A 72089-nucleotide genomic window follows, 5' to 3' on the forward strand; every position below is an offset into this window, starting at 1 on the left:
TATGATTTACAAATACAATGATCTCAAAATCATAAGGTTGAATTCAAAAAATTTAAACCAAATTATGTTCTACTAAAACATATGGATCAGTAATATCTACATATTAAATTACATAGATGCGTGTGAATTCATATGAGTATGCATGTTTGATAGATCAATTTTGGTTTGAGTATGAATTACATGTATCATCATCTCGAATTCAAATATTTGAATCCCTTTTATCACTACTGCAGGACGCTGCTAACGCGACACTATGATCAGAGACGCTTCGACGAAACTATGTGCGGTGCAATAATCGCAGATGGTGGTGTAAAAAATAGTCAAAAAAGGTGCAAATTGTTTGCAATAGAGGATGCATCAAACACGGTTCAGATTTTAGTTGCGTGTGTGATGCAGGACATATGGTTCAGTTCAATTAACTGTTTGCGATGAGGAGGAACAAAAGAAACGGGCAGCCAGATGAAGGTGTGTGCGATATACAACATACGATTCACTCGGATGAACTGTTTGTGATTAGGTAACACAAAAGAAACGGTCAGCCAGATCAAGGTGTGTGCGATATACAGCATACAGTTCACTCGGATGAACTGTTTACGTTGAGACAAGAGAACAGAAATGGTTCAACTTAACAAGATGTGTGTGATACGGGGCAACTAGGTTTGTAATCGGAAACGTGTGTGAAGACCGATAACAACATAGACGATTGCTGCTAACAAGCCATATGTGTTGTGAGCAAACGATTGCCGGTATACAATTGTGAGTGATTGATGAAGACATCACTAACGGGTTCCATTGTTTAGTCTTTGTGCGATGTGATTTTCTTTGTCCGCACAACATCTACTCTCTGTCTACAGAGCATCAACATATATACTTAAAAAGACAGCATTGCATAACCAAATTAAGCATACAATTACACAAGTGACTACACACATAACATTTCCACACACCAAAGTAAGCAATTACATGCATACTAAACTAGGAGAAACGAGGATCTAATCATCTACTTATTGTTGTGACGATGCTTGGCATTGCTCTGCTTCCGGATGGATCCCTGGCCATTTTGGGGACGGAGGCACTTCCTCATGTCAACGATCCTCCTGTACATGTCGTAGCTCGTGTACGCCTCCTTGGCCGCGTACACGACGTGAGCTTTGTCGAGTTTCTCCATCCAGGCCGAGTGCCAGGCACGCTTGTCCTTGTTGCACAAATCCTTCATGTCTCTGTAGTACGGGTCGATGATGACCTCGGCGAGGTGAACCAGTGAGTCCTTCTAATGCTCCATGCTGCCCCAGATCTTGTATTTGCCTTTGATATCGACAAGATTCTAGCAGGCGATGCCGGAATTCTCGAGCGCCTTTACATCATTGCTGATGTCCACCATAGCGAACATGTAGTGGGGGCTGTTGACAAACCTGGTGAAACGCTCGCAAGGCCTTGTGGCCAGGAAGTAGTGGTAGACGAGGTCGTGGTGGCACACGCACATCTGGGCGACGGCGACCTTGGGATGAGACCCAACACGAGCATGGGTGTACTCGAGGTCGAACACGACCACCTTGTACTTATCCTCGGCAAGAAACTGCTCCATGATGTGGATGGAATGCTCCACCCAGACCGGGTCATTGGTGTACACCACCGAGAGGTCCATGAACCTTCTGTGGGTGTCCACCATGGCATGCATGGTGAACTGCTGCTCGTCGTCGGCAGCCGCTCGGAGCGCCAATGGAGCTGCGTAGGATACCCTCTAAGAATTTCCCGTGGTGGGTGTGCTTCTTACAATGGTGGGGTGCGATCGAAAGGTTGAAGAGACACAAGGGTTAAATGGCTGTTGTAATCAATGGGGGCAGGACGGCCTGTAATCATCACGTCTTGTCACGACATTCATAGTGGAGGATTCCAGTGCATGCTTGACAACACCGCACGGCACGCGTGGGCTTCAAGAGGCGCCAAATGTATCGTCGGTGAGCTTGTTCCTGTGCTACCGCGCTGTTTACCGCGCAAGCTTCCTACCCGGCTAGTTTGGCCATGCGTCGGCTAGAAGAGGGACAAATCGTGGGCGTTTATTTGCAAAAACCTTTGTAAAAATGAAGTGTGTGGAATGACTTCGGTCATAAGTTTACCCGTGGGTGATGAGGTCAAAGTTACATAGAAGGGTGATGATGGACACTCGAGTGCGATAATTAATTATGTGCTCTACATAGCACACGGTGGAAGAAACCAACTGTGTGCAATAATGTCGAAGATCGCAGTCGAGTTTGCTATACAGATCGTGTGCTGTGAGATCGACAAGTTAAACAGATTCGAGAATGGTTAATAAAATCTAAGACATTGCATATTAAGGTCAAAATAGTGCTACCAATATACGAGTCTCATACGATGCCATTTAAACGATTGTACCACAAAAGCTCGAAATATTACAAGGTCCAAACTAATATTAGAAATGAAATTTAGCTCATCAACTGCAAACGCTCGCGCTGATCTGCTGAACATGGATATCAGAGAGGGTTAAACTAATATTACCACTTCTAAGTCTAGTCTCGAAACATCACAATTTTTGCGAAGGGATCAACCACTGAGAATTCATGCATGGTTTTGACACTATGGCTTCCGATTACTCTGTCATCTGAAGTTCCAAAATGGTATTCAGCAGGCGCCGGCTCTGATTAACAAACCATTCATTTTTGCAAAATAAATGTAGGGCAAACCTCATTTCCTTCAGCACCCTTGCTCTGAGAGCAAAGAACCTGGAGAATATAATCTCCGGTAAGGTCCCTCGGTAGGAGTTTAAAGTAATTTCTGAGAGATGCAGATCTTGGCATTCGACGTGATTGTTATATTGTATCACATTATCCACCACTGGGCCTAATCTTATCTGCAAAAGAAGAAAACATGTTAGTACCTACATTCAGTTTTGAACATTACTACATGCCTATTTGGTTTGTAGGATTTGTAAAATGCACTAACATGCCATTTTTTATTTGACATGATTAACATGGTCATTTGATTACATTCTAGAAAAAATGTAGCCTTCTTCACAAGAGGTTGGAGTGGATGAAAATTTCACTAAGAAAACTAGTATAGATGAATCCAAAGGAGAAATTCTTATTGATTGTAACCATATGGATCAAGCAACCAATATGGGGGGGCATGTATGTACTGAAATCCACCAAAAGAATCCTTCAGTAATCGTAGTACATTGTCATTGTAAACTTGGAAAAAGGTGTCACAAATTGAACTCCCTTATGGTTAACATTTAACAGGAAAGGAACATCAGCTTGATATATAGCTTCTCCATGCACAGAAAGCATCTCAGGAAACTGACAACATGCTCCAGGTTGGGACCGATAGATTCTAGTGCCAAGACCTTCACTGTGCATAGTTTCGGGGTCAAGCTTGTCGAAATCATTTTCTGAATGACAGATGAACAAACATCTTCAAAATTAGTAATAATGTTAATTTGTAGAAGGAGAGGTAGAAGGCGACTGTTGTAGCTGAAGGGGTGTGGATCCAATAACAAGTTCAGAGTATTTGTTAGATGAGTAGCCCACCACTATCAATTTCAGCGCAGAAATGACTTTGATTCTAGTTGGACAATCTTGATCAACTACAAGTAATCTCTCAAGTGAAGGTGTGTCCTCAATGACCATACCGTGGTACACATCTTGTGATGTCTTCCTGCCGCACCAGCAACACACGTAAATACACTACTTCAGGATGCTGCTAATGCGACACTACGATCAGAGGCCCTTCGACGAAACTGTGTGCGATGCAATAATCGCAAATAGTGGTGTAAAAAACCGTCAAAAAAGGTGGAAAATATTTGCGATGGAGGATGCATCAAACAAGGTTCTGATTTTAGTTGCGTGTGCGATGCAGGGCATACGAATCAGTTCAATTAACTGTTTGCGATGAGGAGGAACAAAAGAAACGGGCAGCCAGATGGAGGTGTGTGCGATATACAACATATGGTTCACTCGGATGAACTACTTGTGATTAGGTAACACAAAAGAAACGGTCAGCCAGATCAAGGTGTGTGCGATATACGGCATGCGGTTCACTCGGATGAACTGTATTGTGTTGAGACAAGACAACAGAAATGGTTCAATATAACAAGATGTGTGTGATACGTGGCAAAACATGTTTGTAATCAGAAATGTGTGCGAAGACCGATAATAACAAAGACGGTTGCTGCTAATAAGACGTGTGTGTTGGGCCGATGAGATTACATATAGAACAACAACAACATATATATATATATATATATATATATATATATATATATATATATATATATATATATATATAATAGGTGGCTACTACAACCATGGCATTTGCACACACCAAAGTAAACTATTACATGCATAATTACATAGGTGGCTACTACACACATGACATTTCCACATACCAATAAAGTAAAAATATATATTACATGCATGATTAACTAGCATAAACGATCATCTAATCATCATCTACTTCTTGTGATGCTTGCTCTACTTGTGGCTAGATCCAGACTCATCGATTTGGGTAACGAGGCACTTCCTCATGTCAACGATCCACCTATGCATCTCATAGCATGTGTACACGCTCTTGGCCGTGAACCTGAGGTGAGGTTCATCTAGTTGCCGCATCCAGGCCCTGTGCCTGGATACAAGACTTGTTCTCTGGGTGTCCTACTTCATCTATTTTTAGTAGGGGTCAATGATGGCCGATGCTAGTTCGACCAGGGAGTCCTTCTTCGTGCTGCCCCAGACCCTGTAGTAGTCACGGATTTCAACAAGATTCTTGCAGGCCAACCCGTAACACTGAGCACTTTTACATCATCGGTGGTTTCCACCGTGGTGAACTTGTAGTCAGTGTTGTTGACAAACCTGTTGAAATGGTCGCAAGGCTCTGCGGCCATGCAGATGTGGTAGACGAGGACATGATGGCGCACGCACAACTAGGCGACATCAACCTTCTGATCTATGCAGGGACGACCGAAGGTGTATTGGAGGTTGATGCCGACCACCTTGTACTTGTCTCGAGCAAGCAACTACTCAACGATGTTGATGTAGTCATCCACAACAGTTGGGTCGATGGTGTACACCACCGAGACATCCGTCTCCCTTGTGTGGGTCTCCACTCTATGCTCGCCGAACTCCATTGGAGCGCCGCTAGACATGCCATCTCTATGTGTCATCATGGGTGTGTGATGTCTCCCTGGCTATGGCGCCAGTAAACTCCTGTCTACTAGGACTACGTCGGTATTTCCCCAAAGAGGAAGGGATGATGCAATACAGCGATGGTAGGTATTCCCCTCAATGATGAAACCAAGGTTATCGAACCAGTAGGAGAACCAAGCAACACAACGTAAGCAGCACCTGCACATAAATAACAACACCTCGCAACCCGACGTGTTAAAGGGGTTGGCAATCCCTTTCGGGGTACGGCACCTCAAGACAGGCAAGCAGACGTGAGATAAATTGTAGTAGATTGATAGATAAAATAAATAGAAATAAAATGCAGCAAGGTATTTTTGTATTTTGGTTTAATAGATCTGAAAATAAATGCAAGAGAAAAGTAGATCGCAAAGGCAAATATATGAGAAAGAAGACCCGGGGCCGTAGGTTTCACTAGTGGCTTCTCTCGAGAAAAGTAGCAAATAGTGGGTAAGCAAATTACTGTTGGGAAATTGATAGAACTTGAAATAATCATGACGATGTCCAGGCAATGATCATTACATAGGCATCACGACCAATATTAGTAGACCGATTCCTGCCCGCATCTACTACTATTACTCCACACATCGACCACAATCCAGCATGCATCTAGTGTATTAAGTTCATGGAAAAATGGAGTAATGCAATAAGAACGATGACATGATGTAGACAAGATCTATCGATGTAGAGATAGACCCCATTGTTTTATCCTTAGTAGCAATGATACATATGTGTCGTTTCCCTTTCTGCCAATGGGATCAAGCATGATAAGATCTAACCCACTACCGTGCACCTCTTCCCATTGCAAGACAAATAGATCAAGTTAGCCAAACAAAACCCAAATATTGGAGAAGAAATACGAGGCTATAAGAGATCATGCATATAAGAAAATAAACTCAAATAAATTTCATGGATATAAAAAGATATAACTGATCATAAACTCAAAGTTCATCAGATCCCAACAAACACACCGCAAAAAGAGTTACATCATATGGATATCCAAGACACCATTGTATTGAGAATCAAAAGAGAGAGAGAGAGAGGAAGCCATCTAGCTACTAACTACGGATCCGAAGGTCTACAAAGAACTACTCACACATCATCGCAGAGGAACCAATGGAGGTGGTGAACCCCATCCGAGATGGTGTATAGATTGGATCTAGTGGTTCTGGACTCTACGGAGGCTCGATGAATATTTCGTCAACTCTCCTAGGGTTCTGGGATTTTTGGGGTATTGATAGAGCAAAGAGGCGGTCCGGGGGGCACCCGAGGTGGGCGCAACCAACCAGGGCGTTCCTGGGCCCCCTGGCGCGCCCTGGTGGGTTGTCCCCTCCTCGGGACTCCCCCCCAGGTGCAACCAAGGCCCAATATCTTTCTTCCGGTCCATAAAAAATCACTGTGAAGTTTCGTTGCATTTGGACTCCGTAGGATATTGATTTCCCGCGATGTCAAAAACATGCAATAAACAACAACTGGCACTTGGCACTATGTGAGTAGGTTAGTACCTAAAAATTATATAAAATGACTATAAAATGATTATAAAGCATCCAAGATTGAACATAAAACATCATGGAACAATCAAAAATTATAGATATGTTGGAGACGTATCATCATCCCCAAGCTTAACTCATGCTCGTCCTCCAGTAGGTAAGTGATAAAAACAAAGTTTTTGATGTGGAGTGCTGTTTATCAAGTCATATCATATTCTTTTCTTTATAGCATGGACATTTGGACTTTTATGTGATTCAAAGCAATAGTCTAGTTTTGACATAATAATTTAGATACTCAAGCATATCAACAAGCAACCACGTCTTTCAAAATATGAATGCTAAAATAAGTTATCCCTAGCCCATCATGATCAAACATTAATCCATTCATGAAACACACTCGCATATTAGCTACACCAAATACTTAAGTACGGTCATATTGCCTCTTGGTGCTTTTGTAAGAGAAGATGGAGACTCAAATTCAAAAATAGAAATTGCATAAAGTATAAGAAAGGCCCTTCGCAGAGGGAAGTAGGGATTTGTAGAGGTGCCAGAGCTCAAAGCGAAAAATTAGAGATAAAAACATTTTGGGAGGTGTATCCATCTCACCAACAAAAATGGCTTAGAGTTCTGAAAACTTTCCATGCTAGATATGTCGTAGGTGGTTCCCTAATAGAAAATAAAGTTTATTCCTTTTCCACCATTCTTTCACTTTCCATGGCTAGCCGTATGCACGGTTGCCCTCCATACGAACACTTTCCGAGGAATTTATTATTTGACAACATAAAGTAAATTCATTTTTGCATTCCGAGATTGGGCATCCCTAAAATCTTTGCCTTACTCTCGTGCAATGACAAGTGAATAAACACTCATCATGAGAATAACACATCCAGCATGGAAAATATTAGCCACCCGTCACCGTTCCGCGAGCAAAACGAACACACAAAAGAGAAGTTTATTTTGAAAATTAGAGATGGCACATGCAAATTTTCTTAGAACATCAAAAGAATACCGCATATAGGTAGATATAGTGGACTCATGTGGCAAAACTGGTTTAAAGGATTTTGGATGCACAAGTAGAGATCAAACTTGGTGCAAAATGAAGGCTAGCAAAAGATTGAGAAGCGACCAACCAAGAAACTAATAATCTCATAAGCAAGCATTAAGCATAATTAACACCGAATAATGCACCACAAGTAGGATATAATTTCATTGCATGACTATTGACTTTCGTACTTGCATAGGGAATCACAAACTTTAACACCAATATTCTTACTAAAGCATAATTACTCATCAACACAACTTACATATCACATCATCATATCTCAAAACTATTACTTAGAATCAAGTTTATTTTGTCCAATGATCTTCATGATTTTTTTACTTTATCCTTCTTGGATATCTATCACTTTGGGCCTAATTTTCATGTGTTGCTTTTCATAAGCTCAAACAAATATAAGTGACGATCATGAGCATAAATTTTTTATTTCTTCAAAATTTAACTAACTCTCAAATAAATCTAAGTGAAGCAAGAGAGAATTTCTTCAAAAATACTAAGCACACCGTTCTCAAAAAGTTATAAGTGAAGCACTAGAGCAAGTCCTAGATTATAAAGATTTAAATGAAGCACAGAGACAAATTCTAAAAAGTCATGAAATAATTTTGGCTCTCTCAAAAAAGTGTGTTCAGTAAGGATTTATAACTTAAAACACAAAATAAAACAAGCAAAGACTCATATCATACAAGACGCTCCAAGCAAAACACAAATCATGTGACGAATAAAAATATAGCTTCGAGTAAAATAGCGATGGTCGTTATAAGAAATAGGGGATGCCACTCGGGGGCATTCCCAAGCTTAGTTGGTTGCTCATTCTTGGATAATAGCTTGGGATGCCAGGGCATCCCCAAGCTTAGGCTCTTCTATCCTTCTTTCATCCATCGTAAGACAACCCAAAACATGAAAACTTCAATCACACAAAACTCAACAATACCTTCGTGAGATCCGTTAGTATAAAAAAAGCAAACCACTACTATAAGTACTGTGTCAAACCAGTTAATATTTTGTTTTTGTATTATTTATACTGTATTCCAACTTTTCTATGGCAAGAACTCATCAAAGAAAACCATAGAGCCTTCAAAATAAGCACACAACACAAAGAAAATAGAATTTGTCAAAACAGAACAGTTTGTACTAATCTGACACTTTCAATACTTCTGTAACTCAAAAACTTCAGCCAAATTAGGAAGACCTGGGTAATTTGTATATTAATCTTCTGCAAATAGAATCAGGGTAAAAGAAATTTTCTGTGATTTATGAAAATTATTTTCGTGAGTGCGTAAGTTTCTGTTTTTTTAGCAAGATCAAACAACTATCACCCAAGAAGATCCTAAAGGCTTTACTTGGCACAAACACTAATTAAAACACAAAAAACACAAAAACACAATCATACCAGTAGAATAATTGTGCAAACACACAAGAACAAAAGCAAAAAGCAAAAATAAATTTTATACATTGGGTTGCCTCCCAACAAGCGCTATAGTTTTATGCCCTTAGCTTGGCATAAAGCAAGGATCTAAGTATTGTCATCTTTGGTTCGAGATCCATAAGATGCCCTCATGATTGATTCATAAGGTGGCTTAATTCTTGTTCTAGGGAAGTGTTCCATACCCTTCCTCAAAGGAAATTGGAACTTAATATTGCCTTCTTTCATATCAATCACGACACCGATAGTGCGTAAAAATGGTCTACCAAGAATAATTGGACAAGGCGGATTGCAATCAATATCAAGAACAATAAAATCTATGGGCACATAATTCCTATTCGCAAGAATAATAACATCATTAATTCTTTCCAATGGCTTTTTAATAGTAGAATCCGCCAGGTGCAAATTCAAAGAACATTCTTCAAGATTAGTAAGACCAAGCACATCACCTAAAGATTTCAGAATTGTAGAAACACTAGCACCGAAGTCACATAGAGCAAAACACTCATTATTTTTAATCTTGACTTTGATAGTAGGTTCCCATTCATCATTAAATTTTCTAGGAATTGAAACGTCTAATTCCAACTTTTTTCCAAAGCTTTCATCATAGCATCAACAATATGATTAGTAAAAGCTTTGTTTTGTTCATAAGCATGGGGTGAATTTAACATGGATGTCAACAAAGAAATACAATCAATCAAAGAGCAACTATCATAATTAAAGTCTTTGTAATCCAAAAGGGTGGGCACATTACTAGTTAAAGTTTTGACCTCTCCAAACCCACTTTTATTAATTTTCTCAACAAGATTTTCACCCTCCGAAATATTGGGATTCCTTCAACCTAAATTTGACTCTTCTCCAGTCCCTTTTTCATCAGTATTAACTTTACTAAACAAGGAATCAATAGAATAAACACCAATCATTTTAAGATCTTCATCACTTTATCGAAAGAAATCACTAGAGAACGCTTTTTCTAAAAATTCTCTTTTAGCTCTAAGCATAGAAGTTCTTTTCTTACTTTCATACATAGAAACATAAAGAGCTTTAATTGAGTCATCAACCTTAGACACACAAATTTTCATCTTCAGATTTTCCACATCAAGAGCAATTCTATCAACACTTCTACGCAAATCATCAATTTTATTCAACTTTCCTTCTATGGTAGTGTTGAAAACTTTTTGCGTGTTGATAAATTTTTTAATATTGTTCTCAAGATCATAGGTGTTCCTATTATTATTATAATATTTATTTCCATAGGAATTACCATAATTGTTAGAGGAATTACTAGGAAACGGCCTAGGATTAAAATTACCTCTATAAGCATTGTTATTGTTATTATTTTGAGAGATAAAATTCACATCTATGGCATCACTATTTTGCTCAATCAAAGTAGACAAAGGCATATCATTAAAATCAATAGGAGCACTTTTACTAGCAACCATTTTCATAAGAGCATCAACTTTATCACTCAAGAAGAAATTTCTTCAAGTGAAATAACTTTTTACTAGTAGGAGCTCTTTCGGTATGCCATTGTGAATAATTTGCCATGATATTATCAAGCATTTTAGTGGCTTCACCCAAAGTAATTTGCATAAAAGTACCACCCGTGGAGGAATCTAAAAGATTACGAGAAACAAAATTCAACCCCGCATAAAATTTTTGTATGATCATCCAAAGATTTAATCCATGAGTTGGGCAATTCCTTAGCATCATTTTCATCCTTACCCAAGATTGTATAACATGCTCATGTTCAAGGTGCTTGAAATTCATGATCTGGGTTCTAAGGGAAATAATTTTTGCGGGCGGAAAATACTTAGTGATAAAAACATCTTTGCACTTATTCCAAGAATCGATACTATTGCGAGGCAAAGAACAAAACCAAATTGTTGCAGAATCACGCAAAGAAAACGGAAATAATTTCATCTTCACCACATCATTTTCCACATCTTTTTTATTTGCATATCGCATAATTCCACGAAGGTATTAAGATGGGACGCGGCATCCTCATTAGGAGTACAAGAAAATTGATCTTTCATAACAAGATTCAGCAAAGCAGTATTAATATCACAAGACTCCGCACTAGTGGCGGGAGGAGCAATCAGAGTGCCAATAAAATCATAGTTGTTGGTATTTGAGAAATCACATAACTTGGTGTTCTCTAGAGTAATGATGACCACACAACAAGATTGCACTCAAAACAGATATTGCCAGAAAACGGCGAACGAAAAAGAGAGGCGAATAAAACGGCAAATTTTTGTGAAGTGGGGAAGAGGGAAACGAGAGGCAAATGGAAAATAATGAAAATTGCGAGGAGATGAGATTTGTGATTAGGAACCTGGTATATGTTGAAGATCCTCCCCGGCAATACCACCAGAAATTCCTTTTGATGTCGCTTGAAGCTACGTCGGTATTTCCCCAAAGAGGAAGGGATGATGCAGCACAGCGGCGGTAGGTATTTCCCTCAGATATGAAACCAAGGTTATCAAACCAGTAGGAGAACCAAGCAACAGAACGTAAATAGCCCCTGCACACAAATAACAACACCTCCCAACCCAACGTGTTAAGGGGGTTGTTAATCCCTTTCAGGCAACGGCGCTAGAAACGACGTGTGCACGGGAGAAAGTTGTAATAGATTGAACAAATAGATTGCAAATAAAATAAAGTGCAGCAATGTATTTTTGTATTTTTGCTTTAACATATCTGAATAAAAACATAAAATAAAATAGATCACAAAGCAAATATATGAGAAAGAAGACCCGGGGGCCGTAGGTTTCACCAGTGGCTTCTCTCGAGAAAAATAGCAAACGGTGGGTAAACAAATTACTGTTGGGCAATTGATAGAACTTCAAATAATCATGACGATATCCAGGCAATGATCATTACATAGGCATCACGTCCAAGATTAGTAGACCGACTCTTGCCTGCATCTACTACTATTACTCCACACATGGACCGCTACCCAACATGCATCTAGTGTATTAAGTTCATGGAAAAACGGAATAATGCAATAAGAATGATGACATGATGTAGACAAGATATATCTATGTAGAGATAGACCCCACCGTTTTATCCTTAGTAGCAACGATACATATGTTTCGTTTACCTTTCTATCACTGGGATCAAGCACCGTAAGACAAATAGATCAAGTTGGCCAAACAAAACCCAAATATCAGAGAAGAAATACGAGGCTGTAAGAGATCATGCATATAAGAGATGAAAGAAACTCAAATAACTTTCATGGATATAAAAAGATATAACTGATTATAAACTCAAAGTCCGTCAGATCCCAACAAACACACCGCAAAAAGAGTTACATCATATGGATCTCCAAGATATCATTGTATTGAGAATCAAAAGAGAGAGAGGAAGCCATCTAGCTACTAACTATGGACCTGAAGGTCTACAAAGAACTACTCACGCATCATCGGAGAGGCACCAATGGAGGTGGTGAACCCATCCGAGATGGTGTCTAGATTGGATCTAGTGGTTCTGGACTCTACGGCAGCTAGATGAATATTTCATCAACCGCCATAGGGTTCTCGGATTTTTGGGGTATTTATAGAGCAAAGAGGCGGTCCGAGGGGCACCAGAGGTGGGCACAACCCACCAGGGCGCGCCTGGGCCTCCTGGCGCACCCTGGTGGTTTGTCCCCTCCTCGGGACTCCCCCAGGTGCAACTAGGGCCCAGTATCTTCCTTCTGGTCCATAAAAAATCTCTGTGAATTTTCGTTGCATTTGGACTCCGTCTGATATTGATTTCCTGCAATGTAAATAACATGCAAAAAACAACAACTGGCACTTGGCACTATCTCAATAGGTTAGTACCAAAAAATGATATAAAATGACTATAAAATGATTATAAAACATCCAAGATTGATAATAAAATAGCATGGAACAATCAAAAATTATAGATATGTCAAAGACGTATCACGGCACCCCAGACCCTGCTGAATTCCTGCAGCTCTATGAGTTGAGCATCGAGGCGGCCAACGGCGATGAGAAGGTCATGGCGAACTTGTTGGGGAACGTAGTAATTTCAAAAAAAATCCTACGCACACGCAAGATCATGGTGATGCATAGCAACGAGAGGGGAGAGTGTTGTCTACGTACCCTCGTAGACCGTAAGCGGAAGCTTTAGAACAATGCGGTTGATGTAGTCGTACGTCTTCACAGCCCGACCGATCAAGCACCGAAACTATGGCACCTCCGAGTTCTAGCACACGTTCAGCTCTATGACGTCCCTCATACTCCGATCCATCCGAGTGTCGAGGGAGAGTTTCATCAGCACGACGGCGTGGTGACGATCTTGATGTTCTACCGTCACAGGGCTTCGCCTAAGCACCACTACAATATTATCGAGGAGGACTATGGTGGAGGGGGCACCGCACACGGCTAAGAGATCAAGAGATCAATTGTTGTTCCCTATGGGGTGCCCCCTCCCCCGTATATAAAGGAGTGGAGGAGGAGGCCAGCCAAGGGGGGTGGCGCGCCCTAGGGGGGAGTCCAACCCCCACAGGGAGTAGGACTCCCCCCTTTCCTATTAGTAGAGGGAGAGGGAAGGAAGAGGAGGGAGGAAGAAGGAAAAGGGGCCGGCCCCCTTCCCAATTCGGATTGGGCTTGGGGGGCGCGCCCCCTCCTTTGCTCCTTTCCCCTCCTTTCCACTAAGGCCCAATAAGGCCCATATACCTCCCGGGGGGTTCCGATAACCTCCCGGAGCTCCGGTATTGTCCCAATCTCACCCGGAACCTTTCCGGTGTCCAAATATAGTCGTCCAATATATCGATCTTTATGTCTCAACCATTTCGAGACTCCTCGTCATGTCCGTGATCACATCCGGGACTCCGAACAACCTTCGGTACATCAAAACTCATAAACTCATAACTGTCAACGAAATCTTAAGCGTGCGGACCCTACGGGTTCGAGAACTATGTAGACATGACTGAGACACATTTCCGGTCAATAACCAATAGCGGAACCTGGATGCTCATATTGTCTCCTACATATTCTACGAAGATCTTTATCGGTCAAACCGCATAACAACATACGTTGTTCCCTTTGTCATCGGTATGTTACTTGTCCGAGATTCGATCGTCGGTATCTCAATACCTAGTTCAATCTCGTTACCGGCAAGTCTCTTTACTCATTACGTAATGCATCATCTCGTAACTAACTCATTAGGTACATTTCTTGCAAGGCTTATAGTGATGTGCATTACTGAGAGGGCCCAGAGATACCTCTCCGAGAATCGGAGTGACAAATCCTAATCTCGAAATACGCCAACTCAACATGTACCTTCGGAGACACCTGTAGAGCTCCTTTATAATCACCCAGTTACGTTGTGACGTTTGGTAGCACACAAAGTGTTCCTCCGGTAAACGGGAGTTGCATAATCTCATCGTCATAGAAACATGTATAAGTCATGAAGAAAGCAATAGCAACATACAAAACGATCAAGTGCTAAGATAACGGAATGGGTCAAGTCAATCACATCATTCTTCTAATGATGTGATCCCGTTAATAAAATGACAACTCATGTCTATGGCTAGGAAACACAACCATCTTTAATCAACAAGCTAGTCAAGTAGAGGCATACTATTGACACTATGTTTGTCTATGTATTCACACATGTATTATGTTTCCTGTTAATACAATTCTAGCATGAATAATAATCATTTATCATGAAATAAGGAAATAAATAATAACTTTATTATTGCCTCTAGGCCATATTTCCTTCAGTCTCCCACTTGCACTAGAGTCAATAATCTAGTTCACATCATCATGTGATTTAACACCAATATTCATATCTGTATATGATTAACACCCATAGTTCACATCGTCATGTGACCAACACCCAAAGGGTTTACTAGAGTCAATAATCTAGTTCACATCGCTATGTGATTAACACCCAAAGAGTACTAAGGTGTGATCAAGTTTTGCTTGTCAGAGAAGCTTAGTCAACAGGTCTGTCACATTCAGAGCCGTATGTATTTTGCAAATATTCTATGTCTACAATGCTCTGCACGGAGCTACTCTAGCTAATTGCTCCCACTTTCAATATGTATCCAGATTGAGACTTAGAGTCATCTGGATCGGTGTAAAAGCTTGCACCGATGTAACTCTTTATGACGGGTTTTTTTTATCACCTCCATAATAGAGAAATATTTCCTTAGTCCTCACTAAGGATATTCTTGACCAATGTCCAGTGATCTACTCCTAGATCACTATTGTACTCCCTTGCCAAATTCAGAGCAAGGTATACAATAGGTCTGGTACATAGCATAGCATACTTTATAGAACCTATGACTGAGGCATAGGGAATGACTTTCTTTCTCTTTTCTATTTTCTGCCATGGTCGGGATTTGAGTCTTACTCAATTTCACACCTTTGCAACACAGGCAAGAACTCTTTCTTTGACTGTTTCATTTTGAACTACTTCAAAATCTTGATAAGGTATTTACTTACTGAAAAATTTATCAAGCGTCTTGATCTATCTCAATAGATCTTGATGCTCAATATGTAAGTAGCTTTACTGAGGTCTTTCTTTTAAAGAACTCCTTTAAAATACTCCTTTATGCTTTCTAGAAAAATTCTACATCATTTCTGATCAACAATATGTTACTCACATATATTTATCAGAAAGGCGGTAGTGCTCCCACTCACTTTATTGTAAATACAGGCTTCACCACAAGTCTCTATAAAACTATATGCTTTGATCAACTTACCAAAGCGTATATTCCAACTTTGAGATGCTTGCACCAGTCCATAGATGGATTGCTGAAGCTTGCATATTTTGTTAGCACCTTTAGGATTGACAAAACCTTCTGGTTGCATCATATATAACTCTTCTTTAAGAAAACCATTAAGTAATGCAGTTTTGACATCCATTTGCCAGATTTCATAAAATGTGGCAATTGCTAACATGATTCGGACAGACTTAAGCATCGCTACAGTTGAGAAAATCTCATTGTAGTCAACACCTTGAACTTGTCAAAAACCTTTTTGTGACAAGTCGAGCTTTATAGATAGTAACACTACTATCAACGTCTTCTTCCTCTTGAAGATCCATTTATACAATATGGCTTGCCGATCATCGGGCAACTCCACCAAAGTCCACACTTTGTTCTCATACATGGATCCTTTCTCAGATTTCATGGCCTCCAGCCATTTCGCGGAATCTGGGCTTATCATCGCTTCATCATAGTTCGTAGGTTTATCATGGTCTAGTAACATGACTTCCAGAACAGGATTACCATACCACTCTAGTGCGGACCGTACTCTCGAAGACCTACGAGGTTCTGTAGTAACTTGATCTGAAGTTCCATGATCATCATCATTAGCTTCCTCACTAATTGGTGTAGGAATCACTAGAACTAATTTCTATGATGAACTACTTTCCAATTCGGGAGAAGGTACAATTACCTTATCAAGCTCTACTTTCCTCCTACTCACTTCTTTCGAGAGAAACTCCTTCTCTAGAAAGGATCCATCTTAGCAACGAATATCTTGCCTTTGGATCTGTTATAGAAGGTGTACCCAACAGTTTCCTTTGGGTATCCTATGAAGACCCACTTCTCCGGTTTGGGTTCAAGCTTATCAGGTTGAAACTTTTTCACATAAGCATCACAGCCCCAAACTTTAAGAAATGACAACTTTGGTTTCTTGCCAAACCACAGTTCATAATGTGTCGTCTCAACGGATTTTGATGGTGCCCTATTTAAAGTGAATGCAGTTGTCTCTAATGTATAACCCCAAAACAATATTGGTAAATTGGTAAGAGACATCATTGATCACACCATATCTAGTAAAGTACGATTATGACGTTCGGACACACCATTACATTGTGGTGTTCCTGGTGGCGTGAGTTGCGAAACTATTTCACATTGTTTCAAATGAAGGCCAAACTCGTAACTCAAATATTCTTCTCTACGATCAGATTGTAGAAACTTTATTTTCTTGTTACGATGATTCTCCACTTCACTCTGAAATTCTTTGAACTTTTCAAATGTTTCAGACTTGTGCTTCATTAAGTAGATATACTCATATCTGCTCAAATCATCTGTGGAGGTCAGAAAATAACGATACCCGCCACGAGCCTTAATACTCATTGGTCTGCATACATCAGTATGTATTATTTCCAACAAGTCAGTAGCTCGTTCCATTGTTCCGGAGAACGGAGTTTTAGTCATCTTGCCCAAAAGGCACGGTTCGCAAGCATCAAATGATTCATAACCAAGTGATTTTGAAAATCCATCTTTATGGAGTTTCTTCATGCGCCTTACACCGATATGACCCAAACGACAGTGCCACAAATAAGTTGCATTATCATTATTAACTTTGATGGCATCAATATTATGAATATGTGTATCACTACGATCGAGATCCAACAAACTATTTTCATTGGGTGTATGACCTTTGAAGGTTTTATTCATGTAAACAGAACAACAATTATTCTCTGACTTTAAATGAATAACCATATTGCAATAAACATGATCAAATCATATGCATGCTCAACACAAACGCCAAATAACATTTATTTAGGTTTAACACTTATCCCGAAAGTATAGGGAGTGTGTGATGATGATCATATCAATCTTGGAACTACTTCCAACACTCATCGTCACTTCCCTTCAACTAGTCTCTATTTATTATGTAACTCCTGTTTCGAGTTACTAATCTTAGCAACCGAACAAGTATCAAATACTCAGGGGCTACTATAAACACTAGTAAGGCACACATCAATAACCTGTATATCAAATATACCCTTGTTCAATTTTCCATCCTTCTTATCCAGCAAATATTCAGGGCATTTCCGCTTCCAGTGACCATTTCCTTTGCAGTGTAAGCACTCAGTTTCAGGCTTTGGTCCAGCTTTGGGCTTCTTCGCAGGAGTGACACCTTGCTTTGTCATTGTACTTGAAGTTCCCTTTCTTTCCCTTTGCCCTTTTCTTGAAACGAGTGGTCTTGTCAATCATCAACACTTGATGATCTTTCTTGATTTCTACCTTCGTCGATTTCAACATCACGAAGAGCTCGGGAATTGTTTTCGTCATCCCTTGCATACTATAGTTCATCATGAAGTTCTAGTAACTTGGTGATGGTGACTAGAGAACTCTGTCAATCACTATCTTATCTGGAAGATTAACTCCCACTTGATTCAAGCGATTGTAGTACCCAGACAATATGAGCACATGCTCACTAGTTGAGCGATTCTCCTCCATCTTTTAGCTATAGAACTTGTTGGAGACTTCATATCTCTCAACTCGGGTATTTGCTTGAAATATTAAATTCAACTCCTGGAACATCTCATATGGTCCATGACGTTCAAAACGTCTTTGAAGTCCCGATTCTAAGCCATTAAGAATGGTGCACTAAACTATCAAGTAGTCATCATATTGACCTAGCCGAACGTTCATAATGTTTGCATCTGCTCCTGTAATAGGTCTGTCACCTAGCGGTGCATTAAGGACATAATTTTTCTGTGCAGCAATGAGGATAAACCTCAGATCACGGATCTGATCCGCATCATTGCTACCAATATCTTTCAACATAGTTTTTCTCTAGGAACATATCAAAAAAATAAACATAGGGAAGAAACAAAGCGAGCTATTGATCTACAACATAATTTGCAAAATACTATCAGGACTAAGTTCATGATAAATTAAAGTTCAATTAATCATATTACTTAAGAATTCCCACTTAGATAGACATCCCTCTAATCATCTAAGTGATCACGTGATCCAAATCAACTAAACCATGTCCGATCATCACGTGAGATGGAGTAGTTTTCAATGGTGAACATCACTATGTTGATCATATCTACTATATGATTAATGCTCGACCTTTCGGCCATATCTGTATATGCTAGGCGCGTCAAGTTTAACCTGAGTATTCCGCGTGTGCAACTGTTTTGCACCCGTTGTATTTGAATGTAGAGCCTATCACACCCGATCATCACATGGTGTCTCAGCACGAAGAACTTTCGCAACGGTGCATACTCAGGGAGAACATTTCTTGATAATTAATTAGAGATCATCTTAAAATGCTACCGTCAATCAAAGCAAGATAAGATGCATAAAGTATGAACAACACATGCAATCAATATAAGTGATATGATATGGCCATCATCATCTTGTGCTTGTGATCTCCATCTCTGAAGCACCGTCATGATCAGCATCGTCACCGGCGCGACACCTTGATCTCCATCGTAGCATCATTGTCGTTTCGCCATCTATTGCTTCTACGACTATCGCTATCGCTTAGTGATAAAGTAAAGCAATTATAGGGCCCTTGCATTTCATACAATAAAGCGACAACCATATGGCTCCTGCCAGTTGCCGATAACTTGGTTACAAAACATGATCATCTCATACAATGAAATATAGCATCACGTCTTGACCATATCACACCACAACATGCCCTGCAAAAACAAGTTAGACGTCCTCTACTTTGTTGTTGCAAATTTTACGTGGCTGCTACGGGCTGAGCAAGAACCGTTCTTACCTACGGATCAAAACCAAAACGATAGTTCGTCAAGTTAGTGATGTTTTAACCTTCGCAAGGACCGGGCGTAGCCACACTCGGTTCAACTAAAGTTGGAGAAACAGAAACCCGCCAGCCACCTGTGTGCAAAGCACGTCGATAGAACCAGTCTCGCGTAAGCGTACGCGTAATGTCGGTCCGGGCCGCTTCATCCAACAATACCGCCGAACCAAAGTATGACATTGATGTCTACTACACAACCTTCTTCTTGTAGACATTGTTGGGCCTGCAAGTGCACATGTTTGTAGGACAGTAGCAAATTTCCATCAAGTGGATGACCTAAGGTTTATCAATTCGTAGGAGGCGTAGGATGAAGATGGTCTCTCTCAAGCAACCCTGCAACCAAATAACAAAGAGTCTCTTGTGTCCCCAACACACCCAATACAATAGTAAATTGTATAGGTGCACTAGTTCGGCGAAGAGATGGTGATACAAGTGCAAAATAGATAGTAGATATAGGTTTTTGTAATCTGAAATAATAAAAACAGCAAGGTAACAAGTGATAAAAGTGAGCATAAACGGTATTGCAATGATAGGAAACAAGGCCTAGGGTTCATACTTTCACTAGTGCAAGTTCTCTCAACAATAATAAAATAGATAGATAATATAACAATCCCTCAACATGCAACAAAGAGGCACTCCGAAGCCACTAATAGCGGAGAACAAACATAGAGATTATAGTAGGGTACGAAACCACCTCAAAGCTATTCTTTCGGATCAATCTATAAAAGTGTTCGTACTAGAATAACACCTTAAGACACAAATCAACCAAAACCCTAATGTCACCTAGATACTCCATTGTCACCTCAAGTATCCGTGGGCATGATTATATGATATGCATCACACAATCTCAGATTCATCCAACCAACACAGAGTACCTCAAAGAGTGCCCCAAAGTTTCTATCGGAGAGTCAAGAACATGTGCCAACCCCTATGCATAGGTTCCCAATGTCACAAAACCCGCAAGTTGATCACCAAAACATACATCAAGTGGCACATGATATCCCATTGTCACCACAGATAATCAGGACAAGACATACATCAAGTGTTCTCATAAAAGACTCAATCCGATAAGATAACTTCAAAGGGGAAACTCAATTCATCACAAGAGAGTAGAGGGGGAGAAACATCATAAGATCCAACTACAATAGCAAAGCTCGGGATACATCAAGATCATGCCATAGAGGAACACGAGAGAGAACACGAGAGAGAGAGATCAAACACATAGCTACTGGTACATACCCTCATCCCCGAGGGTGGACTACTCCCTCCTCGTCATGGATAGCGCCGGGATGATGAAGATGGCCACCGGTGATGGGTTCCCCCTCCGGCAGGGCACCAGAAAGGGCTCTCGAGAGGTTTTTTGGTGGCTACAGAGGCTTGCGGCGGCGGAATTCCCGATCTATCTTATGTTCTGGAAGTTTAAGGGTACGTAGGTATATATGGGTGAAAGGGGTACATCGGTGGAGCTACAGGGGCCCCACGAGGCAGGGGGTGCGCCCTAGGGGGGTGGGCGCGCCCCCACCCTCGTGAGCACCTCCCGTATCTTCTGACGTGGAGTCCAAGTCCATCAGGTGGGTTTCCTTCCAAAAATAACTTCTCCAGTTGATTTCGTTCCATTTTGCTCCGTCTGATATTCCTTTTCCTCGAAACACTGAAATAGGCATAAAACAACAAATCTGGGCTGGGCCTCCGGTTAATAGGTTAGTCCCAAAAATAATATAGAAGTGGATAATAAAGCCCAATATTGCCTAAAACAGTAGATAAAGTAGCATGGAGCAATCAAAAATTATAGATACATTGGAGACGTATCAAGCATCCCCAAGCTTAATTCCTGCTCGTCCTCGAGTAGGTAAATGATAAAAAGAACTTTTTATGTGGAGAGCTACTTGGCATAATTTCAGTGTAATTCTTCTTAATTGTGGTATGAATATTCAGATCCGAATGAATACAAAATAAAAGTTCATATTGACATAAAAATAATAATACTTCAAGCATACTAACTAAGCAATTATGTCTTCTCAAAATAACATGGCCAAAGAAAGTTATCCCTACAAAATCATATAGTCTGGCTTTGCTCCATCTTCCCCACACAAAATATTTAAATCATGCACAACCCCGATGACAACACAAGCAATTGTTTCATACTTATGACATTCTCAAAACTTTTTCAATCTTCACCCAATACATGGGCGTGAGCCATGGATATAGCACTATACGTGGAATAGAATGGTGGTTGTGGAGAAGACAAAAGGAGGGAAGATAGTCTCACATCAACTAGGCGTATCAACGGGCTATGGAGATGCCCATTGTCGGTGTCAAAACCGGCAGATCTCGGGTAGGGGGTCCTTAACTGTGCGTCTAGGCGGATGGTAACAGGAGACAAGGGACATGATGTTTTACCCAGGTTTGGGCCCTCTTGATGGAGGTAAAACCCTACATCCTGCTTGATTGATATTGATGATGTGGGAATTACAAGAGTAGATCTACCACGAGATCAAGGAGGCTAAAGCCTAGAAGCTAGCCTATGGTATGATTGTTGATATTCAACGGACTAAACCATCCGGTTTATATAGACACCGGAGAGGGCTAGGGTTGCACAAAGTCGGTTACAATGGTAGGAGATCTACATATCCGTATCGCTAAGCTTGCCTTCCACGCCAAGGAAAGTCCCATCCGAACACGGGACGAAGTCTTCAATCTTGTATCTTCATAGTCTTGGAGTCCGGATGATGATGATAGTTCGGCTATCCGGACACCCCCTAGTACATGACTCCCTCAGTAGCCCCTGAACCAGGCTTCAGTGACGACGAGTCCGGCGCGTATATTGTCTCCAGAGTTGCAAGGCGGGTTCTCCTTCAAACTTCATGTTCTTGTCGAATAGTGTCCGGCTTCCTTATAAATGTTGCGCTCCTTGGCTTCTACGCCCAATAATGGCCCTCTTCCACGTGTCGTATGAATGCGAAAAGCTAGGGTATTTTTACATTTTACCCCCTAGCCGTGCGAACGAGCCGCCTATAAGAGAGGCGAGGATCTAGATCCAACTCACACCATCCTCCTTCCGCAAGTACTCATCGAAGCGCCTCTGACAAAAATCCATTCTATCATGGATAGTCGACGCGGCTCCTCCTCTCGCGCTCCCAGCCCTCAGCCAGGAGATTGGGGGAGATGCTCAGTTCCACACAGCGAGCTAGTGGCGCTCCAAACCGAGGGATATCTTCCCCCAGCCTTCATGGTTCCGGTTCGAGCCGGACTGGCCACCTTCAGGGGTGGAAAGCAGGCGGAGAGCGTCCCCAACCCTTCCAAAGGAGAGCGGGTATGCTTCGTCCCTTATCTAATAAGGGGACTCGGATTTCCCATACATCCGTTTCTCCGGGGGCTCCTGGAGTTCTACGGACTCCAGCTTCACCACCTTACACCTGCCTCCATTTTGCACATCGCGGGCTTTGTAGCTCTTTGCGAGCTGTTCTTGGGCATCGAGCCCCATTTTGCGCTGTGGAAGAGATTGTTTTGCCTCGTACCCCGTTCTCACGAGGGGTCGATATATCAAGTGGGCGGAGCCGAAATATGGCGCATCGCCGGGACCGGATATCTATCCGGCACCCCGAAGAAGGCGTCCGAAGACTGGCCTTCGGAATGGTTCTACATGGAGGACGCCCCTCTGCCGGATCCAGTTCGGATCGGCCTCCCGGAGTTCAGCAATGCTCCCTTGAAGAAACGCCTGAGTTGGCGCCCGCGGAGCCCTCAACGGGAGGATGATGGGAGCGTCCATTATCTGATGGGCCGGATTAGGTTACTGGCCCACTCCGGATTGACCATGATTGGAATCATGGCCACGTGCATTATGCGAGGGGTGCAGCCGCTCCAATATAGGGGCCACCCTATGTGGGATTTCAACGGGGAAGATGACGCCACCCGTCATGGCCGCAGAGGGCCGGGCTCGGCTGCCGATCTGGTAAAGATCCTGTCCGGCTTGTACAAGGGGGAGGAGGAGGACTTCCTCCGCACGAGTCCATTGAATGGATTCTCCATGAATAACCCTCGGAGCTGGGTAAGCGGACGTTTATCTATCCGATCCATATTTACAAAGTCAAGTATCTTACTTTGTGATTTCGACGCAGGAGCTGCGCCGGGACGTGGAGGGCATACAAAGCCTAAATCCACAGCCCGAGGATCCGGAATGATCCCTTGATCCGGCCTCCGAAGAGGATCCGGACATAAAGGTGGATCTGATTGACGGGGTGTTCCACCAACTTAGCATGGACAATGCTCTAGTCGCCATCATGGCTGACTACCCCGGTTTATTTCCGGCCTCCCAGGTGACTACGAGCGAGGTCTTGACACCATAATTTAATCCATGCTCATTTCTGACCATCCTATACTGATGGTGCATTGCAGGAGGCGCCTTTAAGGCGGGAAGCCGAACCCGCGGCGGCTGACCAGCAAGGGTCAGTTCGGCCCAACAGGCAGAAGAGGAGTGTGACGCGAATCGAAACGTCGCCGCAATGGTACGGCGCACCGCTATTTTTAAGGGAAGGATCCCTAGGAGGTATATTAATGCTCATAACTTTTCCAGGAGAAAGAGCGCTCGCCGGACAGTGTCCGAAGAGGTTGCCAATCAAGCCTCCGCCAGTCATGCTCCGACGCGTGGTCCGGAAGGGGAGGCGAACACAAGGCATGAGTCGGATGCTCCTCCAACGGAGGATGCCAATAGGTTGTCCGCCACCTGGTCTGAGGTGGAGAGCGCCATGAATCACAGGCGTCGCCGGACAGTTCTTCGTGACGCGTGTTTCTCCCTGGAGGCGTTGAATGCCTTTGATGCGGGAGACGCGCACCTCCGTGCCGCTCAAGATGGTTTAACCAGAGCCACGGAGCAGTATGTGAAGGACATACGGGTAAGTAATTTTAATAGTTATATATGCCAGTAGCCCCCGAGACATAAAATAGTTAAAATAACTAATTTAAGGATCATTTATTATGCAGGATCTTACGGAGAAGAATACCCACCTTTCCCAGGAGCTTCAAGAGTGCAAGGCCCAATTTGAGGCCGCACTGGCCACCACAGGGGGAGCCACAGAGACCCCCGCTGGTATTACATACTTCGAAAAGATAAGTAGTTGACAAAGTGCGGCGTGTGCGTAAATCTGACAATAATATTGCAGAGGGCACCGGACTAGATCCGGACAAGCAACAGCTACTGCGTCAGCTGAAAGCCGGCGAGAGGGTGCTTATGAAGGTGCAGCAGGAGATGAACAAGCTCCAAGATGCCCACACCCAGCTAGGAGAAGAGCTGAAAGATGTTCGGGCCCAGCTGTCTGGCTCCGTGAAGGGGAATCAGCGGCTTCGTCACGGCATTTATAGTAAGTGCTTGAGCAAATTCCTTTGAAAAGAAGAATTCGGCGCGGAAGTCGATTGACAGAAATGTGTCTTTAGGTGTGCTCACAGGTCGCCCTACGGAGGGAATGCCCAGTTCAACAGGTGACCAACTCCCCGAGCTGATGCAACTACACGAACGTGTTCGACAAGCGATGAGTGGCGTCGCTCAGGCCTTATGGCCGTCCGTCTCCCTACCCAAAAGCCTTGAAGGGCTTGCCGAGAAGCTTCAGGGAGCACGACAGCGCTTCCGTCTATGGAAGATATCGGCCTGCCGTCAAGGCGCCAGGGAGGCCTGGGCCATGGTGAAGACGTGGTACAAGAAGGCGGATCCGAACCACATGGCCAAGGTCGGGCCTGTGGGGCCCGATGGGAAGGAGATCCCTGTGAGCTTGATGTATGGCCAAGTAGAGTTGGCCGCTAAGTATTCCCAATAGGACTGTAAATTAGACAGCCTGCTAGACGGGATCGAAGAGGAGTACAATCAGTCAATTTGACGATGTATTTTAAAATGACATGTAAAATGCCTTCTAGCCGGATTGTAGATCGTTTGTATTTGCCGACCTTTTCGCTTCAACCTCGGGACCCTAGAGTCGGAGTGTGTCCGAGTACCTTCTCAGTTATGAAAAAACCGGGGCATGCATGGAGACCAGGCGTAGGGGTCATTAGTGCTTTATCAGACAAGTGCCCAACTAGTTATGTTATATTACATGGTTAGTAAGAAACATCTTCCAGGGAGAATAGTTCTGTTAGGGGTTCCTTTCCCTGGGAGGCATGCCCTAAAGTGCATGCCCACACTGCGAAAAGAGCAGAAAAAGCATCTGGGCGCAGATAAGTTAAATAAGTAATAAATCATCTTTCAAGTCACCGATCGAATATTCCCTTAAGAACGCTAGCTTTCGGCTTCACCCAGTCTGAGGTACACATCCGGCTGACCCGGCAGTAACAATCACAGAGGTGCTCCCTTTACCTCCTAGCCGAACAATCGGGAACGTAGGGGTAAGCACAGGAGCCAGGTAACCCAGCTTGGCCAAAACTTAAGTCATATCGATGCATATAATGGTGAATAAAAGGTACATGTGGAAGTATGACACATGTGTTGGGCATGAAGCCCGTATAAATAAGCTTCTGTTAAAGAAGCCCCCAGGTATAATGAGTGCTAGGAGCACATCAAGTGTGTGCGAACAATGCGCAAATCAGCCTATCAAAGGCATTGAAAAAAAAAGTGGGAAGAAGGAGGGGGACAAGAGACAGTGAAAATGTAAAAGGTGGACGGAGGAGGGAGATGAACTCTGAGTCCGGCGTTAGGCGTAGAATCTTCGGAGACGGGCTGCGTTCCATGGGTTCGGCTCGAGTCGGTTGTCAGATGCGTTACGTAGACGGTATGCTCCGCCGGTCAGGACTTGGTCGATGATGAAGGGACCTTCCCACTTGGGCTTAAGTTTGTCCTTTTTCTTTTCCGGCAGGCATAGAACAAGTTCGCCAACATTGTAAGTTTTGGCCCGTACTTCTCTGCTTTGATATCTTCGAGCCTGCTGCTGATAGAATGCGGAACGAGCTTTTGCCACGTCCCGCTCCTCCTCTAAGGCGTCCAAACTGTCCTGCCGATCCAACTCGGCTTCTCTTTCTTCGTACATGCGCACGCGAGGTGAGTCATGAATTATATCGCAGGGCAGAACTGCCTCTGCGCCGTACACCATAAAAAATGGTGTGAATCCGGTAGTGCGGTTTGGCGTGGTCCGCAGCCCCCAGAGTACGAGTCGAGCTCCTCTACCCAGTGCGTGTTAGATTCCTTGAGGGACCGCACTAGTCTGGGTTTGATGCCGCTCATGATTAGACCATTTGCTCGCTCGACTTGACCGTTAGTTTGGGGGTGATAGACTGAAGCGTAGTCGAGCTTGATGCCCATATTTTTGCACCAGAGTTTAACCTCGTCGGCCGTGAAGTTCATGCCGTTATCAGTGATGATGCTGTGGGGGACACCATAACGGTGTACTACCCCGGATATGAAGTCTATCACGGGTCCGGATTCGGCCGTTTTAACTGGCTTGGCCTCTATCCATTTGGTGAATTTGTCCACCATGACCAATAGGTATTTTTGCTTGTGGGTTCCCCCTTTAAGGGGTCCAACCATATCAAGCCCCCAGACCGCGAACGGCCAGGTGATGGGTATAGTTTTGAGGGCGGTGGGTGGCATGTGGCTTTGATTAGCAAAGAGCTGGCAACCGACGCATCGTTGGACTAAGTCCTGAGCATCTGCCCGGGCAGTTGGCCAATAAAATCCTGTACGGAAGGCCTTGCCTACAAGGGCCCGGGCTGCGGCGTGGTGCCCACCGAGTCCGGCGTGAATTTCAGCCAGGAGATTCCACCCTTCCTCTTTGGAGATACACCTTTGAAGGACTCCGGTTGTGCTTTTCTTATAAAGTTCTCCCTCATGGACCTTGTAGGCTTTAGATCGCCGAACTATGCAGCGGGCCTCATTTTGGTCTTCGGGGAGTTCCTGCCTAGTTAAGTTGGCTAGGAATGGTTCCGTCCACGGGGCGATTACTGCCATTATTTCGTGGGCTGAGGGTGTTATTTCATTGGCTAAGCCACCGATTGTGTTAGAATGTTCCGTGTTGGGTGGCGCGGTTGGTTCCGGGTTGCTATTTCCAGACTCCTCTTCCCATAGTACGGATGGCTTAAAGAGCCGCTCTAGGAAGATGTTTGGAGGGACGGCGTCGCGTTTTGCGCCGATGCATGCCAACACGTCGGCTGCCTGGTTGTTGTCCCGGGCTACGTGGTGGATTTCGAGTCCTTTGAACCGAGCTGGCATTTTTAAGACGGCGTTACGGTAGGCTGCCATTTTGGGATCCTTGGCGTCAAAGTCTCCATTTACCTGGGATATTGCGAGGTTTGAATCCCCACGGACCTCTAGGCGTTGAATGCCCATGGAGATGGCCATCCGGAGACCATGTAGAAGGGCCTCATATTCGGCTGCGTTGTTGGAGTCTGTGTACATTATTTGAAGTACGTATTGGACTGTATCTCCGGTTGGGGACGTCAAGACGACGCCAGCCCCCAAGCCGGCCAACATTTTAGAGCCGTCGAAGTGCATAATCCAATTGGAGTATGCGCCGTACTCTTTAGGGAGTTTCGCTTCAGTCCATTCGGCGACGAAGTCAGCCAAAACTTGCGACTTTATAGCTCGCCGCGGTTTGTAGGTTATATCGAATGGTAAAAGCTCAATGGCCATTTTGCAATCCTGCCCGTCGCGTCGCGATTGTTTATGATGTCGTTGAGAGGTACTTCGGAGGCCACTGTTATCGAACACTCTTGAAAGTAGTGTCGCAGCTTCCGGGATGCCATGAACACCGCGTACACTATCTTTTGATAATGTGGGTACCGGGACTTACATGGAGTTAGGACAGTGGATACGTAGTACACTGGTTTTTGAAGAGGGAATTTGTGCCCTTCTGTTTCTCGTTCGACGACGAGCACCGCGCTTACAACTTGATGTGTTGCCGCGATATATAACAACATTGGTTCGCCCAAGTTGGGCGCGGCCAGGACCGGATTTATTGCCAGTATGGCCTTTATGTCTTCAAGTCCGGCTGTGGCAGCATCCGTCCATTCGAAGTGTTCGGTGCGCCTGAGGAGGCGGTAGAGGGGCAATGCCTTTTCTCCCAAACGGGAGATGAAGCGGCTTAGGGCCGCCACGCATCCAGTCAATTTTTGTATTTGTTTGAGGTCTTTTGGGATGTCCAATTGTGACAGAGCTCGGATCTTGGCTGGGTTTGCTTCAATTCCTCTACCGGATACAATGAAGCCCAAGAGCTTTCCGGCTGGTACGCCGAAAACGCATTTTTCTGGGTTAAGCTTAATGTCATATACTCGGAGGTTGTCGAATGTGAGCCTCAAATCTTCTATTAGAGTTTCGACGTGTTTGGTTTTGATGACCACATCGTCTACGTATGCCTCCACTGTTTTGCCGATCTGGGTAGCCAGACATGTCTGAATCATGCGCTGATATGTTGCGCCGGCGTTTTTAAGTCCGAAGGGCATTGTGTTGAAGCAGAATGGTCCGTATGGAGTAATGAATGCTGTTGCGGCCTGGTCTGTTTCTGCCATCTTGATTTGACGGTATCCAGAGTATGCATCGAGGAAGCACAATGAATCGTGCCCCGCGGTAGCATCGATGATTTGGTCGATGCAGGGGAGAGGGAAAGGATCCTTTGGACAGGCCTTATTAAGGTCTTTAAAATCCACACAAAGGCGCCAGGATTTGTCCTTTTTTGGTACCATTACCAGGTTTGCTAGCCAGTCCGGATGTTTTATATCTCTGATGAATCCGACTTCCAATAGTTTGGCTAGCTCCTCTCCCATTGCTTGTCTTTTGGGTTCGGAAAATCGTCGAAGAGCCTGTTTGACAGGCTTGAATCCTTTTAGGATATTTAGGCTGTGCTCTGCCAGCCTGCGTGGGATTCCTGGCATATCTGAAGGGTGCCAGGCAAAAATGTCCCAATTTTCCCGAAGGAATTCTCGTAGTGCGGCTTCTACATCAGGGTTTAATTGTGCCCCAATGGAGGCCGTCTTTGTGGGGTCTGTAGGATGGACCTAGAATTTGGCTATTTCGTCTGCTGGTTTGAAAGACGTGGACTTAGATCTCTTGTCGAGTATCACATCGTCCCTATTCACCGTGGAGCATAGTGCCGTGAGTTCTTCTACCGCTAGTGCTTCGGATAGTGCCTCTAGGGCTAGTGCGGCTGTCTTGTTTTCGGCGTGGAGTGCTATGTCCGGATCACCGATCAGAGTGATGATTCCATTGGGCCGGGGCATTTTGAGCTTCATGCACCCGTAATGGGGTATGGCTTGGAAAATTGTGAATGCCTCTCGCCCTAATAGAGCGTGATATCCGCTGCTGAATGGGGCCACTTGGAACGTGACTTCCTCGGACCTGTAGTTGTCTGGCGAGCCGAACACCACATCTAGTGTGATTTTTCCTCTGCAGCGTACTTCCCGACTAGGGATTATTCCTCTAAAGGTTGTGCTGCTTCGCTCAATGCGGCTCCAGTCTATTTCCATTTTTTGGAGAGTTTCCTCATAGATGAGGTTTAATCCACTGCCGCCATCCATGAGTACCTTGGTAAGACGAAAGCCGTCCACTATGGGACTGAGGACCAATGCGGCTGGTGCTCGGGCTGTTCTGAATTTAGGTTCGTCGCTGGCATTGAAGGTGATAGCCGTGTCACTCCATGGATTTGTTGTTGCTACTTGGTAGACTTCGGCAAGGCTGCGGATTGTTCGTTTCCGCATATTATTTGATGCGAAAGTCTCGAAGACTGTTGATACCGTACTGGTGCTGTTGGGCTGGTTGTCTGGGGCTAGAAGTCCTTCGCCACTTTTGGCAACCTGCCGTAGTATCCAACATGCCCGAAGGCTATGTGTTGGAGTGGCGCCTTCTGCATTATGGATTTTGCAGGGTCCGCTGAGCCATTCTTCCAGTACGGTTCCGTACCCTTTGGTGGGTTTTTGCTTTTTGGTTTTTAACCCAGGTGCTTTAGCGTTGTGCACCCTTTTATTCTGGACTAAGGTTGTGTTCAGGGCCGGATTGTCCCAAAATCTAGTTTCGGTTTTCCAGGCACTCTCCATCGCACAGTATTTTCGTACTATGGTCGCCAGGTCGGCGAAGTGCGTGACCTCGCGACGACTTATGGCGTTCATGATTCCCTTGTCCGTGCAATTATTGCAGAAAATAGAGATTGCGCTTTCCTCATGGCAGTCCTTTATCCTGTCCATAACCAGGACGAATCTGGCCCAGTAATGATGTACTGTTTCATCGGGCTCTTGCCCTATTTGAGATAGATCGCTTGTGTTTGGGTGGGCGGGTGGAACTAAATTCAGAGCCCCGCCCAATCTGAGGCTCAAAGGTCGAGGAATTTCTGGATTTGGAAACTTGGATTGCTGGAGGTCGTCCAACGAATCTAGTCCGCTGCCTGACTTTAGGTTTAGTACTCGATTAACGTTCGTCCCTCTGCGGGAATCCGGCATGGAGGGATCAGGGATCCGGACATAACTGGTTCTTAACATGGGGGAAGAGTCGCCGCGTTGTTCTTCTACCACAGCAACATGGTGGGTAGCCAGGGGAGAGTTAATTTCTCTCAAATCGGTTTTAAGCCCAATCTGATCGTAGTCTGTAGCGACTCCCAGGGCAGCAATGTGATCCAAGAGCTCGTTTACGGAAGAGAGCTCCATCGGACCAGCTGCTCGGAGAATTCCGAGTTGATGCAAAGATCGCTTTTGATGACCCGAGAGGTCATCGTCGAAGCGGTGGCCGGACAGGCAGTCATAAGAAAACCACCCAGCCGGATAGCTTGACCGGCGGCCAAAGCTCCTTTGGCAATAGTACCATCTTTAAAGATGGGAAGAGGCATCCTTCCTGATTGCGACGGCACAGAGGAACTCTCAATGAAAGCACCAATGTCGGTGTCAAAACCGGCGGATCTCGGGTAGGGGGTCCCGAACTGTGCGTCTAGGTGGATGGTAACAGGAGACAAGAGACACGATGTTTTACCCAGGTTCGGGCCCTCTTGATGGAGGTAAAACCCTACGTCCTGCTTGATTGATATTGATGATGTGGGAATTACAAGAGTAGATCTACCACGAGATCAAGGAGGCTAAACCCTAGAAGCTAGCCTATGGTATGATTGTTGTTATTCTACGGACTAAACCATCCGGTTTATATAGACACCGGAGAGGGCTAGGGTTGCACAAAGTCGGTTACAATGGTAGGAGATCTACATATCCGTATCGCCAAGCTTGCCTTCCACGCCAAGGAAAGTCCCATCCGGACACGGGACGAAGTCTTCAATTTTGTATCTTCATAGTCTTGGAGTCCGGCCGATGATGATAGTTCGGCTATCCGGACACCCCCTAGTCCAGGACTCCCTCACCCATCAATAGATATCAATGTGAGTGAGTAGGGATTGCCATGCAACGGATGCACTAGAGCTATAAGTATATGAAAGCTCTACAAAAGAAACTAAGTGGGTGTGCATCCAACTCGCTTGCTCATGAAGACCTAGGGCATTTGAGGAAGCCCATCATTGGAATATACAAGCCAAGTTCTATAATGAAAAAATCCCACTAGTATATGAAAGTGACAAAATGAGAGACTCTCTATCATGAAGATCTTAGTGCTACTTTGAAGCACAAGTGTGGTAAAAGGATAGTAACATTGTCCCTTCTCTCTTTTTCTCTCATCATTTTTTTATTTGAGGCTTTTCTCTTTTTTTATGGCCTCTTTTTTTCGTCCGGAGTCTCATCCCGACTTGTGGCGGAATCATGGTCTCCATCATCCTTTCCTCACTTGGGACAATGCTCTAAAAAATGATGATCATCACACTTTTATTTTTCTTACAACTCAACAATTACAACTCGATTCTTAGAACAAGGTATGACTCTATATGAATGCCTCCAGCGGTGTACTGGGATATGCAAGGAATCAAGAGTGACATGTATGAAAGAATTATGAACGGTGGCTTTGCCACTAATAAGATGTCAACTACATGATCATGCTAGCAATATGACGATGATAGAGCGTGTCATAATAAACGGAACGGTGGAAAGTTGCATGGCAATATATCTCGGAATGGCTATGGAAATGCCATGATAGGTAGGTATGGTGGCTGTTTTGAGGAAGATATATGGTGGGTGTATGATACCTGTGAAAAGTGCGCGGTATTAGAGAGGCTAGCAATGGTGGAAGGATGGGAAAAAGTGCGTATAATCCATGGACCCAACATTAGTCATAAAGAACTCATATACTTATTAAAAATCTAGAAGTTATCAAATCAAAGTATTACGCGCATGCTCCTAGGGGGATAGATTGGTAGGAAAAGACCATCGCTCCTCCCCGACCGCCACTCATAAGGAAGACAATCAATAAATAAATCATGCTCCGAGTTCATCACGAAACGGTTCACCATACGTGCATGCTACAGGAATCACAAACTTCAACACAAGTATTCTTTAAATTCACAACTACTCAACTAGCATGACTCTAATATCACCATCTTCATATCTCAAAACAATTATCAAGCATCAAACTTATCTTAGTATTCAACACACTCATAAGAAAGTTTCACATATCTTGAATACCAAGTATATTGATAGTAAGCAAATTACCATGCTATTAACGACTCTCAAAATAATCTAAGTGAAGTATGAGAGTTCATCTATTTCTTCAAAATAAAACTACCACCATGCTCTAAAAGGTATAAGTGATGCACTAGAGCAAATGACAAACTACTCCGAAAGATATAAGTGAAGGTCAATGAGTAGCTAAATAATTATGCAACTATGCAAAGTCTCTCTCTCTCATTTAATAATTTCAGATCTTGATACTTTGTTCAAACATCAAGAAAAGCTAAAGAAAACTACATTGCAAGGATAGCACAACTCATGTGAAGAAGCAAAAACTTAGGCTCAACCAATACTAACCGATAGTTGTTGAAGAAGAAAGGTGGGATGCCTACCGGGGCATCCCCAAGCTTAGATGCTTGAGACTTCTTGACATATTATCTTGGGGTGCCTTGGGCATCCCCAAGCTTGAACTTTTGTGTCTCCTTAATTCCTCTCATATCTTTGTTTCTGTTTTTATCAAAAGCTTCATTCACAACAAACTCAACAAGAACTCGTGAGATAGGTTAGTATAAACCAATGCAAAACCTTATCATTTTCTACTGTAACAAATCACTAACATTATTATTCAACATTTCATACTAAATGCCTCTGCATAATTAATACTCCTGTCCTCAAATAGAATCATTAATCAAGCAAACATATGCAAACAATGCAACCATAACAGCAATCTGCCAAAACAGTACAGTCTGTAAAGAATGCAAGAGTATCAATACTTCCCTGACTCCAAAAATTATGAACTAAAATTACCACTGTAATAAATTTATCAGAGCTCAATATGCAAAAAGATTCAACGTTATACCACTCTCTGACTTTTCTAGGGGATTTTTGCAACAGCGGTAAACTTTCTGTTTTTCAAACAGCAACATGTACACTAGCAAAATAAGCATGGCAAAGGCTATCCTTGACTTCTTTATTGAACTAAATATGCAAAACATTATTCTAACTAACAGCAAGAAAAAACTAACAAAAGGAAATGACGCTTCAAGCAAAACACATATCATGTGGTGAATAAAAATATAGCTCCAAGTAAAGTTACCGATGAACGAAGACGAAGGAACAATCTTAGGCTTTTGGCTATTCTTGAATATTACCTTGGGGTGCCTTGGGCATCCCCAAGCTTAGGCTCTTGACACTCCTTACTCCATAGTCCATTGAATCTTTACCCAAAACTTGAAAACTCCACAACACAAAACTCAACAGAAAACTCGTAAGCTCCGTTAGTATAAGAAAATAAAACCACCACTTAGGTACTGTAATGAACTCATTCTAAATTCATATTGGTGTAATATCTAATGTATTCCAACTTATGTATGGTTCATACCCTCCGATACTACTCATAGATTCATCAAAATAAGCAAACAACACATAGAAAACAGAATCTGTCAAAAATAGAACAGTCTGTAATAATCTGTATCAAACGTATACTTATGGAACTCCAAAAATCCTACCAAATTAGGAAGTCCTAAGAAATTCGTGTACCAATCCCGAGCAAAAGGAATCAGATCCGAAGCACATTTCTGTGAATTAACAAAACTAATTTACTGGGTGCAAAAGTTTCTGATTTTCAGCAGGATCAACACAACTATCACCGTAAGCCATCCTAAAGGTCTTACTTGGCACTTTATTGAAACAAAAGCTATAAAACATCATTACTACAGTAGCATAATCATGTGTACACACAAAAACAGTAAGGAGAAATATTGGGTTGTCTCTCAACAAGCGCTTTTCTTTAATGCCTTTCAAGCTAGGCATGATGATGACAATGATGCTCACATAAAACATACGAATTGAAACATAATGGGAGCATCATGAAGCATATGACTAGCACTTTTAAGTCTAACACACTCCCTTATGCATAGGGATTTTGTGAGCAAACAACTTATGGGAACGATAATCAACTAGCATAGGAAGGTAAAACAAGCATAGCTTCAAAACTAGAAGCACATAGAGAGGAAACTTGATATTATTGCAATTCCTACAAGCATATGTTCCTCTCTCATAATAATTTTCAGTAGCATCATGAATGAATTCAACAATATAACCAGCACCTAAAGAATTCTTTTCATGATCTACTAGTATAGAAAATTTACTACTCTCCACATAAGCAAATTCCTTCTCATGAATAGTAGTGGGAGCAAACTCAACAAAATAATTATCATGTGAAGCATAATCCAATTGAAAACTAAAATCATGATGACAAGTTTCATGGATATCATTATTCCTAATAGCATACAAGTCATCACAATAATCATCATAGATAGCAACTTTATTCTCATAATCAATTGGAACCTCTTCCGAAATAGTGGAATCATCACTAAATAAAGTTGACACTCTTCCAAATCCACTTTCATATTCATCACAATAAAATTCAACATCCTCCAAAATAGTGGGATCACTACTTTCTAAAGTTGACACTCTTCCAAACCCACTTTCATCAATATAATCATCATAGGTAGGAGGCATGCTATCATCATAACAACTTTGCATATCAAAACTTGGGGTGCTAAAAATATCATCTTCATTAAACATAGCATCCCCAAGCTTGGGACAAACATTAATTCCAGCAAATATATTCTCAAATATTTCATCCTCATCAAACATAGCTTTCCCAAGCTTGGGCCCTTTCATATCATAAGCATAATCACTCTCATCATTAAAAATATGGATAGCACCAATAGTAAAGCAATTTTCATCATCACAATGAGTAGTAGGAGCAACATCATTTAGGAGGGATACCTTTCTACCATTGTTGCTCCTTCTTTTCTTTTTCTTCTTCACATTATGTGTAGGTTCAACCTTCCTCTTTGAGCTCCTTATTGATGAGATTAGTTGAATAGAAAGCTCCTCCTCGTTACCTGATTCATCATAAGAAATAATAGGAGGAGATTGGGAAGTCTCTTACCTTTCATTAGTATTCTCATCATATTCCATTTGCTTTCTTTTCTTTATGTAATTGGCAATATAAGGATTTTCAATTCAATTCTCCGCACAATACATATAAATCTTCTCTAGATCAAAATCAAGAAATCTATCAAGATTAAATTTTGGAATACCCTCGGTTATACGTTTCATTTCTTCATACCCCAAAAGAAGACTAAGCTCTTTATGTTGCTCAAGGGTAATCAAATTATCACAATATTTGGACACGACTTGATCATGAAACAAATAGCATTGGAGCTTTAAATGACCATGTTCATTGCAAAGTTCACAAGGAGCACGAAAAATATTGAATCTTTCAGCACATTCATCTAGCTCTTGTTGAAACAATTTGGTTTCTAAGTACTTATGCCTCTTGCAATAAATATCTTCTCTATTTGGTGTGTTCATGCAAACATCCACCCCACAAAAGTTGACATGCTCATAAGAGATATTTTCATCATAACTAGTGAAATCATCATTAGCATCATCGATATTCAAAGAATTCGTACTAACAACATTGCAATCATGCTCATCATTCAAATGTTTAGTGCCAAACAATTTAATGCATTCTTTTTTCTAATACTTTGGCACAATTTTATTTTCCATCATAGTCACGAAAGATATTAAAAAGATGAAGCGTATGAGACAAACTCAATTCCATTTTTTTAGTTTTCTTTTATAAACTAGACTAGTGCTAAAACAAGAAACAAAAAGATTCAATTGCAAGATCTAAAGATATACCTTCAAGCACTCACCTCCCCAGCAACGGCGCCAGAAAAGAGCTTGATGTCTACTACACAACCTTCTTCTTGTAGACGTTGTTGGGCCTGCAAGTGCACAGGTTTGTAGGACAGTAGCAAATTTCCCTCAAGTGGATAACCTAAGGTTTATCAATCCGTAGGAGGCGTAGGATGAAGATGGTCTCTCTCAAGCAACCCTGCAACCAGATAACATAGAGTCTCTTGTGTCCCCAACACACCCAATACAATAGTAAATAGTATCGGTGCACTAGTTCGGTGAAGAGATGGTGATACAAGTGCAAAATAGATAGTAGATATAGGTTTTTGTAATCTGAAATAATAAAAACAGCAAGGTAACAAGTGATAAAAGTGAGCGTAAACGGTATTGCAATGATAGGAAACAAGGCCTAGGGTTCATACTTTCACTAGTGCAAGTTCTCTCAACAATAATAACATAGATAGATAATATAACAATCCCGCAACATGCAACAAAGAGTCACTCCGAAGCCACTAATAGTGGAGAACAAACATAGAGATTATAGTAGGGTACGAAACCACCTCAAAGCTATTCTTTCGGATCAATCTATAAAAGAGTTCGTACTAGAATAACACCTTAAGACACAAATCAACCAAAACCCTAATGTCACCTAGATACTCCATTGTCACCTCAAGTATCCGTGGACATGATTATACGATATGCATCACACAATCTCAGATTCATCCAACCAACACGGAGTACTTCAAAGAGTGCCGCAAAGTTTCTATCAGAGAGTCAAGAACATGTGCCAACCCCTATGCATAGGTTCCCAATGTCACGAAACCCGCAAGTTGATCACCAAAACATACATCAAGGGGCACATGATATCCCATTGTCACCACAGATAATCACGGCAAGACATACATCAAGTGTTCTCATAAAAGACTCAATCCGATAAGATAACTTCAAAGGGGAAACACAATTCACCACAAGAGAGTAGAGGGGGAGAAACATCATAAGATCCAACTACAATAGCAAAGCTCGGGATACATCAAGATCGTGCCATAGAGGAACACGAGAGAGAGAGATCAAACACATAGCTACTGGTACATACCCTCAGCCCCGAGGGTGAACTACTCCCTCCTCATCATGGATAGCACCGGGATGATGAAGATGGCCACCGGTGATGGGTCCCCCCTCCGGCAGGGCGCCGGAAAGTGCTCCCGAGAGGTTTTTTGGTGGCTACAGAGGCTTGCGGCGGCGGAACTCCCGATCTATCTTCTGTTCTGGAAGTTTTAGGGTACGTAGGTATATATGGGTGAAAGGGGTACGTCGGTGGAGCTACGGGTGCCCCATGAGGCAGGGGGGCGCGCCCCCACCCCCCACCCTCGTGAGCACCTCCCGTATCTTCCGACGTGGAGTCCAAGTCCATCAGGTGGGTTCTCTTCCAAAAATAACTTCTCCAGTTGATTTCGTTCCGTTTTGACTCCGTCTGATATTCCATTTCCTCGAAACACTGAAATAGGCATAAAACAGCAAATCTGGCCTGGGCCTCCGGTTAATAGGTTAATCCCAAAAATAATATAAAAGTGGATAATAAAGCCCAATATTGCCTAAAACAGTAGATAAAGTCGCATGGAGCAATCAAAAATTATAGATACGTTGGAGACGTATCAGACATGCTGGTAAGCAGTGTGACTTGTATCGCCCACAACTCACTTGTGTTCTACTCGTGCATATAACATCTACGCATAAAACCTGGCTCGGATGCCACTGTTGGGGAACGTAGTAATTTCAAAAAAAATTCCTACGCACACGCAAGATCATGGTGATGCATAGCAACGAGAGGGGAGAGTGTTGTCTATGTACCCTCGTAGACCGTAAGCGGAAGTGTTAGAACAACGCGGTTGATGTAGTCGTACGTGTTCACGGCCCGACCAATCAAGCACCGAAATTATGGCACCTCCGAGTTCTAGCACACGTTCAGCTCAATGACGTCCCTCGTACTCCGATCCAGCTGAGTGTTGAGGGAGAGTTTCGTCAGCATGACGGCGTGGTGACGATCTTGATGTTCTACCATCGCAGGGCTTCGCCTAAGCACCGCTACAATATTGTTGAGGAGGACTATGGTGGAGGGGGCACCGCACACGGCTAAGAGATCAAGAGATCAATTGTTGTTCTCTATGGGGTGCCCCCTTCCCCCGTGTATAAAGGAGTGGAGGAGGGAGCCGGCCAACAGGGGTGGAGCGCCCTAGGGGGGGAGTCCAACCCCCACCGGGAGTAGGACTCCCCCCTTTCCTATTAGGAGAGGGAGAGGGAAGGAAGAGGGGGGAGGGAAGAAGGAAAGGGCGGGCCGGCCCCCTTCCCAATTTGGATTGGGCTTGTGGGGACGAGCCCCCTCCTTTGCTCCTTTCCCCTCCATTCCACTAAGGCCCAATAAGGCCCATATACCTCCCGGGGGGTTCCGATAACCTCCCAGAGCTCCGGTATTGTCCCAATCTCACGTGGAACCTTTTTGGTGTCCACATATAGTCGTCCAATATATCGATCTTTATGTCTCGACCATTTCGAGACTCCTTGTCATGTCCATGATCACATCCGGGACTCCGAACAACCTTAGGTACATCAAAACTCATAAACTCATAATAAAACTGTCAATGAAACCTTAAGCGTGCGGACCCTATGGGTTCGAGAACTTTGTAGACATGACCGAGACACGTCTCCGGTCAATAACCAATAGCGAAACCTGGATGCTCATATTGGGTCCTACATATTCTACGAAGATCTTTATCAGTCAAACCTCATAACAACATACATTGTTCCCTTTGTCATCGGTATGTTACTTGTCCAAGATTCGATTGTCAGTATCTCAATACCTAGTTCAATCTCATTACTGGCAAGTCTCTTTACTTGTTATGTAATGCATCATCCCGTAACTAACTTATTAGCTACATTGCTTGCAAGGCTTAAAGTGATGTGCATTACCGAGAGGGCCTAGAGATACCTCTCCGACAATCGGAGTGACAAATCCTAATCTCGAAATATGCCAACTCAACATGTACCTTCATAGACACCTGTAGAGCTCCTTTATAAGCACTCAGTTATGTTGTGACATTTGGTAGCACAATCTCATAGTCATACGAACATGTATAAGTCATGAAGAAAGCAATAGCAACATACTAAACGATCAAGTGCTAAGCTAACGGAATGGGTGATGTCAATCACATCATTCTTCTAATGATGTGATCCCGTTAATCAAATGACAACTCATGTCTATGGCTAGGAAACACAACCATCTTTGATCAACAAGCTAGTCAAGTAGAGGCATACTAGTGACATTATGTTTGTCTATGTATTCACACATGTATTATGTTTCCGGTTAATACAATTCTAGCATGAATATTAAACATTTATCATGAAATAAGGAAATAAATAATAACTTTATTATTGCCTCTAGGGCATATTTCCTTCAGAACTGGTTTCCCATGGCTCTCAAGGACGGCATGCGCTCGTGGCTCTTGAACCTGCCCCCAGGATCGATGTCCTCCTAGGGAGAGATGCGCGAGCGCTTCGTAGCCAACTTCCATGGCACTCGCGACAGCCCGCCTGCCGCAGATGACCTGCGGCGCATCAAGCAGCAGCCAGGGGAAACCCTGCAGAAGTACATCCAGTGTTTCAACAACGTTTTCCCCAAGATCCCGAATGTGACGGACGAGGCTATCATCTCAGCATTCTCTGATGGCCTCCATGATGTCAAGATGAAGAAGGAGCTCGCCATACACGAGGACAAGGTGCACGGCTTTGGAGATGTTTAACATGGCGACCAGGTGCGCGAGAGGTGAATAAGGACACCTCTCCCTCCTCGAGCTCCCTGTGGCTGACCCAGAAGAAAACAAGGCCAAGGCCAAGGATGTGAAGCGCAATGGACCGGCCATACTAGCGGCAGAACCAGAGATGAAGCGCGGCCGCGACTACCTAGAGTCATCCAAGGGCAAACGTCCGTTCTGCGTCTTCCACAACGTACACAACCACAACACCAATAACCGTCAAGAGCTCCTGGCCAGCCACGACAGGCGCCTCAGTCATCGCCTCGAGCACAAAGATCGAGGCTATGACCGCGGAGGAGGCCGAAATGGAGGACGTTGGGATGACCGCGGCCCGCGCTAGGAGTGGTGCGACTAACCTCATGAGGACCGCTAGCAGGGCCAGCCTCGCGAGGGTGCCTGGAGAGATCAGCCTCGTGAGGACCGTCCTCAGGGCAATGTCGGCTTCCCTCTGCTGCCACCACCACCAAGGAGGAACAACGACCACCACCAGGACGAGGGAGCTGGGGGCTTCTAGGAGCCCTACGCCATCGCCTGCATCTTGGGCGGTGTTGAAACCCCGACCTGTCAACGCCTCTTCAAGCAGTTCGCCCTGGGAGGTGAACACGGCCCTCCCCAGGCTCGAGGCCATGTGCCTGCTCAGGTGGTCCAAGTGCGCCATCACCTTCAACTCATCAAACCAGCTCAAGTGCGCGGCAACTACCGGCGCCCTCCTAATGCTCTATTCACCCGTCATCAGCAACGTCATCGTTACCAAGACCCTCAACGATGATGGTGCAGGGCTCAATGTTCTTTCCTCGATACATTCGACCACCTCCAAGTGCCCTATGATCAACTGCAGCCTACCAAGCCCTTCTCAGGAGTGACTGATGGCTCCGCCACCCCGATAGGGAAGATCCGCCTCCTTGTCACCTTCGGCCAGCGTGATAACTATCGCACTGAGATCATCGATTTCGACGTCGCCCACATCCTCCTTCCGTACAATGCCATCCTCGGATATCCAGCCCTAGCGAAGATCATGGCGGTGACCCATCATGGTTACAATGTCCTCAAGATGCCAGGGAACCGTGACATCATCACGATCGCTTGCGAAGAATAGGAGGCAGTGTGCTCTCTCGAGCGCGCCTACCAGGCTGCGGCAGTCGAGAGCCCAGACGACGAAGGCACCATCTGCCCTCCTGAGGCTATCCCTAAGAAGAAGAAGCAGTTGCTCCACCAATAGCCTCAGGAGAACAGTGTCACCAGTGGCACCACCTCAGGACCAGCACCCACGGCCGAGGCGCCTCACTCCCTTCCATAGGAAGGTGCGCCCGACGCTCCTCTTAGGTTGGGCTCGGGGGCTCTCCTCTAGAGGGCCTCTGATCTAGCCAGCGTCACGGGGGAGGCGCTCGGGCACCACATGGAGGCGTGCTTCAGTGCGCTCTTCCACAAGGAGGGCACAAGGCACGAGGTGCCTGGTGCTCAGGAGTTCATCACCAAGGCAAACGAGGAGCTTCGAGAGGCGAGAGCCATGCGCGGCGACCGCCGCCCACCACCTAGCGCGGCTCTTTATCTTGGCGAGGATGACGAGGCATCTGCGTCGACATTCCAGGGCTCAGCATGGCCGCATCTCAGGAGCGCTTCTGGCCATCGCATGTCGGTCGGTGCGAGAGCCCCCCTCATAGCTACGTTCGCATGCCTTTCGGCCTGTCGAACGTGGCTGTCACCCTCTAGCGCCACCTGTGGAGCGTTCTGGTGGCTCGGGAGATCACGCACCAGGTGATCCTGGTGGAGATGGCGACGGTTCCTCGTGAACCTCCTGAGCTCCCAGAGCCTCCCGAGGTTCAGGACCCAGGCGGCTCGTGAGGAACGACTTCTTCAGTGCACACCTTTAGCTACTCCAACATCTCTTCAGCAACAGTGCCAGGTGAAATTTTTTGGTTTATTCAGTAGGGGCGCCCCTCGGGCTGCATTATCCCCAGATCGCGTGGGCATGTCCCTACGAAGTGTGTCCTTTTGCATCTTTGATTCACCCAATTGGGGTCGCCCCTCGGGCTGCATCACCCCCAGGCCACGTGGGTCTGTCCCTGCGGCATGCACTAGAAAAAATACACTTCCGTGATGATACCTGTTTGTCATAGTAGGTCACGTTTTTCGTCATGCATGTACATCCATGACGATTTTATGACAGAATCAAGATAGTCATACCTGTGCTGTCGTAGAAGTGTTCCATGACATTACCAAAATTATCATCATAGAAGTGTTCACTTCCATGATGATAAATGCCGCGTCATGGAAGTGCTTTCGTCAAGGGTGACCAACACGTGGAATCCACCATACAGGTCGCTATTAAGCTATCGGGTCTGGTTCTGGATCCGATAACCCGCTAACAGCCACGACCAATGCCGATTTTCCACGTGTAGAATTCTCATTAGCCAACGGAACCACGTGTCATCTCCGTGTTGGCACAGGTGTCACTCATCCAATGGGCGAGATGCGCCTATGATATCTCGACACGCGGACCGGCCCAACAGTGGCCCATTCAAGATAAAAGGTCGGGCCTGTTAAAATAAGCAGGCCGGCCAATTATTGGCCTACTTGAGTCAGGCCCATTTACAAGCACGGCCCATACAAGTTACAAAGAATCGGCCCACAAAGGCCCATTTTAGATTTGACAATTTCCAGCCCATCGTCAGTTTTAGCCCGTTGATGGCCCGCTACGTCTTTGGCCCAATTGTGGCCCAAGCTTCTTTCGGCCTGTTAGCAGCCCATCATCAGTTCCAGCCCGTTAACGGCCCGGAACGTCTTTCGGCCTTTTCTCGGCCTATTCTGCAGTTAGGCCAACTCTAGCCCGCTATGACTTTAGGCCTGTCCTCGGCCCATCTGGTAAATGGGCCAACTCCTAGCTCATTTTGTCTCCCGGCCAGTTAACGGCCCTCACAATAGTTGGGCCTTTGACTTTAGGTCCATTAGGGGCCCACATTCCGTAGGGCATCATTTCAGCCCAACGCGACTTTCAGCCTGTTAAAAGCTTAGTTTGCAAATTGGGGCTCCTCTGCTCCATAACACTTTCGACCTCTGACTAGCCTGTAAAGTAAAAGGTCCGAGACACAGTTGACTTCTATTTTTTTCCTGCTAGAGGCCCGTGGACCATTTCCATTTATACGGTCCTATCGAGCTTTTGGCCTGTTAACGGCCTGCTAAGAGCCGTAGTTACGATGGGCCACATCAGTTTGGATCCACTTAATATTATTTTGACCAGCCCAATTACGGCTCGCTTTGACTACACATGTTTATTTGTTTGTATGGCATTCAGGAAATGTTTGGGCGTGTTGGCCCCTATTTCAACGATATAGCATATTCAAGAATTATCCTACTCTATACTATCGGCTCTAAAAAACATCCACTATACAACAAAAGGACTAAGGCATAGAAACGTAGAATAATCCTACGCTATACAATAAAGAAATTACAGCCGAATATACCCACTGGGCATTATAGTTCGGCACCAGTGATAATAAAGCGTACACAAATAACAAATTACATACAGTGGACAAACAAAGCTCATACATCATGGACACGCAACAATAGAACTTACCATTTGAACTATAATCTCTTCAGAAAATAGGATTGGCCGCATTCAGATAGCACAAATTTCCCTCCAATTCCTTCGTGGTTACCTTAGTGTCTTGTTTCATTTTTGACTCCTGCATCTAATACCTGCATGTCCAGTCTCAACTTGTTGATTGTACGTTGGGAATCTTGTACATGTTGTCTTACCACCTGCTACGTCTTGAGCTTGCGTTAGTTTTCCTCGAAGAGGAGAGGGTGATGCGGCAGAGTAGCATAAGTACTTCCCTCAGTTTTTGAGAACCAAGGTATCAATCCAGTAGGAGGCTCCACAAAAGTCCCACGCACCTACACAAATAAACTGAGAACTCGCAACCAACGCAATAAAAGGGTTGTCAATCCCTTCACGGCCACTTGCGAAAGTGAGATCTAATAAAGATAGTAAGATAAGATAAATATATTTTTGGTATTTTATAATATAGATACAAAATGTAAAGATGCAAATAAAAGTAGATTGAAAGCAATTATGATAAGAGATAGACCCGGGGGCCATAGGTTTCACTAGTGGCTTCTCTCAAGATAGCATAAGTATTACGGTGGGTGAACAAATTACTGTCGAGCAATTGATAGAAAAGCGCATAGTTATGAGATTATATAGGCATGATCATGTATATAGGCATCACATCCATGACAAGTAGACCGACTCCTGCCTGCATCTACTACTATTACTCCACACATCGACCGACTCCTGCCTGCATCTAGAGTATTAAGTTCATAAGAATAGAGTAATGCATTAAGCAAGATGACATGATGTAGAGGGATAAACTCATGCAATATGATATAAACCCCATCTTGTTATCCTCGATGGCAAAATACAATACATGCCTTCCAACCCTTTTTGTCACTGGGTAAGGACACCGCAAGATTAAACCCAAAGCTAAGCACTTCTCCCATTGCAAGAAAGATCAATCTAGTAGGCCAAACCAAACTGATAATTCGAAGAGACTTGAAAAGATAACTTAATCACACATAAAAGAATTCAGAGGAGATTCAAATATTTCTCATAGATAAACTTGAACATAAACCCACAATTCATTGGATCTCGACAAACACACCGCAAAAGAGTTACATTGAATAGATCTCCGAGAAGATAGAGGAGACCATGGTATTGAGATCAAAAAGAGAGAAGTAGCCATCTAGGTAATAACTATGGACCCGAAGGTCTGTGGTAAACTACTCACAACTCATCGGAGGGGCTATGGTGTTGATGTAGAAGCCCTCCATGGTCGATTCCCCCTCCGGTGGAGCGCCGGCGAAGGCTCCAAGATGGGATTCTCGCGGATACAGAAGGTTGCGGCGATGGAATTAGGTTTCCGTGGCTTGTTCTGATGTTCTCGGGGTACGTGGGTATATATAGGAGGAAGAAGTACGTCGGTGGCCGCCCGAGGGGCCCACGAGATAGGGGCGCGCCCTTACAGGGGGGGGGGCTTCCTCCTATCTCGTGGGAGCCTCGGCTGCTTCTTGACTTGGCACTCCTAGTCCTCTGGATCACGTTTATTCCAAAAATCACGCTCCTGAAGGTTTCATTGCCGTTTGGACTCCGTTTGATATTCGTTTTCTTCGAAACACTGAAATAGGCAAAAAAGTAGCAATACGGCTGGGCCTCTGGTTAGTAGGTTAGTCCCAAAAGTGATATAGATGTGTAAATAAAGCCGATAAACATCCAAAACGGGTAATATAATAGCATGGAACAATCAGAAATTATACATACGTTGGAGACGTATCAAGCATTCCCAAGCTTAATTCCTGCTTGTCCTCGAGTAGGTAAATGATAAAAACATAATTTTTGATGTGGAATGCTGCCTAGCATATTCCTCAATGTAATTTTCTTTATTGTGGCATGGATGTTCAGATCCAAATGATACAAAATAAAAGTTCATGTTAACACAAGAAATAGTAATACTTCAAGCATACTAAACAAAGTAATCATGTCTTCTCAAAATAACATGGCCAAAGAAAGTTATCCCTACAAAATCATATAGTCTGGCTGTTGCTCTATCTTCATCACACAAAGTATTTAATCATGCACAACCCCGATGACAAGCCAAGCAATTGTTTCATACTTTAATAATCTCAAACTTTTTCAACTTTCACGCAATACATGAGCGTGAGCCATGGACATAGCACTATATGTGGAATAGAATGGTGGTTGTGGAGAAGACAAAAAAGGAGAAGATAGTCTCACATCAAGTAGGCGTATCAACGGGCTATGAAGATGACCATTAATAGATATCAATGTGAGTGAGTAGGGATTGCCATGCAACGGATGCACTAGAGCTATAAATATATGAAAGCTCAACAAAAGAAACTAAGTGGGTGTGCATCGAACTTGCTTACTCACGAAGACATAGGGCATTTTGAGGAAGCCCATCATTGGAATATACAAGCCAAGTTCTATAATGAAAAATTCCCACTAGTATATGAAAGTGACAACATAGGAGACTCTCTATCATGAAGATCATGGTGCTACTTTGAAGCACAAGTATGGTAAAAAGGATAGTAGCATTGTCCCTTCTCTCTTTTTCTCTCATTTTTTTTTCATTTTTCTTTTTTTTCTTTTGGGCCTTTCTCTTTTTTTTGGCCTTTCTCTTTTTCTTCTTTTTTCTTTTGTAAAGTCCGAAGTCTCATCCCGAATTGTGGGGAATCATAGTCTCCATCATCCTTTCCTCACTGGGACAATGCTCTAATAATGAAGATCATCACACTTTTATTTACTTACAACTCAAGATTACAACTCACTACTTAGAACAAGATATGACTCTATATGGAATGCCTCGGTGGTGTATCGGGATATGCAATGAATCAAGAGTGACATGTATAAAAATTATGAAGGTGGCCTTGCCACAAATACGATGTCAACTACATGATCATGCAAAAGCAATATGAAAAAGTAATGCGTGTCATATGAACGGAATGGGGGAAAGTTGCATGGCAATATATCTCGGAATGGCTATGGAAATGCCATAATAGGTAGGTAGGGTGGCTGTTTTGAGGAAGGTATATGGTGGGTGTATGGTACCGGCGGAAGTTGCACGGTACAAGAGAGGCTAGCAATGGTGGAAGGGTGAAAGGGTGCGTATAATCCATGGACTCCACATTAGTCAAAAGAACTCATGCACTTATTGCAAAAATTTAGAAGTCATCAAAAACCAAAGTACTACGCGCATACTCCTAGGGAGATAAATAGGTAGGAAAAGACCATCGCTCGTCCCCGACTGCCACTCATAAGGAAGACAATCAATAAATAAAATTGTGCTCCAACTTCATCACAAAGCGGTTCACCGTACGTGCATGCTACGGGAATCACAAACTTCAACACAAGCATTCTTTAAATCCATAATCACCCAACTAGCATAAATTTAATATCACTACCTCCATGTCTCAAAACAATTATCAAGCATCAAGTTGATCATAGCCTCCAATTCACTTTCTATGATAATTTTTATTATACCCAACTTGGATGCTCATCATTCTAGGACCAACTTTAAAACCATAGCAAATACCATGATGTTCTAAAAGACTCTCAAAAAGATATAAATGAAGCATGAGAGACTAGTAATTTCTTCAAAATCAAGACACCACCGTGCTCTAAAAATTATAAGGGAAGCACTAGAGCAAAAACTATCAAGCTCAAAAGATATAAGTGAAGCACATAGAGTATTCTAGCAAATTCTAATCAAATAGGCTTCTCCCAAAAGGTGTGTACAGCAAGGATGATTGTGGTAAACTAAAAAGCAAAGACTAATACAATACACAACGCTCCAAGCAAAACACATATCATGTGGCGAATAAAAATATAGCTCAAAGTAAAGTTACCAATGAACGAAGACGAAAGAGGGGATGCCTTCCCGGGGCATCCCCGAGCTTAGGCTTTTGGCTATCCTTGAATATCTTGGGTTGCCTTGGGCATCCCCAAGCTTAGGCTCTTGCCACCCTTTATTTCATAGTCCATAAAAGCTTTACCCAAAACTTGAAAACTTCACAACACAAAACTCAACAGGAAATCTCATATGCTCCGTTAGTGAAAGAAAACAAAACCACCACATAAGGTACTGTAATTAACTCATTATTTATTTATTTTGGGGTTAAACCTACTGTATTCCAACTTCCTTATGGTTTATAAACTATTTTACTAGCCATAGATGCATTGAAATAAGCAAACAACATGCGAAAAACAGAATCTGTCAAAAACAGAACAGTCTGTAGCAATCTGTAACTAACGCAAACTTCTTGAACTTTAAAAATCCTACCAAAATACGAAGTCCTGGACAATTTGTTTATTGATTATAATAAAAAAGAATCAACGCAAAATCATGTTCCTGTGATTTAACAAAATTATACTCGTGCGTGCAAAGTTTCTGTTTTTCAGTAGAATCAAATAAACTATCATCATAGGTTGTCCTATAGGTTCTACTTGGCACAAACACTAATTAAAAGATAAAAACAAATCTAACCAGAAGGTAGATGCAAGATTTATTAAATAACAGCAAGGAAAAATATTGGGTCATCTCCCAACAAGTGCTTTTCTTTAAACCCTTTTTAGCTAGGCATTGAGATTTCAATGATGCTCACATGAAAGACAAGAATTAAAGCACAAAGAGAGCATCATAAAACATGTGACAAACACACTTAAGTCTAACATACTTCCTATGCATAGGCATCTTGTAAGCAAACAAATTATCAAGGCAAGCAAAAACTAGCATATGCAAGGAAGAACAAAGAGATGGTAGCAATCTCAACATGAAGAGAGGTAATTTAGTAACATGAAAATTTCTACAACCATATTTTCCTCTCTCATAATAATTACATGTAGGATCGTAAGCAAATTCAACAAAATAACTATCACATAAAATATTTCCAACACAATCCACATGCACGCGAAGTTGACACTCTTCCAAAATAGTGGGAATAACATTAACTAAAGTCATGACCTCTCCAAACCCACTTTTAGTGGGGGCGAGTTGTCACATCCCTAGCATTGCTATGCACTTGGACTAGTTGGTTGTTGCATCATGTTTAAATTTCTCTTAAACCTAAAATGGGGATCAACAAACCCCAGCACCCCCCCTGAAAATACCAGGTTCAACTTAAAAATATTCTCAATGAAACCAAAATGCTCTTCAGAAAAGTACATTATTTTTGGATTGGTCTAGAACCTCTCCCAAAAATGGTGCACATTTTTCTAGGCCATTCTGGATTTTTGAATTAAATCTTACAGTATTTGCATTTGGGCATTTAATTGCTAAATAATATTTTAAATGCTCAAATAATCACAAACTGAAATGTTTCCTGTTGGAAATATTCCAAACAGTGACATTGAGTAGTTTCATGATTTTTGGAAATGCCCTGGCATTTTTAATAAAGCAAAACACAATTACAGAAAATAGAAAATGAAAATAAAAGAGAGAGAGAGAGAACACCTACCTGGGCCACTTACCTGTCCGGCCCAGCTAGCAGCCCACCTGTGTGGCCCAGCCCACCTGTCCCCTCCCCTGTCGTCTTCCTCATGACAGAAGGACGCCGGGCGTGTGCCCCGTGCGCGGCGCCACGCGCCCCGGCCACCTCCTGCTTGCCGCTCCCCCTCGACGCTCTAGACGCCCTAGACGTCGACACGCACCCCCGACCCCTCTCACTCTTCCCCGAGCCCCCCCCGCCCCTCTGCTCCCTCTCTCTCGCCTGAACCCGAGCGTAGCCGTCGCCGCCGACTAGAACCACCGTGGCCACAGGCCCTCCCTCGCCTCGCCGACGTGTCCATGGCCTCCGCCTCGACCCCCTCTTCCTCCCCATCGAGACACGCCTTGCCGGAAGCCCTGCAACGCCGTCCTCGACGCCATCTTCGTCCTCTGCACCGACGGCCGTTGTTGCTCAATTCGCCGCCCACAGAGCGTCCCCAGCCTCGCCATCGCGCTCGTTGGACCCGCGGTGAGTCGCTGACCTGTTCCCCTCTTCTTCCCATGTCGTTTGGCCGCTCTAGCCGTTGTTTCCGCCGAACCCGAGAGCTCACCGCTGCCCAGCCATGTCGCCGCTGTGGCCACTATCACCTATAGCCGCAACCTAGCGCGTCACTGCACTCAGTGCACTCCCAGGAGCCCGTAGCGCCCACCAGCTCCTCCTCCCATGCACTGTGGCGCCGAATCCATCGTTGCCCGAACTCCGCGCCGCCTTGGAGCTCACCGCCGTCGGCTCAGGCCACCCCAGCTCCTCCCGTTCGCTCCATTGGATGCTCCGCATTGCCAGCTAGCCGTAGCCGCAAACCACGAGTAAAACAGTGCCCTGTAGAGCATTCCGGAGCTGCCCCGTCGTCCCTGTCGTCGCCGGCGACGAGCCGTGGACCAGGTCCGGCGGGTTTGACCCCGTTTGACCGGGGTTTGACTTTCCCCTGACCCACTGACATGTGGGCCAGGCCCCTGCTTAATTAAGTGATAGATTAATTAGCGTTAATTAACATAGTTAGTTAGGTTAGCCACTGACATGTGGGCCCAGGCCTTAACTAAACTAGATTAGGTTCAGTTTAATTTTAATTAACCCTGTTGGTTAACTGTGTCACTGACGTGTGGACCCCACACGTCAGGTTTGACCTGGACCGGGTCAGTTGACCTGCTGACGTGACAGTGACGTAGTGCTGACACCATAACTCATTTTCTGGATTAATTTTAATTCAGAAAATTCCAGAAAATGCCCAAAACTTCTAAAATTCATATAAATTCAACTTTAACTCCAAATGAGATAAATTATATATGAAAAATTATCAGAAAAATCCAATCTATCCATCTGTACCATTTTCATGCATGTTAGAATAACTTATGGCTGCTATTTAGTACAAATCATATAAATGACATTTGAATTTCACATATGGAGTTTCGATTTGAACTTAGGGTTCAAACCAACTTCATTTAACTTGCTGCTAGTTGCATTAGCACAAACCACAACATATTGCCATGTCATGATCATGCATCATATTGGGCATTGCATTGATTGTGTTTCTTCTTTGTTTGTCGGTGCTTGTCCCCTCTCGGTAGACGATGTTCCGACGTTGTGATCGTTGACACTAATGAAGACTCAATGTTATCTTCAAAAGTGCCAGGCAAGCAAAACCCCCTTGTTCATTCCGATACAATCCTACTCTCTCGCTCCTGCTCTCTTTTACTGCATTAGGACAACACCGATTCATCTGTTACTTGCTGCGGTAGCTGAACCCCTTTATCCTTTGCATGACATGTCATTGCCACAGTAAATAGATGAAACCCACTAGCATGAATAGGAGTTGTTTGAGCCCTGTTGTGCCTACTCATTCATGCTTGTTTGTCATGCCTGCTACTGCCTAGAGTTGAGTCAGGTCTGATTCATCGGGGATGAATCAGAGGCGTGTGAACATGTCCTACTGTGTGTGAGCTAAGTGTGTGAACACGATTTGGTAAAGGTAGCGGTGAGAGGCCATGTAGGAGTACATGGTGGGTTGTCTCATTAAAGCCGTCCTCAGGAACTGAGTTCTGTGTTTGTGATCCATGAACAGTTACTACCACACATTGGGCTCCGGGCGCTCCAAGCTCTCTCGACTTATTAATCAACATGATCTATGTCTAGGAGTTGCAACTAGTTTCTAGTGTTTGTAGGTAGTGTTAGTAGTCTACCAAGTGGCACCCGGTACAGGTGGGCTTGGGACAGACTAGGCACAGTGGCCCGGTGTACCAAGTGGCACCCGAATGGTGGACTTGGGAACCCTGCACACATCGTTTGGGGCCGTGAGCGACACCCCGGCCGGATCTCCTTGCAGATGGAACCCGAATAGGCGATAAACCTAGACGAGAGACTTGTGTGGTTAGTCAGGTCGTGGCCGACACCCTCGCTGGGCTTCCGCTTGAAGGTTGCCGAGTACATGTCGTGTAAACGGCGGTAAGTGGTGAGAGCGTGTGTGAAGAAGTACACCCCTTCAGGGTTAATATGATCTATTCGAATAGCCGTGTCCGCGGTAAAGGACTTCTGGGTTGCCTGTACAGTTCATAGACAAGTGAAAGTGGATACTCTAAAATACGCAAGATAAGCATGAGTGCTATGGATGGCGTTCTCGTAGGGAGACGGGAGCGGATCCATAGTGGTGTATTGATATGGTGAATATGTGGACTCGTGTGCGCCACCTCAAAAGAGTTACTTGCAGTCGTAGTTCAGGATAGCCACTGAGTCAAAGCTGGCTTGCTGCAGTTAAACCCCACCATCCCTTTGTTGATAAGGATGCACATGTAGATAGATCTGATGTAAGTCTTGTTGGGTACATTTGTACTCACGTTTTCCTATTTTATGTTTTTGCAGAGAGATTTCAGTCTCATTAGTAGTTTCTCTTGGACTTCGATGTTTAGCTTGTTACCTCAGCTACGATCTTGTGCCCTCGGTAGGATCTGGTAGATAGTCAGGCTTCGTAGCCTTTTTCATTTGTAGATGTCTGTACTCAGACATGTTAAGCTTCCGCTTGTGCTTTGACTTGTATGCTCTGAATGTTGGGTCATGAGATTCATGTTTGTATTATCTCGCTCCTCGGAGCCTATTGAATAAATACTTTGAGTCGTAGAGTTATGTTGTGATGCCATGTTGTATTTGCACATATCGAGCATATTGCGTGTATGATTTGAAATGCTTGATATGTGTGGGATCTGACTATCTAGTTGTTTATCCTCGGTAGCCTCTCTTACCGGGAAATGTCTCCTAGTGCTTCCACTGAGCCTTGGTAGCTTGCTACTGCTCCAGAACACTTAGGCTGGCCGGCATGTGTCCTTCTTTGTTCCCGTGTCTGTCCCTTCGGGGAAATGTCACGCGGTGTCTACCGGAGTCCTGTTAGCCTGCTACAGCCCGGTTTAGCAGAGTCCTGCTAGCCCAGTTGCTACAGCCCGGATTCACTCGCTGATGACCGACACGTTTGTTGTTGGGTCATGTATGCTTGTCCCTGTAAGTTAGTGCCACTTTGGGTTCACGACTAGCCATGTCAACCTGGGTTCTCTGTCATATGGATGCTAGCGACACTATCATATACGTGAGCCAAAAGGTGCAAACGGTCCCGGGCCAGGTAAGGTGGCACCCGTGGGAATACCGTGCGTGAGGCCGCAAAGTGATATGATGTGTTACATGCTAGATCGGTGTGACTTAGGATCGAGGTCCTGACAGCTTTGGTATCAGAGCTTGACTACCTGTAGGATTACCAAGCCAAACTGGTCGAAGTTGAGTCTAGAAATTCTTTAGTTATATAAGGGCATTGATTGTGGTATGGAACGTAAGGCTCTTTTTACTCCTTATACCTCATGCCTTGTGATCCGAGTCATCATATCTTTCCTACGGGGTTAAGGAACTAGGCTATCTCTTCTTTCTATTAGGATCACGTGTTTCTTATCCGTAGACTTATAGAATTGTTGGACTTAAGCCTTGGTTCAGTTCCTACTACTTCCATATGTTAACTATTGATCCCGAAACCTTGATATTGTGCTTCTGAGTGGTTATGCCACCATTTTTGTAGCATGTCTCAAATCTTTTTGAGCATTTACAGTCGTTATGCTGTCCAAGTCATCCCAGGTTTCTAGATAGTCTGATGCATTTGCAAAAAAATTTCCCTCTGGTTTCGATGTTCTTTCAGGCCAGGTTAGTCACACTAATTGCTGAGTTGAGGTACTCTATTGCCTCGACATATATGTTGGAGTTATTATTATGACCCTAGGTGTCTAGAGTATCACCTAGTAATCCAGCCATGCTTTGTGTTCCCAGTGTGATGATTCTGGCCATCATTCTCGAAAGCATCACGTGATGCCACTTAGTAGTAGGTATTCTACTCCTGGGTTTTGAACCCGAGATTCACCCTACTTGCTTCATGTTGATAGTTTTTGCTCGTTCCTTTAGGTTATTAGCAACTTTTGCAATAGTCCTCGAAGTTCGTGGTATTTCCTTCTTCCAAATACTATGAACCACTTTATGGCAGAAGTTTGTTGGATCAAAAGATCACAACAGGAGTGCCCTCGATGAGTTCTCCATTCTATATTGCGACTCTGCCAGTTCTACTTTTCTGCATGGGTTATCCGGAAGAAACTTGTTGAACTTGTTTCGACATACTAACCTATGCATCCACTACTCAGAAACCGTATGTTCCTTTGAGTTGTCCCGCTTTAGTTGTCTTCCGACCCTCGTCTACCAATTGATAGTCAAGAGTATGCGTGCAATCGTTCATCGATGCTTATTATTCTTGTGTTCCGTCAAGCCATTCTATCCCAGAATGACTAGGAGAAATGAACTCCAGTACCTCATCCATATCTAGGATTGGGTCAAAGTAGTCATACTGCGCAGATCAAATACTAATCCAGTTTTTGTTCTATTCTACCCTGAAGTATTACCCTCTTTATGTCAAGAAAGTCATAGGAATTACACACCATCTTATGAATTCTTGGTGCAGTGATACTTCTCGCCATCATTATTCATTTCTCGGTCCCCGTGTTGTTGAACCGGAATGCCGACAAGTGAATTGTGATGTGTGAAATCAATACTGCTAGCAACCCCTTGCTTGGTAGTTAAAGGACAATAATTTCATTCTTAGCGTATTCGTTCTTGAATCATCATTCTAAGATAGATCGTGCTATCTAGTCCTTATTTCCGGTGCACCTTTCGATCAATGAGTTGGGGCTATGCCAATCCCTTGCTTGTTTGATCATCTCGTCTTGCCCTGAAAAGCAAGATTGTTCTCGAGCTTAATAGCATATCTGTGGTTCGTGATTTTTCGATTATCTTCTCGGAAGTATTACCAGGTTGTCACCTGACCGCTATGTTGAGTTCGTGATCAAGTTGGTTTTCTTGTAAACCACCCTTACTCCAAGAATTTGTGTTGGATACCCTGAGCTAGTTGGTTAAGCTAAACAACAACTTGGAGAGTTGGAAGATAAAAGCTTGTCCGACTCAGTTCATTCCAAGGGATATCCTTGTGCGTGTGTGTTGAAGAAAGATGATATCTTCATCGATTGGTCCCTGTGATCAGTTGTTGGACCTATTGTCTTATAAAAACTTTGATTTGAGTATGGGCTATCGTCAAATCAAATCAGAACCAACGATGTTCGTAATGTTGTCCTACTCGCGGTTATCCCTCGAGCATACACCATTACATCTTTTGGGTCTGACCAATGCTATGTCCTTGTTCACATAATTATGAAATTCCATTTATATGGTCATCCAGATGACTTGTTGTTGAGCCCATCAGCAGCATTTTACCTTCTTCATGATTTTGTTGGACATTAAGCTAGTATTGGAAACTTCTATAAGCATTATCTTCATGTCCCGTGCATGAAGCATATGTTCGGATGTAAGAAGTGACTTCCTCCAGTTCATGTGCATTTGATGCAAGTTGCCGTCATGAATTCGAGAAAGTCAATGTTGCTTCCTATGGAATCGTCCCAAGTTAGTCATACACGTGCGAAGTACTCTATGGTTTGATAGGTTGGCCGCCTTCATTCTATATGTGTTCCAAGCACACCAAGCCACTGATTGACTTGTTCTAGGTAAAGAAGTCTAATTTAAGTGCACAAGACTTTGATATCCTCAATGATGGTTCCCCACCTGAACTCGGTAGTGTTTTATTGTAAGACTACCATGTGATCATGCTTGTATGGGACAGTGTGTTCACATGTGTTTAGCAAAGCCAGCTCATGTTTTGGAGCTTGCAATCGTAGTTCATTCCCCGAGACTCTCGCAACGTCATCTCGTCGATTTGTGTTGCAAACTTTCATTTTCCCTTCTAGACTTGATGTGTCTGGAATATCCTGACACAAACCAGATCTGAATCTCAGGCAGATATGATGGTTGGAACGTTTTCCCAAGAACTATAATATTTGTCTCTTTATAAATCGGTAAAGTGGATGTCGTGGCCAACACACCCAACCAAAAGACCTATTATTGTAGTATCTTGCTTGAAGAAGTTGGCCACACCCCATAAGGACTTCGTAGGATTTACCCCCTAGTTGTGCCTTATGATTTTTGGTGTTCCCGAAGTCCGACCTTTTACTTGATGTTCTAGATATCAAACCATATCTATGAATGGGTTACAGTAGCACATCAAGGAGAACATTAGAAGCGGAGTGCTAAATGTCTCTCGGTCGATCATCCAGATTTTGTTTCCTTGGCCTCACTAAGGTGAAATCTGAGAAAGTGTTATCTTCCTTTGCATCTGCATCGTCCATCACTACTCATCATGGTAGTATGTTGTGTTGCCAGGATCCTTGACACGGATATTGGTAAAACCTTGATGAATATGGAAATGCTCAAGTTCTTGAGAGCACGCACAAGCGCTAGGTGTTATCATCGGCACTAACTGGATTGCTCTCAGTTTCCTCGATTATGCTATAACTTTTCAAACAGTGGACTCACTCTCTACTGTTGAGCTTCTCCCCAGTTACTAAAATCATCCCTTGTGTTGTTTTCAACAAGGTATTCCACATCATCCATTCTAGTCTGGGTATGCCATTCCTTTGCACCCCGCAAATTGATTGTTGGTGAATTGCCTTAGGCTGGTATAAAGAGTTTCAATGATATCTGAATCAAAGGTAATTCTTTTTGCCACCTAAGGGGATACATCTACGAGTCACCATCCCTAAGGTGTGTCGTTGTGGTATCATGGCAACTCAACTGCTCGCTACTTGACAACCATTCACCACCTTCTTAGGTGTGGAATTATTGCCTACCTAGTGAACCTTTGTCATGTGTTTCACTCCATCCCTCTGGACGAATGCTTTGTGTCTCAGCACAAGAGATGTTTCAATGTCCCCCTCCGTGAGTTGATCATGAGTTGTCCGATCTTCGAGAAGATCGATCCTTCTAAAGTTTTCCCTTTCCTCTCATTGTCATGTCAGTTAGAGTTCTCAGGACAAGACGACAAGACAAAGATGGTGATTGAATGAACGCCCTTATGAAGTGCAACCTGGATCGAGAAGATTGTGATAGTTTGTGTCCCTTCTGTCTTCTTACCTCACGTCTTGAATCTCGGGCCGAGATTCTTGTTTAGTGGGGGTGAGTTGTCACGTCCCTAGCCTTGCTATGCACTTGGACTAGTTGGTTGTTGCATCATGTTTATATTTCTCTTAAACCTGAAATGGGGATCAACAAACCCCAACACCCCCCTAAAAATACCAGGTTCAACTTAAAAATATTCTCAATGAACCCAAAATGCTCTTCAGAAAAGTACATTATTTTTGGATTGGTCTAGAACCTCTCCCAAAAATGGTGCACATTTTTCTAGGCCATTCTGCATTTTTGAATTAAATCTTACGGTATTTGCATTTGGGCATTTAATTGCTACATAATATTTTAAATGCTCAAATAATCACAAACTGAAATGTTTGCTGTTGGAAATATTCCAAACAGTGACATTGAGCAGTTTCATGATTTTTGGAAATGCCCTGGCATTTTTAATAAGCCAAAGACAATTACAGAAAATAAAAATGAAAATAAAAGAGAGAGAGAGAGAGAACACCTACCTGGGCCACTTACCTGTCCGGCCCAGCTGGCAGCCCACCTGTGCGGCCCAGCCCACCTGTCCCCTCCCCTGTCGTCTTCCTCGTGACAGAAGGACGCCGGGCGTGTGCCCCGTGCGCGGCGCCACGCGCCCCGGCCACCTCCTGCTTGCCGCTCCCCCTCAACGCTCTGGACGCCCTAGACGTCGACACGCACCCCCGACCCCTCTCACTCTTCCCCGAGGCCCCCCGCCCGTCTGCTCCCTATCTCTCGCCTGAACCCGAGCGCAGCCGTCGCCGCCTACTAGAACCACCACGGCCACAGGCCCTCCCTCACCTCGCCGACGTGTCCATGGCCTCCGCCTCGACCCCCTCTTCCTCCCCATCGAGACACGCCCTGCCGGAAGTCCTGCAACGCCGTCATCGACGCCATCTTCGTCCTCTGCACCGACGGCCGCCGTTGCTCGATTCGCCGCCCACAGAGCGTCCCCGGCCTCGCCGTCGCGCTCGTTGGACTCGCGGTGAGTCGCTGACCCGTTCCCCTCTTCTTCCCATGCCGTTTGGCCGCTCTAGCCGTTGTTTCCGCCGAACCCGAGAGCTCACCACCGCCCAGCCATGTCACCGCTGTGGCCACCATCACCTATAGCCGCAACCGAGCGCGTCACTGCACTCAGTGCACTCCCAGGAGCCCGTAGCGCCCACCAGCTCCTCCTCCCATGCAACATGGCGCCGAATCCGTCGTTGCCCGAATTCCGCCACCGCCTTGGAGCTCGCTGCCGTCGGCTCAGGCCACCCCAACTCCTCCTGTTCGCTCCATTAGATGCTCCGCATTGCCAGCTAGCTGTAGCCGCAAACCACGAGTAAAACGGTGCCCTATAGAGCATTCCCGAGCCGCCCCATCGTCCCTGTCGTCGCCGGCGACGAGCCGTGGACCAGGTCCGGCGGGTTTGACCCTGTTTGACCGGGGTTTGACTTTCCCCTGACCCGCTGACGTGTGGGCCAGGCCCCTGCTTAATTAAGCGATAGATTAATTAGTGTTAATTAACTTAGTTAGTTAGGTTTGCCACTGACATGTGGGCCCAGGCCTTAACTAAACTAGATTAGGTTCAGTTTAATTTTAATTAACCCTGTTGGTTAACTGTGTCACTGACGTGTGGACCCCACACGTCAGGTTTGACCTGGACCGGGTCAGTTGACCTGCTGACGTCACAGTGACATAGTGCTGACGCCATAACTCATTTTCTGGATTAATTTTAATTCAGAAAATTCCAGAAAATGCCCAAAACTTCTAAAATTCATATAAATTCAACCGTAACTCCAAATGAGATAAATTATATATGAAAAATTATCAGAAAAATCTAATCTATCCATCTGTACCAGTTTCATGCATGTTAGAACAACTTATGGCTGCTGTTTGGTACAAATCATATAAATGACATTTGAATTTCACATATGGAGTTTCGATTTGAACTTAGGGTTCAAACCAACTTCATTTAACTTGCTGCTAGTTGCATTAGCCCAAACCACAGCATATTGCCTTGTCATGATCATGCATCATATTGGGCATTGCATTGATTGTGTTTCTTCTTTGTTTTTCGGCGCTTGTCCCCTCTCGGTAGACGATGTTCCGATGTTGTGATCGTTGACACTGATGAAGACTCAATGCTATCTTTAGAAGTGCCAGGCAAGCAAAAACCCCTTGTTCATTCCGATACAATCCTACTCTCTCGCTCCTGCTCTCTTTTACTGCATTAGGACAACACCGATTCATCTGTTACTTGCTGCGGTAGCTGAACCCCTTTATCCTTTGCATGACCTGTCATTGCCACAGTAAATAGATGAAACCCACTAGCATGAGTAGGAGTTGTTTGAGCCCTGTTGTGCCTACTCATTCATGCTTGTTTGTCATGCCTGCTACTGCCTAGAGTTGAGTCAGGTCTGATTAATCGAGGATGAATCAGAGGCGTGTGAACATGTCCTACTGTGTGTGAGCTAAGTGTGTGAACACGATTTGGTAAAGGTAGCGGTGAGAGGCCATGTAGGAGTACATGGTGGGTTGTCTCATTGAAGTCGTCCTCAGGAACTGAGTTCTGTGTTTGTGATCCATGAACAACTACTACCACACGTTGGGCTCCGGGCGCTCCCAGCTCTCTCGACTTATTAATCAACATGATCTCTCTCCAGGAGTTGCAACTAGTTTCTAGTGTTTGTAGGTAGTGTTAGTAGTCTACCAAGTGGCACCCGATACAGGTGGGCTTGGGACAGACTAGGCACAGTGGCCCGGTGTACCAAGTGGCACCCGGATGGTGGACTTGGGAACCCTGCACACATCATTTGGGGCCGTGAGCGACACCCCGGCCGGATCTCCTTGCAGATGGAACCCGAATAGGCGATAAACCTGGATGAGAGACTTGTGTGGTTAGTCAGGTCGTGGCCGACACCCTCGCTGGGCTTCCGCTTGAAGGTTGCCGAGTACATGTCGTGTAAACGGCGGTAAGTGGTGAGAGCGTGTGTGAAGAAGTACACCCCTGCAGGGTTAATATGATCTATTCGAATAGCCGTGTCCGCGGTAAAGGACTTCTGGGTTGCCTGTATAGTTCATAGACAAGTGAAAGTGGATACTCTAAAATACGCAAGATAAGCGTGAGTGCTATGGATGGCGTTCTCGTAGGGAGACGGGAGCGGATCCATAGTGGTGTATTAATATGGTGAATATGTGGACTCGTGTGCACCACCTCAAAAGAGTTACTTGCAGTCGTAGTTCAGGATAGCCACTGAGTCAAAGCTGGCTTGCTGCAGTTAAACCCCACCATCCCTTTGTTGATAATGACGCATATGTAGATAGCTCTGATGTAAGTCTTGCTGGGTACATTAGTACTCACGTTTCCCTATTTTATGTTTTTGCAGAGAGATTTCAGTCTCATTAGTAGTTTCGCGTGGACTTCGACGTTTAGCTTGTTACCTCAGCTACGATCTTGTGCCCTTGGCAGGATCTGGTAGATAGTCAGGCTTCGCAGCCTTTTTCATTTGTAGATGTCTGTACTCAGACATGTTAAGCTTCCGCTTGTGCTTTGGCTTGTATGCTCTGAATGTTGGGTCATGAGACTCATGTTTGTATTATCTCGCTCCTCGGAGCCTATTGAATAAATACTTTGAGTCGTAGAGTTATGTTGTGATGCCATGTTGTATTTTCACATATCGAGCATATTGCGTGTATGATTTGAAATGCTTGATATGTGTGGGATCTGACTATCTAGTTGTTTATCCTTGCTAGCCTCTCTTACCGGGAAATGTCTCCTAGTGCTTCCACTGAGCCTTGGTAGCTTGCTACTGCTCCGGAACACTTAGGCTGGCCGGCATGTGTCCTTCTTCGTTCCTGTGTCTGTCCCTTCGGGGAAATGTCACGCGGTGTCTACCGGAGTCCTGTTAGCCTGCTACAGCCCGGTTTACCGGAGTCCTGCTAGCCCAGTTGCTACAGCCCGGATTCACTCACTGATGACCGACACGTTCGTTGTTTGGTCATGTATGCCTGTCCCTGTAAGTTAGTGCCACTTTGGGTTCACGACTAGCCATGTCATCCCGGGTTCTCTGTCATATGAATGCTAGCGACACTATCATATACGTGAGCCAAAAGGCGCAAACGGTCCCGGGCCAGGTAAGGTGGCACCCGTGGGAATACCGTGCGTGAGGCCGCAAAGTGATATGATGCGTTACATGCTAGATCGGTGTGACTTAGGATCAGGGTCCTGACAACAATTGACATCAAGATAATTTATAAGGAAATCATTGCAATCATTCTTTTTATTCAAGGAGTTATCATGAAACTCTTCATAAATTTCTTCATCATAATTTTGAGATTCACAAATTTTGAGCAAAGCTTCATAAAGATAATCTAGTGCACAAAACTCACTAGCAATTGGTTCATCATAATTTGATCTCTTGAAAATATTAGCAAGCGGATGAGGATCCATAGATCTTAGGTTCTCTGTTTAGTAATAAATAAGCATCTATTCCATCCAAACAAGCAAATGAAATGGCAAGCAAAAGAGAGAAGAGAAGATTGGGAAAGAGAGGGCGAATAAAACGGCAAGGGTGAAAGTGGGGGAGAGGAAAACAAGAGGCAAATGGCAAATAATGTAAATGCGAGGGAGATGGGTTTGTGATGGGTACTTGGTATGTCTTGACTTGAGCATAGACCTCCCCGGCAACGCTGCTAGAAATCCTTCTTGCTACGTCTTGATCTTGTGTTGGTTTTCCTCGAAGAGGAGAGGTTGATGCAGCAGAGTAGCGTAAGTATTTCCCTCACTTTTTGAGAACAAAGGTATCAATCCAGTAGGAGGCTGCTCAAAAGTCCCACGCACCTACACAAACAAACTGAGAACTCACAACCAACGCAATAAAGGGGTTGTCAATCCCTTCACGGCCACTTGCGAAAGTGAGATCTAATAAAGATAGTAAGATAAGATAAATATATTTTTGGTATTTTATAATATAGATGCAAAAAGTAAAGATGCAAATAAAAGTAGATTGAAAGCAAATATGATAAGAGATAGACCCGGGGGCCATAGGTTTCTCTAGTGGCTTCTCTCAAGATAGCATAAGTATTACGGTGGGTGAACAAATTACTATCGAGCAATTGATAGAAAAGCGCATAGTTATGAGATTATATAGGCATGATCATGTATATAGGCATCACATCCATGACAAGTAGACCGACTCCTGCCTGCATCTACTACTATTACTCCACACATCGACTGACTCCTGCCTGCATCTAGAGTATTAAGTTCATAAGAACAAAGTAACGCATTCAGCAAGATGACATGATGTAGAGGGATAAACTCATGCAATATGATATAAACCCCATCTTGTTATCCTCGATGGCAACAATACAGTACGTGCCTTGCAATCCTTTTTGTCACTGGGTAAGGACACCGCAAGATTGAACCCAAAGCTAAGCACTTCTCCCATGGCAAGAAAGATCAATCTAGTAGGCCAAACCAAACTGATAATTCGAAGAGACTTGCAAAGATAACTCAATCATACATAAAAGAATTCAGAGAAGATTCAAATATTATTCATAGATAACCTTGATCATAAACCCACAATTCATCGGATCTTGACAAACACACCGCAAAAAGAGTTTACATCAAATAGATCTCCACAAGAGAGGGGGAGAACATTGTATTGAGATCCAAAAAGAGAGAAGAAGCCATCTACCTAACAACTATGGACCCGTAGGTCCGTGGTAAACTACTCACAACTCATCAGAGGGGCAAGGATGTTGATGTAGAAGCCCTCCATGGTCGATTCCCTCTCTGGCAGAGTGCCGGCGAAGGCTCCAAGATGAGATCTCGCGGATACAGAAGGTTACGGTGGTGGAAATTTTGTTTCGTCTTGCTCCTGGATGTTTACGGGGTACGTAGGTATATATAGGAGGAAGAAGTACGTCGGCGGCCGTCCGAGGGGCCCACGAGACAGGGGGCACCCCCTATAGGGGGGGCGCGCCCTCCTATCTCGTGGGAGCCTCGGCTGCTTCTTGACTTGCACTCCAAGTCCTCTGGATCACGTTTGTTCCAAAAATCACGCTCCCGAAGGTTTCATTCCGTTTGGACTCAGTTTGATTTTCCTTTTCTTCGAAATACTGAAATAGGCAAAAAAACAATATGGGCTGGGCCTCCGGTTAGTAGGTTAGTCCCAAAAATGATATAGATGTGTAAAATAAAGCCCATAAACATCCAAAAGGGTTAATATAATAGCATGGAACAATCAAAAATTATAGATACGTTGGAGACGTATCACCACCTTGAGTTGATGCTCGAGAACATCAGCACATTCCAGTTCCAATCCATAATCATTCCGTAATGGCCATGCCGTACACATGACTAGGGCAAAAATATAGTTACAACAGTGAAGCGAGCAAGAAAGACTATTTTGTACATGGCAAAACAGGACTAACAATAATGTTACACGTCATGAAGCATAAGCACGTGATATTTTAAAAATTATAAAAATGGTAGTCTGTGCAGCCTGCATACAGAAATCTCTCTTAGCTCACCAGAGGAGCATGATGTTGGGGCCAAATACAAAACACAAACAAGTTACAAATTTAGACAGCACGTTGCGTATAAGGTAAGCAAGCAGCTAGCCATTCTATAGCTCAATGAAAGCCTTAGGGAGCATAATGAACAAAAGAGTGAGTCATACAAACCTAGTACAACAAGCAAAGCTATGCAATCATTAGCCTAGTATAAACTAGATTCTGAGCCTCATGCAGTAATAGTAGGTTAATAGACTTCAAAGCTTCGGGCACACTTCGCCAGAGTAATTAAATGGTAAGGCCTTTAATTATGTCAACTAATAGTTATACAAGTACCCAACATCAGGCATCATTTTTTGGGCATCTCATTAACCGAGGACAAATAAAGCAATTGAAAAGAGCAAATTAACTATGCCTGAAACAAACAAGGAATTGAACTGTTGAGTTGGACACAGTGACGTACCTTAATTGGTTGAACAGGCTCAGCGCTGCTCCTACTTCTCTTGCAAGGCTCCTTCCTAACATCTTATACTTCTAAATCCTCAATCAACACAAAAGGATGAGATTATATCAAAACAACACCACATAATTAAACATGCCACATCTCTTGCACTTGCACACAATGAAATGAGCATTTACTATGCGTGCACTACGTAAAAACTAGGCATACCTTCGAACTGGATCTCCAAGTACTCTTGGAGGGCCTACTTTAGTGTACAACCAAACCTTTATGTCACCTGTGAGTTAGAAAAGCCCCCACTACAGCAACCCTTAGTGTTTAAATCGTTGACAAGCTCTGTTAGAGTGTTATGTCAAGAACAACAAGTAATCAAAGCAAATAGTCCTAGTATGGCTAGCTTATGCAAACAAGCAGTTGAATAGATGTGTGAGCAAATATTACATACTCCCTCCTTCCATCTATATAGGGCCTAATCGTTTTTCGAGGCTAACTTCGACCAAGTGTTATAGCAATAATATATTACATGCAAGTTACACAAAGCATACCATCAAATTTGTACGTGAAAGGAGCTTCCAATGATATAATTTTCACATTATACATCTCATGTATTATTAGTCTTATCAATAGTCAAAGGCGGTCTCGAAAAACACATTAGGCCCTATATAGATGGAAGGAGGGAGTATCAAGAAAAGAAGCAAAGAAGGAGGCTTAAAGACCATCACTTGACTGGCCGGATTTAAGGGGCATTTAAATATCATGTGCAACGTATGAACTAACATAAACATTGCATATTCCAGATCCTACAATGGAAAGCACATGTATTAGGTTATGCCATGTATGATGATGCCTAAATGTACACTATAGCAGGCAGGAGTGATTCATCATTGCATGCACAATTGAATTGCAGGTAAAGGGCCAGTTCTATTCCGCCTTTTCAAAGCTTATTGTCAAAATCAGCCATAAAAGATGTAAAGAAGTCATTTTTGAGTTATGGGCTTGGGCTTAACTTATTTCGCTTTGGAGGGGGGTGTTTCGGGTAGAAGCTCACTAAAAATTGAAGGGAAGGGGAAGAGTGAAATGACTCTGTTGTCTGCCTATATTACACTCTAAATGCAACTGCTCACGCCTGCGTCACACCTGACCCTCAAGTAAAAACTAACACACAAGCGGGCATTACCCTGCCCGCTTGCATCTCCTCTCCCCTTTCCCTCTACCTCGATCCCGTGCCTGCAGCGCTAGGGTTCCTCCAGTGAGCCATCGCTGCTGGTCCCACCTGGCCTGGTCCTCGACGATGCTCTATCCTGTGCGTTCGGTTTATTTGGTTTGCATGGTTTGGTTTATATGGTTTTCCGGTTTGTATGGTATTAACTTCGGTTTATACGATATGATATTAAAATACGGTTTGGTTTCGGTATATACCAAATTATTTCGGTATGGTTTTGGTATATACCATAATAACCAAAGTTGACGCGAATTTGAAAATGACATACTATATTTTACAAACTTATAAATTCAAACACATACTTTTTAAATACAAATGGTATATAACTTTATATAAGTATATATAAATACCTCAATTCATGCCTTGAAAGGTTATGGACAACGTGGTTAGCATTTTTGCAAGAGAAAAATTACTACGTTACAAGAAAAAATGGATGTTCTTTGCAGGAAATTTTACTCTTATACAAGAAAAATGACTACTTGTATCATTGTTTGCCTCAAGAAATATACATATTTTTTATTTTGGTTTATTCGGTTAACCATTCGGTTTTTCGGTATATACCATAAAAACCAAAATTCAAAACGGTATGAAAAGTTCATACCATATCGAAACCATAAACCATAAAAATCATGAATTCGGTTCGGTTCAGTTTATTTTCGGTATGGTTTTTCGGTTAGGTTTTAAAATGCACAGAGTGAAGCTAGGCTACATGGCCGACGGGTAGGAGCAAATCTCCCCGACTGATCCTCCCTCTGGCGCCGCCCCTCATTCTCATGGTCTCTAGCAGCTGCTCCACTGTGGTACGTCCAACACACTACTCCGGTGGGTGCCGCACAACTACGGCTGATGCCACACTGTAGCAGAAGGCACCAATTCCCCCTCCCCTCCTCCCAGGTTGTGGCCTTGAGGTGTTGTTGAAGGATGAGCTCATCCAACAAGGTGAGGATCTCCTCTTATATTTTGCCAAATTTTCATTCTGATCCACTATACGATGAATTGCTATGAGCTGCTTATGCTGCTGCTATATGATGCATTGCGATGAGCTGCTCCTGCTGCTACTATATGATGAATTACTATGAGCTGCTGCTGCTATATGATGAATTGCTATGAGCTGTTGCTGCTATATGATGAGTTGCTATAAGCTGCTCCTGCTTCTGCTATATGATGAATTTCTATGAGTTGCTCCTGCTGCTGTGATATGATGAATTGTTATGAGCTGCTCCTGCTGCTGCTATATGATGAATTGGTATGAGCTGCTCCTGCTGCTGCTATATGATGAATTGCTATGAGGTGCTACTGGTATATGATGAATTGCACACTGCTGCTACTACTGTATGATGAGTTGCTATGAGCTGTTGCGGCTGCTGCTATATGATGCTTTCAGGTGGTGCTGCTATACGATAATAACCAGCCACATGGACCATCGAATTTCAATAAATAATTGTTCTTCATTTAAATGTGGGTCATGCGTTCTTTGTTTAAATTAGGCAATGGGATCTCTATGGAAGACATTGACGAAAGTAAATTGTGCCAAGTAAATGGTATCTTTATATTTGCATTTTTGAACAAATAGTGATGGTATGTTTTCCTATTATATTAATTACTGCACTGGGTTCAATTTGTGATTTTGCAAGTCAAATTAATTTTCATATGGCAGCAAAATGACAAAATATAATGCAACCTAGACTTTTCAGTATGGACCACATACAAATGTATATAGATGCATTTTCGACTGTAGATTCACTCATTTTGCTCCGTATGTAGCCTATAGTGGAATCACTAGAAAGACTTATATTTAGAAATGGAGGTACGAGGTAGTATCATGTATGACATCTACATATCTAATTTAGCAGCCAGTCGTAGTAATCTTGTCTGCACAAAGGGATTTCTGGTCGAAAATCCTAGCAAAGCATGCTGGCAGGCACACAACAATACAAGAGAGAGAGAGACGCGTACAAGATCATAGCAATGCCTCAGTCTAGGATCTTGGTCGGCCAAGCTGTTAAATCCAGAAGAAACATCGTCCTTGTAGTTTTTGCCAGCTGCATAACAGGTAACAGCGACCTGTTAGTATATTTGAAGTACATCGGGCAGGTGATACTGGAAGGGTTTAAAGGTGACAAGTACCTAGGCCATGGCGGGTGCTTGGCATCTTGCCAATCGGTGGGAATCAGGTTAGAAACATCAAGGGTGATGACGCTGCGCTGGCTGTCGGGGTCCGGTAAGGAGATCTAGAACCGTCGAGCAGGGTGTTTGTGGAGCGGCTCCGATAGGGTGGACTATGTTGTGGGCGAAGCAGATCTATGGTCGTGGACGAGGGCGTCGATGAAGCTGCTCTGGTGGTTTGGTTAAGGATGGTGTCGACGATGCAGATCTGCGGCCGTGGACGGGGCGTCAGAAGCTGCTCAGGTAGGTTGGATGATGGTGCGACGAAGCGGATCTAAGGCCGTGGACATGTGAGTTGGGAAAGCGGCCCCGGTAGGGTTAAGAATGGTATAGGCAAAGCTACTCCGGTAGGGTTGATGATGGTGTCGGTGAAGCAGCTCCGGTAGGGTTGAGGAAGGTGTCGGCGAAGAGGATCAGAGGCCGTCGACGGGGCCGTCGGTGGGCTGGCTCCGGGGGGGTGAACGAAGCGTCTCCGGTGCGGAGTACGAATGAGCCGCTGCAGATGCACCGCGGTTGACGAGACAGAACGACGAAGCAGATCCGGTGCCGTGGAAAAGGCTGACACTAAATGGGCTGTGGTACAGTGGTGGATGAGCAGTCTACTTGTTTCTAATGGAGGTGGGAGGGGTAGATGCGGCCGCATAAGCAGATCTGGGGAGGTGGACGCCGCTGGCAGTGAATGGGATCTAGTACGCCGGTGGATGAGCAGTCTAGGGTTTCAAGAGGGGAGGGGGTAGAAAGGCCGATGAAGTACAGACGGCGGGATGTAAGATGCTCTGGTGCTGTGGAGTTAGTCGTTTTTGCGGGAGGGGGGGAGGAAATGGGGGTGCCGTGTGGTGGGGTGAACTAGAAGTTACCAAAGCAGCCCCGACCTATTATGTAGATGAGGGTGGTATTGTAACTATTGTTCTCTGTGCACCAAGGACAAAAGGGGAATTTCGCATGCTAAAGACTAGGTGGCGGAAATTTTGGAAGGAGGCGGGAGATTTTGCCGCCCATGGGATCGTTCGTATCCAGTTTCAACTAATTTTGGACCATGCTAGCAGGAAGGTCATGCGAGACTGTGTACACGGGGCACGCGTCAACAGTTAATAACTGGTGTGAAGTCCACCCCATAAAAAGGACAATAACTCGGGATGATGCGCCGATAACTTGGACGTTCACACGGGCGCGGCCAATCGTACGGGTGTAGAGGCGCGTTCACAAAAAAAGGGATCAAACACTCAGCGTATGTATTTCTCGTGTAAATAGATAATTTAGTTCCATTGGTTATTTATTTAAACATAATTCATTGACGTGTTAGTGTAGAGGCGCACCAAAAGAAATGGATATTGTAGTCCCACAAAAGAAATGGATATTGTAGTCCGCTACTTAAAAGTGTTACCTCATATGATTAGATAGCCTCCATTTCATAAATTGTGTACCCGTTGAATTCATATATGAATATTACATATATTAGTTAACCTTAAATCATCCAAGAATAATGAATTTGAATGCAAGAGTAACAATGGTGCATGTACATGATAGCTACATTGGTTGTTTGAAGAAACATCACTGTAACTTTGGCATGCACAATTGAAAAGGTTTATTTACATAGAAAAAATGTGATATATGAGTGTCCAATCTTTATAGCATTGAATCGATATTGTACCTTTGGCCACGATACGAAGTAGATATTCATTTATGTTCAAGCGATGCACGTCCACGATCGCTAGATAGTGATACGTGAATGAATTGTGCAATCTATCTAACGCGCATAGATATCTCATTTACCCGTGGGCATTGTAATCACACACGCGCACTTCGTGTATTTCTCTCCCTCCGTCAAGGTCGGAATTCGTCTTTCTACCCCGTCCTACAAGTCTCTTGCACGGAAACTCACACGCTCTCTCTGTTGAACACGCCCACCCCTTTAATTCCACTCACCCACAGCCACTACTGTCTCAAAGTATAATTATGTCTCTCACACATATGCCTAAGGTTAACTCGAGTTCTGGAACCATATGAGTACTTGCAATGGGATTCCAGCAGAGTACCTTTTGTTTTGAGATTTTGCGCTCTCTCTCTCACACACACGCTCATGCGCGCATGACCTTCCGGAACCATATGAATACATACAATGGGATTACAGCAGAGCAACTTTTGTTTTGAGTTTTCTCTCTCTCTCTCTCTCTCTTCTCTCTGATCTATATCTAATGGATAGGAAGGAAACTATGACAATTTACCCGCACTCCTCTCCACATTTGCAGATTAGGCCTTCCCTCGTTCATCCTTTTCTCCCACAAGATCTAGATGTTTCGTGCAAAGCACGGGCATCTTGCTAGTCTTATGAAAAAATAGAGTTGGTGATGATGGTGTGCCTGCCATCCTGCAATATATGACATCCGATTTATATCTGACGGATAGCAAGAAAACTATGGCAATTTTGCAAAAGATACCTACAACCGTCTCCACATTTGCAAATAAGGCCTTCCCTCGTTCATCCTTTTCTCTCACAAGATAAAATACTCATAAAATGCATCTTGATGTTCCGCAACGTACGAGGATGTTTCCTTGGGGGTCTCTCCAGCGCGGCATGGCCGTAGTTGCAAGTTGACGCCCCTTGAGATGCCGATGTTGAGGGGCACTCGGATTTTGTCCGATGACCATGTAAGATGAGTTTGATCACATAGTAAATGCATTCTAAAGACTACTTCCGTGTCCATTTCCTAATCCCCCCTGCCCACTGTTTCACAGGTTAGGCTCGGTGCGAGTGGAGATTGCTTGCATATGTATGGGAGGGTACCAACATCAATTTGCACAACATTTACAACGGTGACACCATTCCCGTAGAACCTTTTGTCCAACATTGGGATTAGCCATGCAATGGGCCACCGCCTGAATTGGTACAATGGAACCACGATGAGATTGAAGAAGATAGCACGAACCTTGCATATGGCGGTCAAAGGTGGACCATGCTGTCTGCGGCCGATTTGTTGTCGTATGAGTACGAAGATGTTGTGCTCCTTTCTAACCACATCTTCATGGTGATAAACTAGGGGACTTGTTTCATATGGGACACATCCTACGGTATACTCCCTCTCTCCGAGTTTATTTGTTTTGAATTTTTTTGTTTTATAAGTTTCAAATTCAAATTTAGAGCTCCCCATCACATGTTGAGATTACAATGTCCATTGAATCATTGCGTGCATCTATAGTAAAGAAACAAATCTCGAGTTTGGCACGAGTTCGTGCAGTGGTAGCACCACAAGGCTTGGCGCAGGAGTTACATTTCCCTCTCGGGGCCCTCGGGACTAAGCTTCAACGCCTTACTACACCTGCCTTTGAGTCAATAACATGTGGACCCGATAGGTGGCTGGTCCACATGGAATGCTCCCGAAGGCAGAGGGGCAGTGGGGCCGAGAGGGGTGAGCCGTAGGTCGGGGGACGTGTGGTGTCATGGGTTCGAGCGGCATCGTGGGAATCGCGTGTGGCTGTGGTAGAAACTTGATGCTCGTCGCATTTCAGGTGGCCCACATGTTAAGCACACAAAAGGCAGAGGGGCAGTGGGGCCGAGAGGGGTGAGGCGCACGTCGGGGGACGTGGTGCCGTGGGCTCGAGCGGCGTCGTGGGAATCGTGAGTGGCAGTGGATGAAACGTGATGGTCGCCGTAGTTGAACGTCCATGGACAAGCTGTCATATCTACGGACACATGCATTGCATACCGATCACTGGAAGGACTAGTAGTAGAGAAACCTAGGGGGATAAATAGTTCCTTATAGTCAAGCAGACCCACGCTACTACTTGTTTCAAAGACATGCACACCATCAAAATAGTCCATCTATATTAATATACACAGAGAGGGAATAATTTTTTTTACAAGAGAGGAAATAGTTCATCCATCCACAATGCACTGCTGCTGGTGCAACTTCTTCTTCTTCTTCTTCTCTTTCTTCTTCTTCTTCTTCTTCTTCTTCTTCTTCTTCTTCTTCTTCTTCTCATTTTCTGTGGGAGACGGCTTCGCAACAAGCTCTCTAGACCTTGCAGCTATCTCGAAACTCACACGGGCATCGAGAGCAGCATATTTTATCCATTCTTATGTGAAGGGATAATTCTCCCATCCAGACGACCTTAATGCTAGTGTCTCGTCACCCTTCTGAAGATTTGTTCCGAGCACAAAATTTGCTCCGTCGAATAGGGATGATGTCGGTTTATTAGAATCTTCTACATGAATTTTTATTTTGGTTTGTACGTCAGCGATGCTTTTCAAATCAAGGTTGTACGTTTTGCAACTTTTGTTTGTCCCCTGCGATGGCTGCCCCAAAGAAGTATATGTTCTCCCGAGACAAGAAATCGTGAAGCTCACCTGGTATGGAGGGCGTGTGTATGATGTGGTACACCAAAACATCATCTTTGAGGCACAGCTGAAGGAC

The sequence above is a fragment of the Triticum aestivum genome, chromosome 6B (genome assembly GCF_018294505.1).
Source record: "Triticum aestivum cultivar Chinese Spring chromosome 6B, IWGSC CS RefSeq v2.1, whole genome shotgun sequence".
In the NCBI taxonomy this organism is placed as follows: Eukaryota; Viridiplantae; Streptophyta; class Magnoliopsida; order Poales; family Poaceae; genus Triticum; species Triticum aestivum.